The sequence below is a fragment of the Kogia breviceps genome, chromosome 9, assembly GCF_026419965.1.
Source record: "Kogia breviceps isolate mKogBre1 chromosome 9, mKogBre1 haplotype 1, whole genome shotgun sequence".
Taxonomy (NCBI): Eukaryota; Metazoa; Chordata; class Mammalia; order Artiodactyla; family Physeteridae; genus Kogia; species Kogia breviceps.
The window spans coordinates 103,739,785-103,797,884 of record NC_081318.1 but is presented as its reverse complement, the minus strand read 5'-3'; the positions used below and the strand labels follow the sequence as shown (position 1 = coordinate 103,797,884).

General features: G+C 41.8%; 1 protein-coding gene across 1 annotated transcript; it reads right to left on the bottom strand.

The window, feature by feature from the left end:
• Positions 1-8,231: 8,231 nt before the first annotated feature.
• On the bottom strand, positions 8,232-43,707 carry STK17A (serine/threonine kinase 17a). Its single transcript, XM_059074686.2, has 7 exons — positions 43,310-43,707; positions 33,172-33,384; positions 21,689-21,833; positions 11,514-11,640; positions 10,547-10,595; positions 10,280-10,459; positions 8,232-9,833 (listed from the first exon to the last, which is right to left on the bottom strand). Exons 1-7 carry the CDS (start codon positions 43,507-43,509, stop codon positions 9,509-9,511), a joined length of 1,239 nt encoding a protein of 412 aa, XP_058930669.1. The 5' UTR covers positions 43,510-43,707; the 3' UTR covers positions 8,232-9,508.
• Positions 43,708-58,100: the final 14,393 nt, after the last annotated feature.

Below are 58,100 nucleotides of genomic sequence, written 5' to 3'. Positions count from 1 at the left end.
TGGCCGCTGAGCCTGAGCTCCGCAACGGGAGAGGCCACAACAGTGAGGCCCGCATACCACAAAAAAAAAAAAAAAAGATGTCATTTCTCCCTGAGTTAAACTTAATGTGATACCAGGGATTTAAAAGTTAGACAAGCTAATTAATTATAAATTTCTTTGGAAGAAGAAATAAGCAAAGATAGCTAGGAAATCCCTGCAAAGGAAGAGTAAGGAGGGGAGGGGGGGCTAGTTTTACAGACATTAAAACATATTTGTAAATAAGATAATGAAGTGCTGGCACATGAAGAGACAATGCAATGAAAATATAGACATACATATGGAAATCTGGTTACAGTAAAGCAGCATCTAAATCGGGGAGGGAGAGGAAGACATTTGAAAAGTGATGTTGGAACAACCTGGTAGCCATATGCAAAAAGATGAAACTGGATCCACTGCTCACCATACATTCCAATTGGATCAAAAGATCTAAATGTAAAAATGAAACCATCTAAGCACTAGCAGAAAAATATGGGTGGATTCTTTTATAACCCGGAAGTGGAAAAACTCACCTAACCATGATTTGTTATAGAATAAGGAAAATTGACTGTATAAAAACAAATTTCTGCATGTCTAAAAATACCAAAAGCAAAGCAAAAAGCAAATGATAAATGGGAAAATATTTACGGTTTAAATAAAAAAAAGTTAATATCCCTAATTTCTAAAGAGTGCAAGTTGAGAAAACAGTAACCCAGTAGAAAAATGGGCAAAAGATATTATGTATTCACAGAAAAGAAATGCAAGTGATTCAAACACATTTAAAAAAAAAAAATAAAGGGTCAAATCAACCTCACTCTTAAAAAGAACATAAATTCAAACTGCAGGAAGATACCATTTTTCTTCTAGTAAATTGGCAATAATCCCCAAATTTGAGAACCTATTTTCTCGAAAGGCTGTGGGGAAATAATCATTTTTAAATTGCTGGTGTAAAGAAAAAATGAAACAACACCTGTGGAAGGGAATTTGACAATATCTAGAAAAATGTCATGTACACTTACCATTCTATGCAGCAATCCCACATCTAAGATTTTATCCCAAAGTATGCTGGCAAAAAATACAAAATGCCATTTATGTAAGATTATTTAATGTAACACTATTTGTAACAGCAAAAAACTGTAAACAACCCAGATACAACCCAAGTATCCATCGACAGAATGGGTTAAACAAACTTTGACTTCCATACAGTTGAGGAGTCTGTACTTGTGAAAAGGAATTTTATATATGCATGTGTATATGTATGCATATGTTAGCTTCTATTTTCAAAAAGAAACAATGAAGAATAACTAAAACCAATACAAGTAGTTGCCTTTGGGGAAGTAAACAAATGGCCAGGGGATGTAAGTAGGAAACAGGGATGGAAGCTGTACTTTCCTGAATGTATCTTGTTTTACACTTTTGACTTTGAAATCATGCTGTTTTGTTTTTACATAATTTAAAAATAAAATCACAAAGAAAAAAATCTTTAAAATACTTCTTAAAATATTGAAACAAATGAACCATATAGAGAAGAAATATTTCAAGGGACTTTCAAACAGTTCTGACTCAACATCCTTGGTGGGATACATCCTCATGGCAAAAAGGAACCTCAAGAAATTTTAAACTACATTCAGTGGTCTAGTGTTAGTGCCAGCGCGTGCGCACACACACACGCACACACACACACACTCACTGGAGACTTCCTCCTTTCCATACTTGTCACTCCTTCTCCAACAGAGGGAGAAACCTGGCTCTCATAATACGAGGTGTATTTACTAATTTGCTTCAATCGAAAATACACAGAAGGGAGTTTCTCCTACTGTCAACTTTAAAAAGCAAAAACCCCCAGGAGGGACAAGATGGAGTAGACACACGTTTCCCTCTTCTTCCCACTAAGCACAGCTAAAACCCTAGACATTTATCAAATAAACACACTGAAAAATGAAAAGAAGCCAGATTGGCTAAGGACCTTGGGACCCAAGTGATAACAGCAGTGAGTTCCCTGGGCTTTCTTTTGCCTCATACGTCCCAGACTAGGTGCTGGTGAAGCCAGCAGCCTAGAAACACCAATGGCTGCGACAACAAAAGCCAAGAAAAGCCTGCTTTCTCTAGCTAAAGAACTTTCACACAGTAATCGCCCTGTTCTAGCCAGACAGCATGGAAAAAAATATGGCCCCGACCCTACCCTCCTAGCCTGTTAACCAAGGCCAGGTGGAGAGCCGAGACTTGCTCCCCTTACTTAGCTAGAACAAGGCCTTGCCCGCCCGCCCGCCCCTCTGGCCCCCGTCGTCTGCGGGATGTGGTGGTGGAGAAGGCCCAGGGGAGGAGCTACACCCTCCTTTCCTGCCCGCTGATACTCCCACCCGCCGCGGCATCAGTGGAGCCCCTAATTCTTCAGTGGGAAGCCGTAAGGAGGTACCCCTCCCGCCTGCCTGGGTGTCAAAAGAGGCCAAGTGGTGAGCCTGGACCTTCACCCCCAACTGGCAGCAGTGAGGAGGCAGTGTACATACCCCCGCTTCACCCACCGGTATGGCGGTGTCAGAAAAGGCCTGCTTTTAAAACAGAAGATTTAGACAAGATCCAGAGTACCGCCACGTAAAACCAGATGTCCGGTATACAATAGAAAACCATGCTTTTATACCAAGAACCAGGAAAATCTCAACTTGAAAAGAAGGAAAGAATCAGGAACTCGAAGATAAAATAGAAATTACCCAATCTGAGCAGAGAAAACAGACCGACAATATACCTGTGGTTCTATAACAAAAAAAATCTAGCACTCATGTCATTGGAGTCCCAGGAGAAGAGAAAGGTGGGGCTGAAAAAAGCATTTGAAAGAATTAACGTCTGAAAAGTTTCCAAATTTGGCAAAAGACATAAACCTATATATTTAAGAAGCCGAGTGGAACCCAAACAGCGTAAACCTAAAAAAATCTATGATAAGACAAACTTCTGAAAACTAAAGGCAAAGAAATAACCTTGAAAGCAGCAAGACAGAAATACCACCTTACCTATAGGGGAAAGATAATTCAGAAGACAGCTGTCTCCTCATAAACCATGGAGGCCAGAAAAATGGCACACAATTTTTCAAGTTCTAAAAGAACTGTCAACTCTGAAGTCTGCATCTGATAAAATTCTTCTTCAGGAACGAAGGAAAAATAAAGACTTTCCAGATGATGGAAAACAAAAAGAATTTGCTTGAATAGACCTCCCTTGGAAGTTCTTGAAACAGAAAATGTTTAGAAAAAAAAGTCTTGGAACATCAGGAAGGAAGAAAATGGAAAGAGCAGAAACATGGGTAAATACGATAGACTCTCCTTCTCCTCTTGAGTTATCTCAGGAATTGTTTGGTGGTGGACACAAAACGTATAACATTGTCTGATGTACTATTTACCTGAACTGGTAAAATGTTGACATCAACCCATCTTTGTTGCTATGAAATAGTTCTGTATCTAAATTGTGGTTACAGGAAACCACATGTGACGGAATGGCATAGAACTATACACACGCACTGCTTGGATGTCAATCTTCTGGTCTTAGTACTGTACTAGAGCTACATAAGATGTGTCTGTACTACTATCTTTCCAACTCCTTGTAAGTCTAAAAACTTTGTATTTTGAAATAATTGTTAAGGTGTAGGACAAGGACACTGAATATGCTGCTTTGAAAGGGGCAAAGATGAGGTGATAATCCTTCCCTCCTGAATAATCTTCAGCTCTCTGCGGATTAAACATCTCTCTTCCTAAATATCTTTTTTTTTTTCTTCTAGGTACATTTCTCTCACAAGTTATTAGAAAACTGGCCACTTTACAATAATGGAGATAACCAAGAGATACTAATTTTCATGAAAACCGATCACAGTGTATTGAAACTAAGAGAACATTTTTATGTAAAAATGTTGTTATACTATTGCTGATGACATATTTAGTAAAAATAGTTTAGTTTTAGTAGATAAAACTCACTTGTTTTAATAAAAACTGTAAGAATGAATGCAAAGCCCTACGATGATTCTGCCAGTAAAATGAACTGCTCCCCAAAGGACTGTGTCAGTATTGGTTTGAAATAGGAAGTATCTCCTCTTTAAAATATGTTTAGATTACAATAGCCTGGCGTGGGGGTTGGCACACTTATTCTGTAGAGGGCCAGAAAGTAACTATTTTAGGCTGATTAGGCCGTAAGATCTCTGTTGCAACTACTCAACCCTGCAGGTTTTCCCATGAAAGCAGCTGTAGACAAATGTAAATGAACAGGCTGTGTTCCAAGAAAGCTTCATTTACCAGACAGGCCACAAGGGCATAATGTGCTGACCTCTGTACCAGCCTAATCTCAGGTTACTTATCCTCCAGTCATTAGCAACAATTCATCCACAATCCAGCTACACAAGAATAATTTTTAAAAATGACTGTTTATGGACATTAATATGTAGCCAGAGGTAGACTCCACTGAGGTCAAAGCCCTGGAACGCTCAACGATTCTATCCTCTGTCTGGCCGGCAGCTGTTAAGATCCTGGGCAAACCACATATTCCCTCTGAGATTCTATTACCTCCTCTCTGCTTTGAGAGAATTAGAGGAGGGTATTGTTATTCCTTCCCAATTTTGTCACCATGAATTTCAATTCAGCAGACTTACTTCCACTCTTACCAACAGAACTTTAGGCCAAGACTTTAAATGAAGAGTTTCAAAAGAAAAGTACACTCCTTTTTATTTGAATAATTTATAACACAGATCTGATTTAAGCACAATGAGCTAGAACTGACCACTGGAGGATTAGGAGTATGAAAAACCAAAACTGAAAAACAAAGAGTATCCAAAACAATAGCATCAAATAACAAAATACACAGGGGGAAAGTTCGCAAAGGACGTACAAGGACTCGACACTGAAAAATATAACACAATGCTGAGACAAATTAAAAGGAGATAAACGAACGGGAATACACACTATGTTCATAGACTGGAAGAATCGTTTAAAAGTCAAATTGACAGATTCGATGAATCTCAAAATCCCACGAGACTTTTTTTAGGGGGTGATTTTGGTAGAAGTTGACAAACCAACACTAAAATTTCTTCAGAAATGCCAAGGACCTAGAGCAAACAACAATCTCAAAAATGAAGGAATTGGAAGTCCTACTGTACTTGACACCAGGCCTTTAAAAGTCCTAACAAAAAGATAAGCAAATAAATTAATGAAACAGAAGAGTGTGCAGAAGTAGATCCACAGACATATGGTCAGATGATTTTAGACAAGGACAGCAAAACAGTTCAATGGGGAAAGGAAAATCGGTCTGACAAATGGTGCTGGAACAGCTACATATTCATACGGAAAACAAGGACACTTGACCCCTACCTAACACCAAAGGGGACAAAAGTGAAAAGTGGATCCTGGGCCTGAACATAAAAGTTAAAACTATAAAGCTTAAAAAAAATCTTCATGATTTTGGGGTAGGTAAGGACTTCTTAAAGAGGGTACAGAAAGTATTAACCATAAAACAAAAATTGATGAATTGGATTAAATCAAAATTAACAGCTACCTTCTCATCAAAAGACACTGTTGAGAAAACAGACAACCCACAGTCAGAAAAAAATACTTGTAACATGTAAATCCTATAAAGGACCTGTATCCAGAATATATAAAAGATGATCACAACTCACTATCCAATTAATAAAAAGGGAAAAAAGACACAAAAATGGTTCAACAAACACATGAAATGGTGTTTGTTCCTCACTAGTAATCAGGGAACAGCAAATTAAACCACCTTGTGATACCACCACATACCCATGAGAGTGGCTAAAATAAAAAAGATGGCCAACACTAAATGGGAAGCAATGAGGACTCTCATATATCGCTGGCAGGAATGGTAAACGGTACAATCACTTTAGAAACGGTTGGGCATTTTCTTAAAAAGTTACATATCCATCTATCCCGTGGCCTAGAAATTCTACTCCTATTTAATCTAAGAGAAATGAAAACGTGTCCACAAAAAATCCCTGGACAAGAATATCTGAACTTCCCTGGTGGCGCAGTGGTTAAGAATCCACCTGCCAATGCGGGGGACACGGGTTCGAGCCCTGGTCCGGGAAGATCCCACATGCCGTGGAGCAACTAAGCCCGTGCGCCACAACTACTGAGCCTGCGCACAACTACTGAAGCCCGTGTGCTCTGGGGCCCGCGTGCCGCAACTACTGAGCCCGTGCTCCGCAACGAGAGAAGCCACCGCAATGAGAAGGCCTGTGCACCGCAACGAAGAGTAGTCCCCGCTCGCCGCAACTAGAGAAAAGCCCGCACGCAGCAATGAACACCCAATGCAGCCAAAAAAAAAACAAACGAAAAAAGCAAACAAAAACAACAGAAAAAAAGAATATCTATAGCAGCTTTATTCATGAAGAGACAAACCTGCAATAGCCCTGGGGTCCATGAACAGAGATATGATTTTCCATAAACTGGTGTGTTCAAACAGCACCACATGCCAACAACAAGGAACACACTGCTGATACAAGCACCAATGTGTATGAGTGTCCAAATCATGCCGAGCGAACGCCACAGCAGGGTGGACGTGCCGTGTAATTCCCTCTATATGAATACATGCATTTTGTCAAGCTCGAGAGAGGCTGGTACGGATTTAGAGCTGTACATTGCGTTACCTGTAAATTATATCCCCTCTGACAATAAAACAGTAGTTGGCAATTAAGGCTCTTGAGGTTAACGTTTTTAATACAGCTCTTTTAATTCTGTAACAAATGGAAGGTCCTAAGTGCTAAATGGTCTTGAACACTACTATCTTATTTTCAATTGTATCAGCCTAATTCAAATTTCTCCAAGTTATTTAGGATTTGTTTCTGGGTACCTTGAGATGATCCATGTCGGTGTCAGGGAGCGATGTTGCTCAGGCCTCCGTGGACGGAGCCGCACAGCATTCATCTCGTGTCCAGCAGTCTCTAAACGACCTCTTCTCTCCTACACTTTCTTCCAAACGGAGGTCTGTCGGAAAAGTTTAAGATACACCACAATTAGCATCTGACCTGCCTCTGTAACTACGAGAGAAAGCCATATTCCCCTACTTTTCATGTGAAAACAAAATGAAACATTAAAACACAATTTCCCAGTTGACTAAAACCACTTACATTTTGCATATTTCATAAACAACTTCTCATCAAGCTAAAATACTATAATGTTGAATTTTATTATAATTAAAACTGGAGTTCTGAATTGCATGGATATGAAGAGCTTAGTCCATTGTAAACAAGTGAAAAGAAAAATTAACAGAGCTAGTTGGTTAGTAAATTAACAGAAAGATTTGGTCCAATACTGTGAAGACTCTTCATGCTCTATTTATAGGACAGACATCAAAAAATGTCAGTATATCCCTCTACCAGTGCAAGTGCTTCCAAAAAAGCAGTGTACAATTCTAAATTAAAGGCACCAAGAACAGCTAAGGACAGCTGCACACTGCAAATGGCAAAGTGGCCAGCTAAAAGAAAACACGTCTTTTTTTTCTTTTACAAATACAGCAATTATATTAAATGTATTATGAATACAGTATAAAAAATGGCTTGGAAAAAGTCTAACTGTTGTCCACATGATTATGATTTTAAAACTGAATAAATCCATCAAGTATAAAAATGTGTCACTCAAATAGTGGATATTTTTCTCACCTCCCTTCTATTTTTGTCAGAGGTATGTATAAAAATTTGCCTAAAATTGTATTTTACCTCTTTTCAAGACTTACCCGAGGCTTTAGCATTGTGGCCGTGGGTTTTCATTGAAAACCGCCATTGTAGCAGGATTTCCTCTTCCTCTTTATAGAGCTTGTTTAGAAATGCTCGTTTCCAAGAAACTGTATAAATCAATACGCCAGTTTAGTGAGAACACAGTGCAAACCGAGGGTTCGAACTGCCTAATCAATTTCACCTGATGGTGTCGGAACAATACAGGGCCTGCGACACTTGCAGGGCAGAGCTGGGAGCTCGTGCAGACCACGCATGGGGAAGTCCAGCCCAGTACCCTACACAATACACACACTTGAAAACTGATGGTTAGGGGTTCCCGTGGTCCTGAGGCTGACATCTGAGCAGCCAGGCTGGGAAGAAAGCACCACGTGACACCCTAGCAGACTGCGAAGGGATGGGTCCAAGTAGCTCACGGCACAGAGCACACAAGTCACAGGCAAGTTGTATTCACCCGATACAGGCACCTAATACAAGATAAATAAGGACTCTGAGACGGTTCTGTGTAAGAAGAATATTTAGTTGCTTTAAGTTACACGGCATATACGCTTTTACATTTCCACTTTTTTAAATAGGAATTTGTTCACTGGGCCCAGATACAGCTGAAGTGTTCAATCCTAAGTAAATTAAATGCTACTGAGTATATTCTTATAAACCTTACAAGTCTTAGGGTACCTCCCTAATGACAAAGTCTCCAATGTCACATCGTTTATGAACAAAGTAAAGGTTTATAAATATTCTGGCATTTTACCACTTTTCCTAGTATTGCTTGGGGGCTAATATGAAATTCAACAGAAGCAGAGGCTCGATGGCCAGCATGAATGTGCTTTATATGTCTTCCCCGATTCCTGGGGATTTTATCAACAAAAACAACATAATAGCGTCTTCTCACTGACCGAAGCACCGCTGTGTTGATCAGATCACGCTGCCTGTCGCAAGAGACCAAAGAACAAGCGTGTGAGGAGGCGGCAGGGGTGCAGCCTGTGAAAGAGGGTAGACAAGGAAGGTGTGATGAGGGACCGGCGGAGCCGACACTGGTTGAACATTACAGGGTGACTTAACCTTGACCTTGAAAACCGGAACAATTTCAGAGGCGAAAAATCACCACCACTCTTACTAGTGATGTTGAAGAAAAAACAAAATTAGCCAGGGTTTTTCACTGACAGGGTTGCAAAGCATTAGGAAAAAAACAGACAACAGAAGCCAAATCAAGTCAACATAAAGCAGGGAATAAAATATAAAAATAAGACATTATTAAACTAGTGGATGTTATTCTAGGTCTCAAAAATTTGCAAAATACCTATATTTAAATTAAAATCTTAGTCCCCTCAAAAAATCCAAAGTGAAAAAGTATCAATTTTAGTAAAGATATCAACATACATATATGCAGATATAGATTATACATATGAATAATGCAAAACAGATTTAGAAAGATGTTAATTTTGGCACTTTTACTTGGATTTTTAAGGAAAGTGACTGCAGATATCTTTGCATACAAATTCTCATTCTGGAGAAACAGGATGCAGAAATAAAAGGTTCAAGCATCTCCCTTCTTAAAAAGAACTTTGAAAAAGGTAACTTTACCCGTTAAACCTCCTGGTTGGCAACTTTATAAATCTGGTTTGATTTCTCTAACTCCACAAGTTTGACAAAGTTATTTTAGTTTCTACCACTGACACCTGGTCATCCAACTTTCAGCCCATGTACCATTTGGCCAGAAGTCCATAAATAATGTTTCCAATGTAGAAATCTTAAAGTTCTAAAGGGATATACTGCTCAGTAGATAAAATCTCCCGGAATGTCTTGCAGCAAAGGTTCCTCAAATTTAAATCGTTTGGAAATGGCCTTTTGCTCCATTTTCTCTTTTTCAGACTGTCTGCATTGTCCTAAAGTATAGGAAGTAACTACAATCAACTCCTCTGTGATGACGGATTCCTCGGTTTCCGGCTTCTGGGTATCTGAATTACTTTCAGGCACAGAATCGCCTTCCTGGAGGGCCTGTGCCTCTTCTAATGCCCCTTTCACCTTGAGAGAAGGTTCCTGAACACTGCTCTGCATTAGCCATGGATGTTTCAGACATTCCTCAGCAGTGGCGCGATCTCTGGATAAAGATACACATTTTACAATTAGGACGAAGTAGTTTAAAGCCTCAACTGTAACTTAGAGCGTAAGGTATTATATTTTGGGACGGATGAACCACGAAGATCTTATTGTGGTTCCTGAATAAAACAAAGTTTTAGCATTTGCATGCAAATGCCGTTCCCCACAATATAGAAAACTAGTATTTTAAGTTATCTCTGAAAAGCCCCTTTGAAGGACCAAGAACAGATGGCAAATATCTGTTATACTGAGGTGCAGTTCACATCTTCTAAAAAACATTTTCATTTTTGCCACTTTTTCTTTCAACAGATGTAAGAAGCCAAAGGTTTCATCTGGTTTTACGTCTACGCTTTCACGTCTTCATTTTGGGGTTTCAGTTGTTAATCTGCGTTTGTTCAGAGCAGATTGCTCAAAAATTGAGAGAGATCAATATTAACGAATACTTACTCAGGTTTCTTAACTAAAAGTGTCTTGATGAAGTCAACAGCTGACTCAGACACAACATCAAATTCTTCCTCAGAATAACTCAAATTCATCTGTGAGATGTTGAGGAACGTTTCTTGTTTATTATCGCCTAAGAAAGGCGATACTCCCGTCAGCATGACATATGCCAACACTCCAATGCTCCTAAATCAGAATGAAAATGCAAGAAAAATTAGTATCACGTTCATTTCTTGAAACTGATTTGATCAATTCATCATAAATAATTCTCACCACATATCCGTTGCCATGCTGATAGGATCATAACTAAGAATTTCAGGAGCTAGTAACAGAAACAAAAGAAAACATTTAGTTTTGTGGAAAAAAAAAATTGCCAAATTTGCTCTTAGAGAGAAAAATTTAAATATCAAACTAAGACATTGTCAAGGTTTGGGCTAAGATGAAATAAGTTCACGTTATAAGTCAAATTAATATGCATTACTGTAAAGTCTAACTAGATGTTTATAATTAACTTGACCATGACCTCCTGGTCTAAAGAAGCTGACCTTCCAGAGCTACATCCAAGGCCTTGTAATCACAAAGAGCCCTTTCTACTCTGACATTTTGAATGATAAAACTGTAATCCCTGGTCACACCTTTAAATTATTTTACTGCTTTGCTCTTCTACAGAAATCTCTCTTTTTCTTTAACCTCATCCAACCACTAATTCTTTTATGCTCCATTTTCCTTCCAGTCTATCCAAAAAGTCATAGTTTACCACTTTTTCTACCAAACCGAGAAGCCACGGTTCATCACGTCAACTGCTCTCTCCTTTTTCTTTCTGCCAGCTCTCAGCCCTGCACCAACCCAGCAGAATGCCCTCTCTGTTTCCCACATCTACGCAACCACACGGCTTGCGATGACTTTCACAGTGTTTATTCTACCAACTTGGAGTTCTTGAAAGGTCCTTACTTGTTAAATATCCTTCCGCCCTCAGATAACCTGGCATCCTCTCCTATTCCTTTTAGAAGCAATCCCTTCAACTTCTCTTAGCCCTCCAGGAAAGGGACCACCAATTTGGTACCTTACTCTTTAAAGCTTTCCGTTTTTTAACTTAATACAAAGGAAGGGGTCTCTGACGGTAGAATTTCAACACAGTGGACGGCAGGCCCCACCACTCATCACGCCACATGCGAGTTCCCCAGTGAAGGTGATGCCTGACCCCAAACGCAAAACACACGCCACTCTCACGAGTACTTACCCACATATTCAGGAGTGCCCATAATCTCGCGGAGCTCTTCGCTGTTCTTCATTACTCTTGAAAGACCAAAATCAACTATCTTAATGTCACCCAGCGGAGAGTCACTTGTCAGCAGAATATTCTGGGGCTACAAAATGACACCCCCCGAATTAATAAACCGTGCTTGCATATGAAGAGCATAAAGAGCGGGTAGCCCATAACGCATACAAATTTTACCTGTGGAACCGAGAGCGAGAAATTTAACAGTAGACAGCCATTTGTCAGACAGCTGTTTTTACAGCATACTTCCTACCTGTAAGGCAGCAGGCCTCGTACCATCTCTTCCCCAGCACGTAACTAGGCATCTACTCCCATCTTAAAAACCAAACCAAACCACTTAATAAAAAAAATCCTCCCCCCATGACCCCGCATCTCTTTCCAGCCAACACGCTCACTCCCTCAAAGCTCAACTTCTTGAGAGCGAGGTCGCCTCAATCCAGCTGCACCAGGATTTGGGCCCTGTACTTGATCTGCTTGCACTCAGGTCACAATATCTTTAATGATCGAAGGCCCACCAAGCCCAGTGGGGGTCCTGCAGGCACTGACAGCGGGACAATGTGGAACTACTGGTCGCCCTTATATTATTCCCTCTTGGATCTGTCCCTCCCTCTACAGCTCCCTCTCCATTTTCATCAGGGTTGTTTTCTTTGCTCTGCTTTAAATAGTGGTGTTGCCCAAGACCTCTTGCTGGCTGGCCCCCTTCTCCCGACACTCTGCGTTCTGTTTCTCAGCAATTTCATCCACTATCAAAGCTTTAGCCGCCACTTACCTGCTGATCACTTCTACCCTAAGCCCTCTCCGGACTCACAGCGCCAATTAAAATCGGGTCTTTTCGCCCGGCAAGGCCATCAATGCGATACACGCCTCGGGCGCCAAACCCACCGCTCTCTCCTGTATTCCCAGCCTCAAGTGCTCAAGTCAGACCCCGGGGATCATCCGAAAGGTCTCTGTGCCCTGCATTTTCCACCGCTTTCACATCTAGTGAAGTCACCAGTCACGCGAATTCTATTTCCTAGATCTCAATATTCCCACTGCATGAAACCTGGGATTTCATTACCCTCCTGTCTCTAGTTTCCCCCACCTTCAACCCATCCCCCACGTACGACAACCTTCCCATACTGCAAGTCTGATCGTGACACTCTCCCTGCGGTCGTCTGGCTGTTCTTCGCCAAGAGACACACTCCAGGGGGTCGGGGCGGGTTGGACGTACACGGCGGTGGTAAGCGCCACCCAGAGGACCAATGAGCTTCGCACTCCTGGAGTCATTTTTGCTCAGCTGAAAATAACTGGGACATCTTTGCATAAAAAGTCAAGCTGATACATTACGGACTAGAATGTAAAATTCATCCGAATTTCAAAAATAAAATATGAGATTTGAAAGAGGCTTATGCGTGCTTCAGAATGGGTTGGCGCTTACTGTCTTTGGCCGTTAAGAGTACTTCCAAGGGTGAACTGAGGACACTGGCACCAATACAGTGTAAGTGCCTCACTAGAGCATCCAGAATGTTCCATGCTCCGGCCCCTCCCTCCCTTTCTAGATGCACCTGCCCCTCTGGACTCACAGCCTCTCTCTGCCTCAGGTCCCTTCAACCAACTCTTTACCTAACCTCTCCCCCTTGATGTCTCAGAGGCGCCCCCGATTCAGCATGCCCAAGTCAGACTCCTGTTTTCCTCCCAAATCGACTCTCCTCGCGTCCCTGCGCGCATCTCGGTGGCTGCTCCTTGCAGCCAGCAGGACGCAACGCCGAGGAGCATCTCCGTCTCTCCTCTTCCCAGCGCCTTCGCCGTCGAGCTGACGTGTCACCACGTCCTAGTGACGTTAAGTCCTAGATGTAAGCATTTCTAGACTTTGTCTGCCCCCCTCTCCCCACGGAACACTACCTTGAGCTACCACCACCTTCTCCCCCGTTGCAGCAGAACGTTGCCCGAGCCGCAGCCAGCAGCGTCTTTCGTCCTCCGTAATCTGATCGGTGACCGCCCTGCCGAAACCCTTCAGTAGCTTCCCTCTGTCCCCACGATAACCTCCCAGCTGCTCACTGCGGTCCGCAAGCCCCGGGCAGGGCGGGCTCGTGCCCGGCTGTCCAGACTGACTCGTCACACACCCGCTCCCCGGGCTCAGGGAAAGTCCGTCTCCCGCCCGGCCACTCCCACCTGTCATGCTCTGGCTCTCGACAGCATCTCTGTCATCGCACCCCCGCCACCCGGGCCGCTCTTCTCTCTTCTGCTCTGCCTGCCGCCAGCTTGGCGAGAAGACCTAGCGCGGCAGGGAAGCGGCAGGGAAGGGCTGCCCTACGACAGAGGATGCCGAGGTACGGGGGGGCCTCTCTTTGAAACGGGTCTTACTGTCGAGCCAGCCATCCGGCCTACTCTTTTCTATTATGAAGATGCTTGTAGGTTTATCTCAGTCTGGATTCAAAAACAGAGGGGAAGAGGCTACAGCTCCGTGGGAACACGAGCCACGGTGCCGTCACCGGGCTCAGGGCCCAGCACCCGGCAGGCCCGCACTTACTCGCCCAGTAAGTGAAAAGAGGGAAGGTGACTAACTACAAAGAAACCCTTAAAGGGTCTCTATTTTGTGTCAGGACAGGTGGTACCGTAACTATGAGTAATGCCAAGCCCCTGCCGTCCTGCGTTCATACTCAGAACAGAAGACAGATGGGCCTGTCGGGCTCAACTAGCTCAGGTGCTGCACTTGACAAAGCACTCAGGCAAGAGATGAACAAGACGGAATGATTCTGCCTTGGAGGGTTCCAGAGGAGGTAGGGGAGCAGCCCTGATGGGGAAAAAGGATTTCACCACTTATTCCTCAAAGTTTTACTGACTGCCTAGTGAGCTGTGACCTGAGGAAATGGCAGAAAACAAGTCCTCCGTTCCTTTGGAGACTTATATTCCAATAGGGTCAAATAAGTACAAATAAATAATACAACCTCAGGTTGTTTTAAGCTCTACAGAGAACTCAGAGTGGGGGAAGGAGCGAGAGAGAGTGCCCGTCGGGTATGTGTGTGTGCGGATGCTATTTCCAGGGCAGTCAGGGAAGGCTTCCCGGAGGCGGCGTATTTGAGGGCAAACCAATGTTGGGAAGGAGCCAGTCATGGCGGAGCCTCTCGGGGTTGGGGGTGGCAGAGGGAAGAACTGCAAGCTGAAGACGAGCACAGAGGTGAGGGGCAGGTGTGAGGCTGGAAGGAAATGGGGTTGGGGGACAGGACTCGCAGGGCTTTGTGGGCCATTCAGGAGTGCCTGGCAGAAGGCGGAGCAAAGGGAGGGACCGAGGACGTTCCAGGGAAAGACAAGAGCGCAGGCCAAAGTACACAGGGGAGCCAGCGCACAGCACGACATGCGAGGGACTGTCAAATACAACCACGTGCTGGAAACAGCCTTCTGAAAAATGTGCCTTTAGCCTGTTTTTAAAAGTCTCTAGAGGGAGAGAGACAGAGTGAGGAAGATATGATGAAGCGTGGAATGAAAGGAAAGAAATTTTACACGTAACAGAGGCAAAATCCACAGGCCATCGTGACTGATGACGTGTAGGAGCAGGAAGAGGGACATACTGTCACTCGCTGACTGATACACTGGGTCCGCAGAGGGGAGCATCCTTCAGTTTTCTCAGGACCAGCCAGGACAGTTGGAAATTCAGCCTGGAGAGCGAGCGAGGCCGAGGACATGGCTTTGGGGGCCTACGGCACACAGGAAGGACTAAAAGCATGGAACTAAACGAGAGGAAGAGTGTACAGCAAGAAGAGAAGTGGGCCGAGAGGAAGGATGGCTGATAACTACGTTTCGGGGTAAACACCAAGAGTCAGGAGAGAGAGGGAAACACGGGTCTGAGCGCGAGAACCCAGGTGTAACATTAGAGCAGGAAAGTCAGGAGAACAGCGCCATCAGATGGGACAAGGGGAAGAATGAGGACCATGAAAGAACTCAGAGAAAGTCATTTTTAGTAAAATGGAGGGAGAAAAAACTAGCTTACAATAGGCTGAAAAACAAATGGAAAGGCTAGGAGATCTAGTACAGGTTGTTTTGGCTTAAGTGTCTTCTGATACCCTTGAAGCCAGTGCTGTCCTACAGAAAGGTAATTTAAAAGTTCCTAGTAGCCATATTACAAAAAGTAAAATGGAACAGGTGAAATTAAATGTATTTCTTTAACTCAATATATCTAAAAGGTTATACCTTCCACATGTAATTAATAGGGAGAATTACTGAGATAGTTTACTTTTTTTCCATACTAAGTCCTTGAGCTCTGGTGTGGATTTCACACTCTTGAGCACAGCCTCGTTCAGACGAGCCACGTTCCAAGTGCTCTAAAGCACAGTTTTGGCTACAGTAAAAACTTAAAACTGAATGCAAAACCGAAACAACGAATTGCTGTCACTGTAGAAGTTTCCACGGCGGACGTGTGCTAGATGGTTATAAATACCCAAACCACATAAAGCACCCCCCGATCCAAGATTGAGAAGCTCAACTGATCAGTGTTAGAATCACTCTCTCTTCTCAATGACAAAGTAACTATAGAGGTTCTGGTAACATAAACTTGCTTATAAAGCCAACATTCTCTTTTTTACTTAGCTTCTAGCTATTTCTTCAGGAAAAAAAATCCTATGCAACATCACGATTATGAGGCCCCAGACTTCTCAAGGCAATTTTAGTTGTATTACATTAATGATATACAACAGTACAATCAAACATCATTATTCAGGCAAATTAGATGAGAGGAGTCTGGCTCTGAATAGACATTCATCACCGCACATGTTTTGCCTTTCCCAGTACATCAGAAACGCCAAGAGAAATACTGCTAATCACCAGATCTTCTTAAGGTTCATTTGTGATTAACAAGACGTGCTCATTCTGGGAATGTTTTTAAATACCATTTGTTCCTTTAAAATAGATTAAACATCTTTCCCTTACATTTTGTTTACTCTTTACATTCCATGGGAAATGCTTTTTAGTTATTATGCAAAAGCTAGTTGGTTTGGTGGTAATGTAGTAAATTCTATAGTAGTGTGACCAAATTATTAAAATGTTACCTTAGTATTTGAAATCAAGGCTTAGTCACAGCATCCATAATCTGCCAAAGTGAGAGACATTAAACCCTTGAAAGAGAGATTGCTAGAAAAAACACACGTCTCATAAAATCACAGCTTTCTGCAACTTCACAGTTAACGTTTATTCTGTCCTCTCGTCCAACTGTGCCCTGGTTTGACCACAGGTACGTTTTTAAAGTAGACCTTACTCCTCTAAATAAAATAAGACTATAATCTCCATCAGTTTCTGAAAATATGTGCTAAAAACAAAGATAAGTACCTTTCAATTTACAGCTTAGTTAGACCTCCTTTCTATGGAATCCAGTTCGTGACAGAGGCTGCGGCTCACAATACTTAATTCTATTTAAGATGCATGCATCCCAAGTGGTAAGAGAGAAAAAAACAAGGTCCACAGAGAGGTAATGAGAGTGGAATAAACGGGAAACATACAAACTGTTCCCAGATAGACAACTGGGAGTAGAGGAGTGCTCCTAAAATCTTATATCTCAGCTTCTTGGGCGAGTCCTTTTATTTATCTGGGTATCTTCACTTCTGTACATAATCTATTTACCATTTACTGAGCAATCACCATCGGATGAGATCATTGTAGACTTGAGGCTAATCTGCTCAATAAGGCTTAAGGTACCATGGACAGCATTTTAAGGAACATTTTTATCAGCCCACGGAAGTTCAAGTAAATCGACTTTTTATGCACTAAAACCCAGGTCAGAGTATAGAAAGAGGTTAATAATCCTGTCTAAATAAATTTGGGAAACTGTTTAGAAATGTTACGTGTGACCCCTCTTTCAAGGAAAACATTGACGCTTAAACTATCAGTGATCAATTTGATCTCAGATGGGAAAGTTCCAGCTTCTAATTCCTAGTCTGCCCCTCTACTTCCCATTATACATATCACAGGGTGGACGGGTTTAACGACTGAATACCTAGTACAGAACTGTTGGAAGATCTGACCAGTACAAGACCATCTGAACACACACAGCCTTGGATTTTAAGACTGGCCAGCACACCCCCGGCTAGCTCACCACATTACTGAGATGGTTGTGAGACGTGAGCCTGTCCTGACTCTGGCAGAGCTGCTGCTACTGAGACTTGTCAGTCGTGCCATGATTTACGTGCGAAGGAATGGGCTCTCCCGTCATCACACACACTTCAGTGTCTTCAATTTTCGTAGACGCATAAACACCCCAACATCTGCACCTGCTACTCCTCAAAGGACTTCACACGTTCAGGTGGAGATACAGGCCTGCCCCGTTTTGCGGCACTTTGTTTTACTGCATTTCGCAGCTATTTTGTTTTTTTACGGGTTGAAGGTTTGAGGCACCGCTGCGTCGAGCAAGCCTCAGCGCCATTTTTCAAACAGCGTTTGCTCACTTTGTGTCTCTGTGTCACATTTGGGTAATCCTCACGGCATTTCAGACTTTTTCATTATATTTGCTGTGCTGATCTGTGATCAGTGAACTTGGCACTGGGAAAGATCGCGCGACTCGCTTTATTGCAATATTCACTCTACTGTGGTGTCCGGAAGCAGACCTGCCACATCTCCAAGGCCTGCCTGCATCTGGCTGAGAGTCTTCAGCGAATCAGTCTTCTGGCAAACTGACCTTTTGGAGTCTGAGTGGACTGAGTAGTGTATTTCCCGTTCTGTCAATGACCACTTTTCAAAGAGGCAACTATAATAGTTATTCTAACTAACTTCTGTCTCTGGGACGAGAATTGCCCATTTTCCCCATAATGGGGAATAAATGCTCTACTGACTCAAAGTTCCCATATATACTGGGGTTATCACTTTTCACAGAATTAACACGTAAGAAAACACATTTAGCTCTATAGCTTCGTCTTTCAAGCTCTGATAGAGACCAAGGGTCAGCATCATAAACAAATCGTCCCTGGGCAGACGGTTGTTAAAAGATGCAGGACAGTAGACTCTCTTTGTCCAGACTCACGGGGGACGTGGAAGTCAACTTGGAAATGACCTTTTGATAGAAATCATTCCCGTCTGTACTGCTGCCCTTCCAACCCCATCTCCAACCTCTCCCCTCCAGAGTTCACTGAGGAACAAGTCTGACTGCATGTGTGCAGAGTGTGAGGGCAGAAGACAGGCCGAGAACCTTCCAGGCCACCGTGTCCTCTAGCTCTTCTGGGTCTAGGAAACATGGAAAGTCCTGTTTCCAACATCAAAGGCCCATCATCAAAGCCTCTATTAAAGCTGGAAAGAATTCTACACCGAGTGCACTGGGGAGAAAGGATACGATTTATACTGAGTGTACTAGGGGGACAGGGATATAATTTCACTGTGTAAATACACAGTTGAACCTGGTATTCAAGAACTTAATATTCACCCTTGACTGCTTTCAAGTCGTATCAAAGATGCATGACACATGGTGTTGGCAACCTGTCTGACTCGCTACCTGATAAGCTCCTTTTCTGAATAATGTCGTAGGTGGAGCTGTCATAAATTGAAAGCTCATTTCCTATAGCTGCAATATTATTTAAATTGGTGTTCTGTTCCTGGAGGTCGTTTTTACATCATAAAACTAGCAAAACGTCATAGAAATAAATGTATGATTTTACAAAGTTAAGTGTGTAAAACCAAACATGAGAGAAGGCTTAGCACAGACGTTACTTTGGGGACGTTTTCCTCATGGCTGGTACTAACTGAGGCTTCTTAAAGTCTGAGTCCACTGAAGTCTGGACTGCGGAGACCCTCTCTCTTCCTGGCAAGTGTTCCTGAGCGAAGCACGGTGGCGGTGTCCCGCACCCAGGATCTTTGAATTTCTAATACATACGACGCACTAAAGGGAAAAAACAAAGCCCCAGCTCCCTTGTGCACGGCCTGAGGGTTTCACCTAGGTGATCTCTGAGGCCACTGCAGCATCAGCCTCCTGGGACTACTCGTGGGTGCACACACGTCCACACCTGCCTTCAAAAAATGGCACTGTCACTCCCATTCCCTACTGTGCTGTAACCGCCCACTTTAGACACTCTACTAAGAAATCAGTGTCCCGGAGAAAAAACGAACTGTTAACAAAATGAAATATTGGCATCTTTCAGAAAAGAACAAGAAGGTTTCCAAATAATTCCCTTTCCCCTGTATTTTTCTGTAGGAAACTAGCATTTAAAGGAGGACCTATTACCTTTCCACCTAATTTCAAATGGAATTTGATCAAGTTTACTCACGGAGTCACTTCCTGGTTATACACTGCACACTCCTCCTTGAGAGTGTTCCTTCGTGTAACAGAGATTCAACACTGCCGTGTATACGGCACGGTACGTGTACAGCACGGTACGTGTACAGCACAGTACGTGTACAGCACGGTATGTGTACAGCACGGTACGTGTACAGCACAGTACGTGTACAGCACGGTATGTGTACAGCACGGTACGTGCACAGTATGGTGTGTATGAGGTGTCATCGAGTGTGCCACCCAGCAGCAGCTGTCTGAGCAGCACCTGCATCTGCAGGACTGGCATCGCCCGGCCCTGCCCTGAATGTGAAGCTTGCTGGGGCCCAGCAATTTGTTTCAACAAGGCTTTCAGGTGACCCTGACCTGGGTCAAAGCTGGAGAGCCACTGCTGAAAGTGTCTGCTTTCTCCTGGAAGCATACGACAGCAGGGGTCAGGGTGGATGGGCAGGTGAGTGAGACGAGGCTGCAGAAGTTCAGGAGAGGAAAGAGGTTTGGGGCCCGGGGGTTCGGCCCTGTCAGGTTACCCTCCTTCCTCACCCCCTCTCCTCTGGCTGACAAGGCGGATGAGGCGCCCGAGTCCCTGGGGTGTGTTCTGTGCTAGAGGACTGTCTCACTTCCACAAAGCCCCACCTGGACTTGATAGGGAAGCAACCATGGGAAAACCAACAGGGGTCTTAGACGCTTCTCTCCTCAGCTGCCTGAAGGAATATGCTCTGAATACCTGCGGTGGACATTTCCTGTTTGTCCCCTGAGCGCCCGTTCTCTACTCTCTGAGAAACGGAACTGGTCTGAGAACCCATCCCTCCTTCCCCACTCTCAGTCCACATCGAAGCTGGGCTGGGAGCAGGGCTGGACCCCTCTAGGTGGGTGCCTATGACACCAATGGCGCTGGCCTGGCCGTCAAAGCCCTGCACCCTGGACCAGTGCACCAGTTCTTTCTGGGTTGATCTAAGCTGGTTTGAGTGGGTCTCAGGGCTTCTGAACGAGCCAGTGACCTGAGAGCAGCTCTTTCCTGCTGAGTCTCAGGGCAGTTGTGAGGCTAAAGAACAGTTGCATCTAACTCACCACCATTTTATTGCCATTAGGAGGAGGTAGAGCTGAGAACTGAAGAGAAATCAAGTGCTGGCAACATCTGGATGAATGAAGAGTGCTGTAACTGCAGCCAGAATTACCCTGGACTTTTTAGCCAATGAAAGTTCCTCTTTCGATTACCCTGCTTTCAGCTGGCGTCCGCATCACGTGAAAGGAAGGTGACTGATACCACCCTTTGTATTTTCTCTCTTCCTTCCTCCCCTTCCTTCTTTGACGATTTCAAATTAAAAATCTACCTGCCTCTGATTGCTTTCATTCCCTAATTTATTTTATTTATTGCTGCCTGCCTAATTTTCCACAACACTGCTTTTCAAATATTTCTGCTCAAAAATCACCTATCACTCCGTGACATGTGAACTCCGGGAATCTGGCCTTTTCTCAACTTTCGATATCTCCTATGTCATCTTTCAATTACAGAGGAACTTTTCCATTTATTTTTGTCCAAACACATCGCAAGTATTCCTAACTCTTTTGAGTTAACTTTCTCCTATTCTTCTCTACCTACCTAAATCCTAACTTTTTGGAAAGGTCTAGCTTAAGCCCTGTCTCCGCCAGGAAACCTTCACCTACCCCAGCAATACCCTCGAAGCTTCATTTCCGGGGCAACGTATTATTATTTATCTTTCTATGTATGCACATGTGCATTCTCTCCCTGATAAAACTGGCTAGAGGATACAAGTTATGACTCAATTCTTATATCCTTGTTACCTAATAAAACACACAAACCCGACAAATATTGGAGGAAACCACTGTGAGATATCTCGCATCTAAAGTGTCATTCTCCAGCAACCTCAAAACTGTGAAGTAATTCAGCTCTTACCTTCAAATCAAGATGAACTACATCATGAGCGTGTAAAAAGCGAACACCTTCTAAAATCTGCCTCATGAGTCTCTGAACATCTTTTTCCTTAAAGGCTTCTTCTCTGTCTGCAACACACTGGTCAAAGATTTCACCCCCAGCAGCACTAGAGAAGATGAGAAGCACATTTTCAATAGAAAGGAAGAGGACTCATTAAAAATAGCCTTTTTGTTCTTAATATTTAGACACAGTAGGTATCGTTATTTACATAGACTATAATTTGAATGTGTGTAAACTTTCGTCCATCTACTTGCTGAAATCCAATATTTTTTAAGTAAAAATTTAAGCTCAGATTAGCATTTCCAAAGCTAAATAAAAACATCAGCTTCAGAACTTCAAGAACTAAAACCTTAGTAGTAAAATATATTAACACATTTTCAAGTAAAAAAATTCTCAAGGATTTTTAGTTACAGAATACATAGAAACATTGTTTTTGTAAAAAAATGCAAATAATGCAAATAAAGCAAATGCCCTCCATTGAAGACCCTTCCCCCAGTCCAGAGCTACATTTAGAAGCTCTGTTATCACTCAGGTGTACTCCATCCTTCCAGATTTTTAAAATATATTTAAATACATACAAAAATATTAGTTTTCTGGATTTTTAGACACGTAAATGGCAACATTCTAACTGATACTGTTCTATTACTTTAAAAAATTACTTAAACATGCCTTAAGAGTCTTTTCCATGATGGTTTTATATCTATCTCATAATTTTTATCTTTTATTTTTAAAATTTTTTGGCTGACTTGGATCTTCATTGCTGCAGGCAGGCTTTCTCTAGTTGCGGCAAGCGGGGGCTATTCTTTGTCGCGGTGGCTTCTCTTGTCACGGAGCATGGGCTCTAGGCGCATGGGCTTCAGTAGTTGCAGCACGTGGGCTCAGTAGTTGCGGCACGCGGGGCCCTAGAAGGCGCGGGCTTTAGTAGTTGCAGCGCATGGGCTTAGTAGCTGTGGCTTGCGGGCTTAGTTGCTCTGGGGCATGTGGGATCTTCCCAGACCAGGGATCCAACCCATGTCCCCTGCACTGGCAGGTGGATTCTTAACCACTGCGCCACCAGAGAAGTCCTGCCTCAGAATTTTAAATTCCTGCAACCTTGTGAATAGAAAAACCATAGTTTATTTAGCCGTTCCCCTCTGAAGGACATTTAGGTTTTGTTTTTTTTTTTCCTAATTATTCATGATTATAAACAATGTTGTGACGAGCAGGTGTGTGAAGGTTCCTGTCAGCTCCTGTGTCAGTACGTAGTCTTCAATGTAGATACTGGAATGAAACTGCTGGTGTGAAAGGAACGTGCTTTTGAAATTTCAGTAGATATGACCTAGGCTCACCAAAAGAGCAGTACGGACTTAAACTTTCTTCCACCCTCTGGCCAAAGCACCTCAATTTTTTTTTTTTCCTCTGAATAATTTTGCCAATAAAAGAAACAAATCATTTACAATTTTTCTTTCCCTTCAGCAGAAATTCCATATTTTAACAATTTGTTCTTACCATAAACGACAGCTCATGTCCTATCTCAAATTTTCCTTTATGTGTTTAAAAAAAAAAAAAAAAAAGAAAAAGAAAAGACTGGATTGCTTCCATGAAGTTGTTATAAAAATTAATGTGAAATATGCAACTCCAAACAGCCATGCTACTGTCAAACAAAAGCTACTCGTTCGTTTCCTTTTCACAAGATAATTTAGTTCTTTCCTTCCAGCCTTCTTTCCTTCCTTTTTTTTTGTTAGGGCAATCTATTTTCCAAATTCTGTCTATAAAAGGAAACAAAAATTTTCACCAAAGTCAGCTAAGAACCTATTTAAGTTTAGCTGAAAAGCTGTAGGTGGTGAGAGTGAAAGAAACTAACTTGCTGGCTGATTCAGATTTTCATTCGGTTAAACCTATACAACTGACAACTATATTTCATTACAGTATGAGAAAACCATACATGAAAGCATCAAAACAATTTTTATGTAACTGACTGTAAAATGGCCATCACATATTCAGGCAAAGCTAAAGTGATGCATAACTCATAAGAAAGGAAAGTGCGAGCATTTACAACAAAACCAAAGAGCACATTAGTGACAGCCTGGCAGTACCGCACACCGTGAGCGGGCAGTTAGGAAGAAAGAGCTGAGTCCACTCGGTCGCAGCAGCCCAAGATGCACCAGGATGCGACGTGCGGTCCACGGAGTCCCCAAACATAAAGGCTACGCTCAGAACTGCCTATTTTCCTCAGTTGAGACAGACAAATGCATTTTGGGTGCAAAAAGTTCGCCCGTCTCAGTTTACTGTCCTTCTGGGCCTCTCAGCTCAACACTACCACCCATGATAAAATCCAACGGTGGTCAATTTACACAAGTACAAGGATTTCTTCACCTACAATTTAAGAACAACTTATTATTAGTCCTTTCCACTATGATGTTTACCCATTCTCGCTTTAACAAAAGGGTTTTCCTCTCTGTTTTCCCAAGAATTTAAGCAGGTCACATAAGCACAAAATGTGAAGCGCAAAACTAGTTTTCTAAAAATTTTCAAGGATGTACTTCAAATGCAGCCTATTGTAATAAAAAAACTGTAAAAGCCAGCCTTGAGCGATCAGTAAGACTTCACATACCCTCTCCGTACAACGTACGACCATCATGTCATCTCACCCTACTTACATTTAAGCCTGACCCATTTAACTAACTGTCATATTAACTAAGGGAATCAAGTAAAATTTTTACTAAGGAACAACTTGAGATGTTAAAAGCATCTGTCAAGTATGGTAACAGAAAACACGAGAATATTAACAACTACTTCGCACAAAGCACCTTCCTTCACACAGAAGCTTGTGTGTGAAGGAAGGTGCTTCACACCTTTGTGTGTGTGCTCGAGTGGCACGGTTTGCTATGTCTCCCTTTCTCTATGGCAAGACTTCCACAGCTTTATTACAGGACACTTTACTCCAGCAGTGCTTATTTGCCACTTCAAAATTACAAAGAAATGAATTCATTTAACTTTTTACCCAAATATCTTTTACAAAACAATTAACTCAAGGGCTTTACAAAACAATTAACTCAAGGGCTTTTCAAAAAATTTTACACCAAAACGATTTTTACATAAAATATTAAGAACGGTGAATTTCAATTTTCTAGTTAGTGGTGCTCAGAAAGTTGTAAGTATCTCTTTGTGAACATTACTCAGAGCCATAGAAATGATGTTTAGAAGCGAAGTGTAACTTAGCTTCTAAAGCTGGATCACAGCTTCCAACCTTAGGCACCAAACACTCCTTTTTCTACCTAAACCAGCATTTCCATTTCTATCCCATGCAGAGGCCCAGTTTGGATCTCTACTCCCTCACTATTCAAATTCAACACATATCAATCAAATATGTTAGAGGCCCTGTGCTATGTGCTAGGGCAAGAAAGATAAATTATAAGTTTTAGTTGGGAAGAGAAAGACGAAAGATAATTTTAGGAATATGTATGCGTAAATACACATGAGTGTGAAGTTATATATCAAGTGATTTGATAACTTAGCAAATGAGCAATTAATTGGAAGGAAAGAGAAAAATGATTTGAGAAAGATGACACTCATTCTGAGCCTTCAGGAATGAACAGGAATCCACTGGATGGAATGGCAGGAGTGCATCCAGGCACAGTGGACATACGTACAAGGGCCTGTGGGTGTGACAAGTAACTGGTACACTCACAGAAGGATAAGCGGCTGCGACCCCTTTCACCCAAATGGGAAAAGGAGCCAAGTGTATGAACCAACTATTTTCAGACATTAAGAACAACAGGCCGTTAGGACCATTATCCCTGAGGTGGAGGCACAAGCAAGCTGAGCCCTACGCTCTGTCTTTCTACTTGGAGGTAATTCACGGCATGTGGTACAGGGCTGGGGAGGATCCCAAGCAGAACAGCAGCCTGGCTAAATTGAGGAGGTGGGAAGGGAGTTTGACAAGGCTAAGGCAGCTGGGCTTTGTACAGGCAGAGGACCAGGGAGGAGGGTTCTACACAGAGGGAGACCTGCAGACATCTGCTTAGTTGTATCCCAGAGTCTTAGACAAGGTACTTAGACGCACATTCACTGGATAAAACTGTGAGATCAGGCAAAGAACTACCAGGAAATCATAAGCTGCACAAGCCCTAGCATTCACCAAGGACAGAATAAGATATTTGAATTCTACCCAGTTTGAGTAGAAAAACCATGCCAAGCACCTGGGGCATTCAGTAGACCCCCCAGAATGCCATATTTTAGCCTTATAAAAGGCTAAAGTAGCCCTAAACCTGCCCAGTAAGTCTGACCCACAAGTAATTTAACTGCCTGCCAAAACAAACATCACCATTCTTTTAGTGGAAGATCATAAAATCCACCCAGCACTGTGCCATTCTAAATATGTCATCCTTCCAAAAATTACTAGACATCTGAAAATGCCACCACTCACAACTCACAAATAACAGGAAAATAAAAACAGACCAGAGATGATGGAATTGGCAGGTAAGGACTTTAAAACAGGTATTATAAATACACTGAAGGATTTAAAGTAAAATATGAACACAACAAGGAGAGAGATGGAAGGTATGAAAAGAACCACACGGAATTGCTAGAGATGAAAAATATAATATTTATAGTGAAGATTTCACTGGCCAGGCTTTACAGCAGATCAGACACTATAGAAGAAACAGCAAATTTGAAGACGGAAATGGAAGCCATCCATCTAAAGTACGGGGGTGTGGGGCGGAGAATAAATAGGACCCTAGGGACCTGAGCGACAGCATCAACCAGTTTAACACACTGTATTGAGGAAACGAGAGGAGAGAGGTGGGGGCAGAAAAATATCTTTTTAAGTAATTGCCGGAAAATCACCAAATCTGATAAAAACTAGAAGATCCACGTAGCTCAATAAACGCCAAGCAGGATAAACAAAGAAAATCAAGGCACATTATACTCAAGTTGCTGAAAATCAGTGTGAAAGAGAAAAATCTTTAAAAAGGCACACATACAGGGGTATCAAGAATCAACACAGACTTCCTGTCATAAACAAAGCAAGGCAGATGACAATGCAATGATATCTTTAAGTACTGAGAGAGAAAAGAAGTGTGCCTAGAATGCAGGGTGAGGTTGGAGAAGTACTAGCAGGAGATGAGGTAGAATAGAAGTCAGACAGAAAAGCACGGGATGCAGTCCAAACAACCTGAAAAGTCCCAAGTAAGGCAATGATGGCTGGTATATAACGCTAAATATCTCCTTCAGAAGCACTCCCTAGCCTCTCTGGTAGAGTAAAGGTGCACAGTGCATGGCTAAAAGCTTTGGAATCACACACTCCTGGGCTAAATCTTGGCTCTGCTACTTGTGGTGTGATCTTAGGTTGATTATTATTCTGAATTTTTTTTCTCACATATAAAATCTTGTTCTAAAATTTGTAAATAAAACAATTTCAGTTGCAGGATACAAAATCAGTATACCAAAAACAGTGTGTTTCTCCTATACACTAACAATGAACTATCAGAAAGAGAAATTAACAAAACAATCCCATTTTCAATAACATCAAAAAGAACAGAATTCTGAGGAATATTTTTAACCAAGAAATGATATATGTATACATGGAAAACTAAGACACTGGTGAAAAAAACTGGAGAAGACACAAATAAATGGAAAGATATTCTGCTCATGGCCTGGAAGAATTCATATTATTAAATATCCATACTACCCAAAGTGATCTACAGATTCTATGCAAATCCTATCAAAATTCCAATGGCATTTTTCACAGAGAAAGAACAATCCTAAAATTTGTATGGAACCACAAAAGACCCCAAATACCCAAAGCAATCTTGAGGAAGAACAAATCTGGAGGCAGTCTCTTCAATAAATGGTATTTGGAAAACTCGATATTCACATGCAGATGAAGGAAACTGGACCCCTACCTTACACATACACGAAAGTCAACTCAAAATGGATCAAAGACTTGGATGTAAGACCTGAAACCATAAAACTCCTAGAAGAAAACATAGAGGGTAAGTTCCTTGACATCAGTCCTGGCAATGATTTTTTGGATTTGACAACAAAAGCAAAAATAAACAGCTGGGATTACATCAAATTAAAAAGCTTCTGCACAGCTGAGGAAATCATCACAAAATAAAAAGGCAACTATGGAATAGGAGAAAATATTTGCAAATCATATATCTGATAAGGGGTTAGTATCCAAAATATATAAAGAACTCATACAACTGAATAGCAAAAGACCAAATACTCCAATTTAAAAAATGGGCAAAGGAACTACATAGACATATTCACAAAGAAGACATACAAATGGCCAACAGACACATGAAAAGGTCCTCAGCATCACTAATCATTGGGGAAATGCAAATCAAAACCACAATGAGCTATCATCACCTCGCACCCGTTAGGATGGCTATCATCAAAAAGGCAAGAGACAGTAAGTGTTGGCAAGGATGTGGAAGAAAGGGAACCCTTGTGCACTGTTGATGGGAATGGGAATGTAAATTGGTGCAGCCACTCTGGAAAACAGTAGGGAGGTTCCTCAAAAAATTAAAAATAGAACTACCATATGATCCAGCAATTCCACTTCTGGGTATGTATCCAAAAGAAATGAAAGCAGGATCTTGAAGGGATATCTACACTCCCATGTTCACCGCAGGCTTCTTCACAAGAGCTAACGTACGGAAACAATCTGAGTGTCTGTCAAAACATGAATGGGTAGAGAAGATATGGTGTGTGTATGTATAATGGAATACTGTTCAGCCACAAGAAAGAATGACATCCTGCCATTTGCAAAAATGTGGATGGGACTTGAGGGCATCATGCTAAGTGAAATAAGTCACACAGAAAAGGACAAATACTGTATGATACCACTTATAGGTGGAATCTACAAAAGGCAAACTCAAATGGAAATAGAGAGTAGAATGTGGTTACCAGGGACTAGGGGTGGGGAAAAAGGAGCTGTTGGTCAGAGTATAAACTTCTAGTTATAAGGTAAGTTCTGGGGATCTAATGTAACTATGATTATTACAGTTAAAAATACTGTGTTATAGGGCTTCCCTGGTGGCACAGTGGTTGAGAGTCCGCCTGCTGATGCAGGGGACATGGGTTCGTGCCCCGGTCCGGGAAGATCCCACATGCCGCGGAGCGGCTGGGTCCGTGAGCCATGGCCGCTGAGCCTGCACGTCTGGAGCCTGTGCTCTTCAATGGGAGAGGCCACAACAGTGAGAGGCCCGCGTACCGCAAAAAAAAAAAAAAAAAAAATACTGTGTTATATACTTTAAAGTTGCTAAGAGAGTAATCTTAAATGTTCTCACCACAAAAAAGAAATGGTAATTATGTGACGTGATGCAGGTGTTAGCTAATGCCCTGGTGGTAAGCATTTTGCAAGATGTAAGTGTACCAAGACGTCGCAGACCTCAAACTTACAGCATGTTCTCTATCAATCACATCTTGTAAAGCTGGAGAAAATTTAAAACTAAAATTTACAAATAATGTGTATAAAGCATATAAAGGATGTATACAAAGCTGGCAGAGAAGACTTAGCACAGTGCCTGGCACATAGTAAATTCTGAACTACGACTATTAGACCTCATCCATGTTCCCACAGCAACTAAGACTTCTAGTAAAACGCCAAGGTTGTTGCCATCATTTCTATCTCTTTCACTAAACTCTAGCACTTGGAACAGAGGGGTTTTGCTATTTTCACGTTCGTATTACCAGCACCTTAGTATCCAGAGCACATGGCAGGTGGAATGAGTAATACAGTAATCATGAACCTGCCTGTTTCCATAACAACAATCTGTTGACATGGCCGAGGAATTCTGATATCTCAATGTCCAAAGTCTAATTCTAAGACTTCCTCTTCAAACAAAAAGTAGAACACAAAACGTTTTGGCCAAATCATACTGTTTTGTAGTTCTAGAAACATGATCATGGAAGCAACAGAAGCTACCAAAGATTTCTAAGCAAGGGAATAATATTGCCACATCTATGTGTAGGTCACCTATCCAACAGGAGCCTGAGGGATGCCCTAGAATTGAAGCCAGAGTGATCAGCTAAGCAGCTACTGTGAAAGTCCATGCGGGAGAGAGGACCCAACACAGAGGAGAAACAGCAAACACAGTGAAAAAGGGACCAGCAGGGGAGAGGTTCAAGTGCAAGACTTGGTAATTCATGATACACGAGCATTAAATGAGATAGAGCAATCAAGGATAGACCCAGGTTTCTATTTGAGTGATGGAAAAAATAGGGATACCACTGGAAGTGGGGAACAAAGAAACATGGGCATTAGAAGGGCAGCAACGCAGGGGTGAAAACACTGATCGTGCATCAGTCAGGATGCGCAGGGGCTTCAGGGATATGCAGTAGAGCAGCTGGAGCTGAGGGAAAGGTCTGACGCTGGAGATAAAGGTTTGGAAATAACCAGCAATAACCAGCATGTAAGAAATAGCTGAAGCCACAAAAAAGGATGGTTATCATCCAGGTAAACGTGCAGAATATAAAAGCATGACAAGAGTAACACTGATGACCTGTGGAGAGCACCTATATTTATAGAGATGAAGGGGAAAAGGCTCTAAGATTTAAAAAATACAAGAGGGCCATGACAGCCAAGGAAGAACATAATTTCAAGAGAAGAAGGTATAATATCACGTGTTTAAAGAGAGTGAGAAGTAGAAGGAACACTAAAATGAGCAGATGATCTTGGCCAACAGGGCTGACGGCCTCACGACAGTTTTGGGAGAGCAGATGGCATCAGACTGAGAAGTGGCGCGGCACCGGCGCCCGAGCAGACCGGCGCCCGAGCCGATGGCCGCGCCAGCGAGGCCGAACACAACCGCCTGGAAGGCGAGGAAGCTGTGAATTCAGCCGGCTCCTTTAAAGACCACAGCAGTAAAGGAAAGAGCAGGGCAGGACACTAGTTCAGAAAGACTCAAAGCTGAGGACCAGGAATTTTAGGAGAGAAGTGACTGAAATCCTGGAAGATGGAGGGAAAAGAATCCCTAGAGGAGAGGGGCTCTGACAGCGAGCTTAGATAAGTGACTGAAACATAAAACTCAAGTCCTAGAAAAGGAAGAGGGTTAAAGAACATATGCCAGCGTTTCAGCCTTCGAGTTAAGGAGTGGAATCTCTCCCTCGGAGCAGAAGGCAAGCAGGTGAGAGCAGCGAGAGAGGGATGCTGAGGCGTGTGTGTCCGACGGCCTTCATTTCCTCCACGAAGGAAGAGAAGCCTCGGTGTCTAACAGGTGGGAAGTGGGTGACACGGCAAGTGTGGTCAGGGTTTTGATTAGCTCCTGCCCGCCTGCCGGGGATGATAAAAGAAGGGGATGAGAGATTAGGGAAAGGATTACCCAAGTACACCAAGAGCCCAGCTGAGGTTGCAAGTCTCACCCTCGTAATAAGCAGACTGCAGACTACGCAAGTGCTCCCAAGAACGGGCAGGAGGAGGGACACACGGCTTGCGCCCCACGTTTCAAACGGGCAGGAGCTGCAGAGGGAGAGCAACAGAAAGAAGGAAGTAACGTGAGGCGCCCGTGAGGGACGAGTTGCGGCAATGGCCACAGAAGGGAAGGGAATATAAGGGAAGAAAAGGCAGGAGCAGACAGAAGACTGAAGACCTGGGCGGAGGCTGAAGAGCAGGTTTGTGCGGACGGGAGAGGAATGAGGAGATGATGGCTAGAGGGTCTCTTCCGGATCAATTTCCAATCCTAACTCGAGCCTCTCCAGGACAAACCGAAAACCAAAATCCTCTCAACCAACCTTTTTTTTTTTTCTTTTTTACAACTGAAAAACAAACTCCACGGAGATATAATCCACAGCGACTACATTTCTTAAGCATTTGATCATTTGTGGATATTTCTATTATGATTAAAAATACTCAATGGAAAACACTTTCATGCTTTTCACTGTTCACATTTTATTTTCTTCTTTGAAGGGATTCCTACAAGTGAAATTACTGAATTAAAATATATAAACACAACGCTCTTGAATTATATTAGCAAGAGGAACACACTATTTTAGCCGTCCAGACTTCTCCCTCTATAAACTTTTAAATAAAAAGGTAATAACAGACACGTTATTTTGTAACGTTTCTTTTCTTTAACTTAATATTTTAAAACATCTTTCTATGTAGTACATTTTTATCTACCATATCTTTTAAAATGACTGCAGAGCAATCCATCTCCTGACATGATCACTTATTTCACCAACCTCTTACCATTAAAACATTTAGATTACTTCTTTTTTTGTTATGTAGATACTGCTGCACTAAACATTTCTGTAATACATCTTTGCACAATGGCTTGATTATCTCCTTGTGAAAAATTTATGTATGTGAAATTGCTGGGTCAAAGAGTATATATATTTTTAGGGCTTTTGATACATACTCCACACTGTTCTCCGGGAGAGTTACACCAGGTAATACTCCCACCTGTAGTAAAAATGAGATGATCCAAGTCATGAATATCACTTTTCTTCATGATATCCGACGATCTTACATAGAGAGAAATTGGCAACTTATTTTTAAATTTACATTATAAAAACTGTAAAAATCATATTTTTCATATATGTATAGGCCATTTACACAGGTTTCTGTGTGGAATTTCTCTTTATTTTGTTTCTTTGTCCATTTTTTTTTTTTACACTGGGAGGTTCATGTTTCTGTGTATATTGGTAACATCTAGTTATATATTAAAGAAATATTAATCATTTTGGGTGAACAGATAGAACTATTTTTCCCTGAGTCTGTCTTTTCATTGTGTGTTCATATTATGTACTAATAATGCTTTTTAATGTACTCAAATCTATCAATCTTGTCCTTTGGCAGGAGAAGCAGAAAGGAAAACAGGATTTCTTAAGAAGAAAAAACTGTCCTTCATTTTCCAAAGCTGTTTTCTCTGCTGTCCTTATTTACCCAAATTGGAAACATGGTATGAATCAAAACAATCATTTCTGAAAGAAGGATTAATAACTTAGACTATATGAACATATAAGGGATTATAAAATGCTTTTTATTTTAACATTATCTTGGTGCCACTTACCTTCGTAAGAAAGCCTCTAATAAGAACATAAGAGAACTTATTTTCAAAGGAATTTCATTAAAGAGTGAAAATGAAAAACATAACATACATGCATCCTTGCAAATTTGGGATATGTCAAATGAATAAGAAGAACACACAAAAAAGTTCTGGAAAATCTTCAGATTTCTAAAGAACCAGGTCCTGCCACATTATCACAGATGAGTGGCACTGATAAAGGAGTGTGGGCTTCCCTGGTGGCGCAGTGGTTGAGAGTCCGCCTGCCGATGCAGGGGATGCGGGTTCGTGCCCCGGTCCGGGAAGATCCCACGTGCCGCGGAGCGGCTGGGCCCGTGAGCCATGGCCGCTGCGCCTGTGCTCCGCAACGGGAGAGGCCACAACAACAACAACAAAAAAAAGGAGTGTGTACTATGAAACAAACTCAGTAAGGGAGATGATACTTACTATTCCAGAACTAGGATCATTTCCGATGGCGTCTCATAGACTTCGTGTAAATTAATGACCCAAGGATCGTCCTGTGCTAGTTCAAGAACAGCAATTTCATGAATTATTTCTGTCCGACAATCTTGGCCTTTTCTTCTTTTTCTCATGAACTTTGCTGCAAATTCTTTTCCAGAATCTTTCTTTATACATTTCCTCACCACTGCAAATTTCCCCCTAGAATTAAACAAAACACATTTACTGTTCAAGTTGACTTTTCAGAGATGATAAATTTTAATAAAATTTCCCAACAGTCATCAGTGGATATTCAAATGTAGGTCGTGTGCAATTATAAAAGTATCAATATAACTCGGGAAGCACCTCTCTAATCAAATCAAACGTAATGTGTAAACCTGCAAGATTCATTCTTCTAAATACAGAACCAAATATTAAAGCCAATATTTTTTGCAGCGTTATATATAAATATAACTTAATTTTCCACACATTTATACATAAAAATGATTTAAATCTTAAAAAAGCCATTTGACTCTTGAAGAGAAACTGGTTATGAGAATTCCTAAAATAATGAATTTAACTGTCAATAAGTGACTCTAAGAGGACACTATCACCTTCCAAAGTTATAAAAGTTAGGGATCTCATTTATATGACATCATTTCAAGTACTGCATCAGCTGGAAATGTCTAGTTTTCCTGTAAAGACAGATACAACAAACATTACTTTGATACACTCCACTACCATGCTTACACTAATAAACAAGTCACATGGGGGATATGTATAGCATATTAAGGGATAAGGTCTGGAATTAGACAGATGTGGGCCTGAATCCCCAAAACGGCTCTGCCCACTCACTCGATGCGTAACCTTGGGCAATTTATTTAACCTCTTATTTAAGAAAAATCTCATTTTCCTAATCTATAAAAGAGGACACAAACGGATTCTATTTTACAGCGCTGTTGTGAGAATTAAAGAATACTATACATGTTACTTGCCGCACAGTAAGTACTCAAAAAAATATTAGTAATCAAACAAATCATTAAGTTGTAATAATCATAACCCATAAATATCCAATACTCAAGTTGGAAGGCAACTTTGAAATCATATAGTTTTTTTTTTTTTTTTTTTAAACCTAATGCCAAATGCCAAAGCCATGTCTTCTTTCAAACTGTGAGGTAGTCTTTTCCACTCTTGGGTGCATACTACTTTTAACAAGGCTTTCACTACAAGCCTAAACCTGGCTTCAAGTGAAGGGCTGTAGTCCTGGTCTTTTGCTGAGCAGTATAGAAGACCCCCTATGACAGTCTATCAGGTACTGGACACAGCTAATCATTCCTCATCCCCTTAGGGTTCTGGGATCGCCTCACTGTCATGACTCATAGAACTGCTGGAAAAATGTGCCAACTGAATCTGAAGCAACTGTGCCATGTATAATCTCATCAAAGTGTTACATGATTATTATTTTGCTGATGTTGGCACAATACAACTTAATATGCTTAAACAAAAACTTGACAGGTTTTCCATTTTTCATAAATAAAATAAACGATCTAGATCTTTTTCCTCTTGTATTTTTTCAAGCCAGTGTCCTCATACTATGGTTTAAAAATATATTTTAAAAATGTCAATGCAAGGCTTTAATTTGCTCTGTTAAATTCTACTTTCTAGGTTTGGGCCCGGCATTCTAGACTACTGATGTAATTTTGAGGACTAATTCTTCCTTCTTAGCTACTGTTAACCATGATTTTCATGCCCTCTGTATTTGTTATACCATCAGCAATAAAAATGTTACATGAAAAAATCCTTAGGCACAGCCCTACAGATGTTCAATTAGGTGGCAATCTACCTAATAGCACCCTAATTCAGAACAAAGTTCTCTGTGTTCAACAGAAATGTGAAACTTTTCCAGATTACTAGAGAGATTAAACAATAAACTATGCATCACCTCTTTTTATTTTATGCCACAAAGTCATTAGGCTAGTAACATCTCCACTGAGTTTTAAAAGGTTCCTAATGATCTTTGGATTCCTTTACAGAAGAGAAAAAAAATCATCAATAGTTTGATTTTTTTATACCTATATTTCTGAAGTTTCAAAAGAAGAGAAAAAAGAGAAAGCCTATCTTGTAAAAAACCGACCAACATAATTGACAACAAGCGTCTTGCTATTAAATTAGAAATGGCTGGGTTGAACTACCCTCAAAGCACTCCCACGTGAAACACACAGGTATCTATTGCTACCATACCTAACATTCAAGGCAACAGTACTGTGTAGTAGTAAAATACTACTTCTTATCTATCTGGCCTGAATGTATATTTCCAAAGACCAGACACTCAACAGAGAAATGGATCCCACACATCACTAACCTGTAAACTCTGGGAACCCTTGCTACAGAAGAACCATTGCTTAATTCAGGGGCCAGAGGCAAACACAGGGGAGAGACCTAAACTTATCTGATGCCTGTGGCCAGGTACCCATTTCTTTGGGTCACCACAGTAGGTCCCACGGCTCTCCTCCCACTCCAATCACTACTCTTGACACCACCTTTGTTTTCGAGGAAGCATTCCTCATGGCTGTAGGTCTACCCTTTTCTTTCCCCCACATCATACACTATACTGGCAGTGGGCAGACTTTTCTGTAAAGGGCCAGATAGCAAATATTTTTGGTTTTGCTGGCCAGACGGTCTGATCACTACTGTTCAAGTCTGCTGTTGTAGAGTGAAAGCAGCTGGAGACAACAGGTAAATGAATGGGGGTGGCTGGGTTTAAAAAAAAAAAAACACTTTACCAACACAAAATGTGAATTTCACATAGTTTCCATGTCATTAAATATGACTTTTCTTTTGACTTTTCTCAATCATTTAAAAATGTAAAAATCATTCTATACAGCTGGCGAGCTTTACAAAAAGAGGCAGCCAACAGTAGGCTGCCAACCCGTGCACTATTCCACGCTGAAGAAAACTCTTCTACCATTCTGATACTGCACACCACTGAAACTGACAGCAAGGCAGCAGGTCACAAGGGTTTGAGGAAACGCGCACTGCCTTCATCTCTGAATGACTGGGAGGGGAACCCTTAAAACTACTCAGAGAGTCAGAAGATGAAATGAGCTTTCCGGGAACTGTTCTTTCCGTAGAGCCAGGCAGTACACAGAACTGTGAGACTCAGCCTTCAAGGTGCGGGGTCCTGGTGAACACACTAAGAATTAACACTGCCACAGTGTCCCTAGATTCCACACCCACAGGGGCTCTAGTATGCATGCTTTACCACAACTTCATGGTAAAAACTGTGATTGTACCTCAACTCTAAGTTACTGAGGGCTCTCCAAAGCATGAAATAATGTTTCTCTGACACTAGGGGTCACAGTTACATGCAGAGACTCGAGACTGATGAAGTTCAAAGGGCACAAGATGTCTGTTGCACATCTACTTTCTTTGTTGACTCACCCGAAATTCTTCCTGGAGTACATCGTTGTTACAGATTTCGGATCTCTTCACTCATTTCACGAACATCCATAGTTCACTATTATACACTAAACTGAGAACTCAGATTTTCATTACTCATTTTTTTTTTGGGGGGGGGGAAATATCAGAAATGAATACATTTCAGAACTCAGTGATAACCCATTCCAGGGTGGTGAGAAAGGAAGGATAAACAATGATAACAACAGGAAGTGACATTTTGAGTCAGACCCACCAGTCTGAGCTTCCTCAGAACAGGGACTAGGCTTTACCAGTGCCCAACTGGTAGAGCTCGGGAAGGCACACTGAGGCTCTGTAGGTAGGCACGACACGCTAAGGAGTTTTTTTTTTTTTTTTTGTCTTTATTTCTCAGGGTAAAAATGGGCACTTATGAGAATTTTTTAAGTAAGGTCAATGTTTTAAAAGGTAGGTCTGAGAGTGTACTGTTAAATGTTAACTAGAAACTAGGGAAGCCAAGAAAATAATTCAAGGTAAGGGGTCTGAACGAAAGTACCAGCAGTGGAGGCTGGGAAGAGAGAATGCATTTCCAAGACATTCAAGGTCAAGATCCGTCAGCACTTCCTGACATGCTGAGCTGCAGGCAGAGATGAGGACAGAAGGGAAAGGTGGGAGTGGAAGATGACTTGGAGATTTTTAACCTGGGTACTGGGTGATGTGGTACCATCCACTGAGAGAAAGATTAGAAGAATGCTAACGGATTTGCGGGGGGCAGAGGGCGGGGGTGTGTGTTAGGTTTGGGATGGGAGAAGTTTGAGGTGCTTTTCTCTGTAAAGAGAACTTTATTTGCTAGATGGATTCCAAATATAAGTTCCAGTGTTGGGCTGCCACACAAAGGTGAACAGATAATATTATAAGGTTCAGGCAAAGATAAAAAACTGTAGATGCTAATTTGAGTGGTATATAGAAGAAGCAAAATAAAAGTGAGCTCCGAGGTTCCAGGTTTGATTCCATAATAGATTACAGTAAAGTGCTTTGTTTCTCCCTGTATTCTATTAAAGTTGGTCTGACATATTAGAATTTGTTGCCCTAAGACTGTCTCCTTGGCTGGAGGATGAGTTCCGGGAACCTGGCCTCTTATCCATCTTTGCATCTCCATGTGTAGAGCCCCGCACATGGCAGGTGCTCAAATATGACATCAAATAACGCCCTGAGTACATACACTGTTCATGCTATTTTGTTAAAGAAAAGTTCTATGGCAACCTCATAAGGTTTAATATTTTAGCCACATGGACTACTTGCCTTTCTCTTTTTCATTGAATTTTTTTCTGCACTGTGCTTATTTGTTTTCTTGCCAACGGCTGAAGTATCTTTCATCACTAGTAGTAGTAAAATTCTACCCGTTCTTTCAGGCCCAGCTCAAATGTTATTTTCCCCATAAGATTTTCCCATGTGGCATGTCAGCTTGCCTATAAAGGGAGTAGTGACTGATTTGTTAGACTTGGGAATAATTTCCAGAGCCTACCAAAGAGGCTTATGTGCTCAACATGCAGGTACAGTATTTGCTTAATAGCACTGGGGTAATGCCTTAAGTGCAAAGAAGTTCCATTCAAGAAGGACCTAGAAAAGATCTGTCTTCCTTACCTCTGAAAGGAAAACAACAAAAAACAAACTATCTGCTGACCCTAAGTGTAAAAATCAGTGAGTCCATCATATCAGACATCAACATAAGCGACAAGAATAGGTAAGGCTTTAAAAGCCAGACTCAGTTTTCAATTCTGGCTGCTAACTGTCACCTTGGGCACTTTGCTCAAGCGTTCTGGGTCTGAGATTGCTCACCTGTGAAACGAGGTTCATGGCACTCACCGTGCAGCCTAGTGAACACTAAACAAAACGACATCTCCAAAGAGTGCAGCATCCAGCAAATGATCAGTAATTAGTACACAGCAGCTATTTTTATTGATTGGGGCATTAATTCCAGATCTATGATAATTTTTTTTTTTTAAAAATATAACCATACAGAAGAGAGGAGTTCTGGGGGTGGTCTAATTTGAACTCTCTACTTGATGCATAAATTCCCTCTGTAAGTCGGGTCCCTTCTTCCCTTCCTGAACAGGTGACTCAATGACTGTAGCTACTTAACTTTCTAATGCTCTTGGTTCAATAATCAGATTTTATAAAATTTTGTTATTGTAGTTTTGTAAAGAGGCTGAAATTCATTAATCCTTGTTTATGTACTTTCTAAATTTAATTTTTATTAAAATTTTTATTAATTTTTATATTGGACTACAGTTGAAGGTTTATGCATTTTAAATTAAGATTTTACTTTTAACACTGTAAGCCCCAACGTTTCAAAATTAAAACAGTTGACTTAATGAAGCATCTGCCTTAGAGCAGGAGCCATATTTCCTAAGTGATGTCGGGTGCTGAATCACAAACATAGCCAACTGTTTTTACCCATCCAAAAATACTGGATTATCCAAAACTGGAAATATTTTTCAAACTAATTTTAAACTGCCAAGAAATCTTAAATAGCAGTTTTCCTAAAACAAGGTGCAATTTCTACATGGATAGTATTAGTTAACAAGGGGCTTTATTTCTAAAGAAATTACAGCTTACAATTTATGACATATGCTTAAGTAGCTGTAAGGTACTAAACCTGAAGCCGTCACCTACAGACAGGAATCTAGGTAAAGGACACCCACCTCCTGAAACACATCTACCTGCGCACCCCCTTCAGCTCGAACATCCTCTAATTCTCTGATAAAAATCCTTCCTTGTTCCTGTTACTCCCAACCACTCTAAGGATAGTACGTCCCTGCCTATCATAAGGCCCGGCTGAGACAGGCTGGGACCCTTCACCTGAGCGCTTGCACCTGGACAAACATCTCGAGCAACAGAACACAAAGAAACTCTAAGGGACTAAGAACAACTGCACGCATGCGCAAGTGCGGTCCATTATGAACAATAAGATACAAAAAGGCCACAGACCAACCGCCACTTCTGAGAAGCTGAGAGCAAAAGCGGGGGGCTGCACGGGATCCCTGCACACAGCACCAACAAGGGGGTGCGCAGATCACCGAAGCCTCCCCTCCAGCCCGACCCAGCCATCGGCCCCCACCCTCACCCCACGGAAGGGACCAGCTCCCCCCTCCCCCCCACCTTGGGGAGCGAGCAAGCGCACCTGCGTCTCGTTTTCGTTCCCTCGCGCTGCAGCACGGAGTCCCAGTGAAGCCTTGCCTGGAATGCTCCTCTGGCCTCTTATCCATTGCTATTGATTAAAGAGCCCAAGGACCCAGGTGGGTGACACAACCGGTGTGGGAAGCATATGACACCGAAGCTGGACAGGGTTTGTTCCAATTGGGAACTCATGAGCCTGTCCTCTCATAAAAACGATGGGAAATTGCTTTAGGCACAAGATGGACTACGGATTGTTCTTTGAGAAACATCTGTGGTATAATGGAAGTGATTTCAGAGTCCCAGCTCAGGTGATTCTCACAAGACTCAATCTATCTGTGTCTTGATTTTCTCATCCGAAAAACGGGACTTGCCAAACCTGCTTGTGATGAGAAGTAAATGAGATCATGCAAGTGAAAGCACCTGTAAAACTGTATAGCCCCTATACATTTATGAAGGACCCGTTCCAGCACAGAACTCATATTTATACCTTCTTTCCCCCCACAGGAAACATCAACTATGAGTATGTAATAATATAAAAAACAAAAGATGTTCTTTTGGCTTTAAAGATCTCTTTTTTCTTAAGATAAAATGTATGAGTATGTCAAAAAATGTTCAAGTTGAGGGCTAGGCAAATCATTTGATGTGGAATTAGTATAATTTAAAATTCCTAGAAACATTTTTCTGTTCCTACACTATTGGTTAGAACTCGAGAAGTCAACACTTTGAAAAAAAATTCTCAGAACTCAAGGTCATGGCTCCTGCGCCTCGCTTCGTTACTGTGGTTTCCACTGGCACCTGTCCTGCCTCGAATAAAGGTTAAGAAGCCTCAGGAATAAGTCAAGCTTCCAGCAATAAAAGCAAATTTTACATCATATATTTACCCACATTTAGGTTGCCATGGACTCTGCTAGAGATATGAAAGAAATGTGACATTTGTTAAAATAATCAATATTACATACTTAATTACTATGGAATCAATATCGACCATTTAAAATGTGTTCTCCAACCATTTCACTGAAAGCTTTATATTTCTGTAAGATAAAATAATGGGAACTCCCAAAAGAACTCAGTTTCTGTGTTTGAACAGTTAGCTCTTCACACCTCTTCAACATTTTCAACTAAATGAAAGGCTATAGAATAAAATGTATAGATCTTTGTTTTTCATACCACATCGTTAAAATACAACATGAGTAATTTTTAAGTTCTGTATCAGCATGAGATCGATTCGTTGTATCAGGATTGCAACCAGAGTTAACAGTTGGAAAAAGATGCAACTTTTTTCTATCTTACTACAGAAAGGAATAGACATAAACACACTTCATTATGTCAAAACTACAACACACAGGCAAAACTTATAAACCTTGAAGAGAGCTTCTAACACAAAACAGAGCTTTTACTTCCTGAGACTTCTCAACAGTTCCTTTTGTCTTTTGGAATAAGGTTTTATTACTTTTGCAACAAACAAGAAGTATTTTGAGGTTGTGCACGTTTTCCTGTTTTTGCCTTTCGGTTACATGTAAAATACCATTCACTGAGCTACACAATGAATTGCATTTTTTGAGTGCACCCGGGAAGCTAAGTACAGCCTTTACGCTACAGATGTTTTTAATTTATTTAGTTCTCTCAACAACTCTATGAGGCTATCAATGGTTAGGTAACTTACTCAAGTACACGTAACTAGTAAGTAAAGAGCTAAGACTCAACTGTCTGACTCCAAGTCCATGTTCTTGACCACTGCATTACACTTCTCCGTGATGAAAAGAGAACCAAATACATTGGTTTTCTTTCAGTTTTAGGCTCTTATATCAAGTATCTATCTAACTGCATTGTTCTGCTGCTTCAGGAATTATTACTTATGTAAAGAAATTTATATAAGAAAAGATATGTAGAGGACGTCATAACCTTCAAACAAACACACTTTATAGGCGAGCTAGTTTTATAATAGAGTAAAATGAAAGTTGAAACATTCCCGGAGGAATTGTCACACAGCTGGTAGGGTGCAAATCAATTGTTTACCAGATTAAGTCATTTATTGCAAAGTCTACCAGACAGTGCTTGCCACCTGAAGACATTTCAGTTTTGTAATAAGTTCTCGTTTTGTGGAATGAAGCCGGACAACCGAACAACGGAGAGTCCTAGTTTTCCTTCTTCAAGAAATCAGGGTTACTTCAGAATGTCTGGAATTTTGACCAGTTAGAATACCTACACGAGTCAGTCGCTGTCCACCTCTTCCTTTGTCATAAAGTGTGCATAGATCCAGTTAATTAGTGCCTAGCACAATGAAGTAAATCTTGTCCCAGAAAGATGTTTCTCCTTGTAACATTTGGAATAAATAAGACACTTTTAAGGTAGGTTTCCTTGCCAAAAAGAACTATTTCTAAAAGTTACCTTAGTATTTGTAAGGCAGCTTGTTTTTAACATCGTAATCCCTGTTACAAGGACTTGTTTTTTTCAAGACCCCCAGCTGAAGGCTGTTACAACTGTCAGGCCCTTTCCCCATTACAACATGGTGCGGTTTTGCAACCATGTGCTATGTGCCAGGCCCAGTGGCTTGTGCTTTACAGTCACCGCATCTCCACGACACCCCTGACCGAGACACTGTCACTATGCTGATTTTATGGGTGGGAAACGAGAGGCTGGGGAGTCTAAGTCACCGTCCAAAGGCACGCAGAGCAAGCAGAGTGGAGGTCTGACCCCAAAGCCTGTGCTTTTGACAAGTTCTCCAAACTATTCTCAAGGAAAAAGGGAGTCGGTCCCCAAACTCCTATCACCCTCTTGGACCCCTCTTCAACGTACAAGATGTAAAGGATCCAAACAGCCTTCACCTTGTGCAATTTTAAAAAAGAGACCGAGTTCTAAGCCCTCCCGACCCCTACAAAGCAAGAGTGGGGAGGGGAAGAGAAGGCAAGGGCCGGTTTTCAGCAGAGAAAGTCAGACGAGGGCCCGGAGCCTACACGTGAAACCGATATGAACTTAAAAGGCGCAGGGGCCTCAACATTTCAGAACGAAAGCAGCACAAACCCAAGAAACCGCAACTGAAGTCAGCAGGAGGCGGCTGACAGAAGTTCGCCCAGCGCTGGTGCAAAGGAAGCTGTCACGCTCGGCGTTCTGCTCTCTGCTCTGTCACAGCCGCAGAGGGAGAAGCAGGAACCCACAAGTTCCAGGGGGGCAAAACCTGAGCTGCCTTCACACCTCTGCTCGGGCTTCAGACTCGCCGCCGCGGGTAAAGGTTCGCAGCGTGGTTCCCACGCCGTCTCGTTAAGTTAACGAGCCAAGGACCACAGAGGCCGAAAGGCCCGGAGCAGAGGAAGGGGGTCAAGGTTCTCGGGGACACGCGCGGGAGACTTTCTCACGGCCGCTACCCAGGGTACAGCACACGCCGGCGCAGCGCGCTGGCTCCGGGGACGCGGCGCGCGCAAGGGTGGCCGGGGGGCCCTGCCGCCCTAATCGCCGCCCGCACCCAGGTCTGTGCCCGGTTCCGGCGCGCTATCTGCCCCCGCCGGCCTCCCGCACTTATCTTGCTCCCCGCCCGCCCGGCCCTCGCTCGCCTCACCTGCCCAGCTCCCGGCCCGGGCTCAGGCTGTAGGCGTCCTGGAAGGGCTCGGTGCACACGGCGCTGCGGATCTCCGTCAGCAGCCCGCGGGGCGGGGGCGGCAGCCGGCGCGGTGTGCTCAGACCCCGGCCGACGCGACCCGAGCCGGGGACGGCGGCCGGGGAAGAACCGCCGCTGCCCGGCCTCTCCAGAGGAATCATGGCGCTCGGGCGCTCTTTCGTTCCGGCCGCCCGACTCGCTCAGAGCTGCCAGCGGGTCACAGCCCCGCCTCCAACTGCCTCGAGAACGTCAGAGGAGACCAACCGCTCTCCCCCGCGCCGCGAACAGAGTGCCGCCAGTTGCCTGCCGGTCGCCCGCCTCCCAGCCGTCCGGTCACGCCCCGCGCTCGGCCCCGCCCCGCCCCGCCCCTCCCCCTCGGCCCCCGCTGAGCTTCCGCTGGGCCGGAGCGCCGCTTGCCTCACGCGCGCCCTCTGCAGCCGAGGGGGAGAAGGTGCAGCCTGGCGGGCGGCCTCGGGTTGGGCCCGGGCAGTCTGCAGGCGACCAACAGCACCACCCTTCTGGCTGGAGGACGCGCTGCGTCAGCCAGTTATGCACCTGCTGAGCATCTGAGAGTTGCAAACCTGAGCCCTCCGTTAATGAAAGGCTTAGGAGCTGCCAGCCAGAGCTTCACGATCCCTTCCCTTGGGCAGGTCAGGAGGGGTGATGAGACTCAGATCAGGGCTACTGTACAGCACGCGGAAGCTGCCCGGGACAGCTGGTTCCTTCCCACATTGAGAGGAGAACGTGGAGGCAAGAGGTGGATAAATATTGTTAAGCTCTCACACCAGCCCTATGAAACAGGCACTATTATACTGTCTGCAGTCTTCTCTGTATTTAACTTTCAAGGTGCTCTCATCCGGTCTTGTGGCTTTAATTATCCGTATGCTCATGACTACAAAATTTTTATCTCCAGCTTCCAACCATTCTCTGAACTTCGGACTCATATATTCAAGTATACACTTGGCATCACCAGTTAGATCCCAAATTAGCATCTCAAACGTAACGAGCAAAAGTCAGGTCCTGATCATCCTTCACAAATGCACTCCTGCCCAGTTTCCCCACCTCGGTAAATGTAGCTCCATCCTTCTGGTGGTTCGGGGCAAAAACCTTGGCGTCAGCACTGACTCCTCTCTTTCTCTCATACCCCTCATCCAATTTATAAGTAAATCCTCTTGGCTTTACCTTCAAAATATATCCAGAATCTGATCACGTCTCTTCATTTCCACATTACCACAATTAGCATGATCTCTTCTCTGGATTATTGTGTTAGCTCGCTAACTAGATTACCTGCTTCCATCCTTCTTCCTCACCAATTCCACACAGTTTCTTTTCAAGGCAGCCAGAGTGATCTTTTTAAAATCTAAATCAGATCCTATCACTGCTCTGCTTAGAGTTTTGCGTTGATGAGCTAGTCTACTTGTGATCAATACTCTCACTGAGAAATATTAGAAAAAAATTTAAAACAGTCCTCTACTTGAAACATCAGAGAGTTTCAAAAGCAGCAAGAACTTGGATGACTAAGATCTTGGAAAGAATGGCAGCCCAGAATGGCACCACTTTCCCATGAGGCATTTGATAATTCCAAAGCAATGACTGAAAGGGTGAGAAAATAAGTAGGGCTTTAGGCATCGCACCAGGCTGGGGAGATGAAAAATTGGAGTTTAGGATCTACTAAGGAGAAAGAGCTGGTAAACACACTAGACTTGCAGTTGGCACCCCAGAGTGCTACATCCTAGGAGCATGGGTAAAAAGGAAATAGACCAGCCCTCCCAAGGACTGAAGAACAGCTTCAAAACTCGATAGTAAATCCCCCTCTGGAGAAAAACACAATCATCCAGAGCCACACGTTATCTGTACAGTATTTCATACACAATGTCTGGCACATTTAAAAATTTTAAAAGGGGCACACAAAAAGAATTATCTTAAAAACTAAGAGGAAAAGACAGAAAACAGAAATAAGCAAGCAGGAGATCCAGATACTGAATCTTAAAGACAGCTTTTTGAATAATTCTGTTTAATATCTTCAAGAAATTAAATGACAAGATAGAGAATTTCAGCATAGAACTGAGAACTCCAAAGAAGAATAAAATGGACTTTGTAGAATTGGGGGGGAAACTCCACAAACGAAAACTATGACTGAATAGGGATGGGTTTAATAACAGATTTGATACAACTTAAGAAAAAATTAGTGAACCTGATTCGTGAACTTAATAGGTCAAAAATTATGCAAAATGAAACACGAGATAAGAGGACATGATGTTCAGAAAAGAGAATATAGTAAGTCTCCTACATATGAACGAATTCAGTTCCGCGAGCGGGTTCGTAAGTCCAATTTGTTCCTAAGTCCAACAAAGTTAGCCTAGGTACCCAACTAACACAATCGGCTATATAGTAGTATACTGTAATAGGTTTATAATGCTTTTCACACAAATAATAAAAAACAAAACATAAAGAAAACATTTTAATCTTACAGTGCAGTACCTTGACTGGAGGAGGGGGAGGAGGTGGGAGAAGGTAGAGCTGAAGGATCGTCAGCAACAGGAGACGGAGGTCAAGCTGCAGTTTCACTCATGCCTGATGTTCGATGGCACGGGTTCAGGTTCCTTGCTGGATTCAGTTGTATCTATCCTCTTGAAAAAACAATCCAGTGATGTCTGGGTAGTAGCTCTTTTTTTCTCATCACAGATGACATGGTAGCACTGGATTGCATTCTGAATGGCTGCTGCAACCTTCGCGTACCGTTCTACGTTTGGGTCCTGTGCCTCAAAAACTAACAGTGCCTCCTCAGATAAAGAAAATCCCCTTGCTATTTCCTGAGTCGTGAATCTCAGCAGTACCAGCTACAGCACTGTTGCTTTTACACTTGCTCCTGGACATCCTGGGCTTGAAATAAAGATACTGTACTACTGTACTCTATACAGTACTGTACAGTAAAGTAAACAAAAGCACAACTGCCGCCAGCCGCGGCGGGTCCTCAAAGTGCAGCAACAATCGACGAGAGGGGGTAGGGAACTGAACGCACCAAGGTATGGGATCAGAAGGGCACAAGCAACTGATGGTTGCAAGGCACGTTTAATAACAAAGCGTAGCCATATATATACCCCTTAAAGCAGGGAATTTGCTTAGTCACGCCTTATCGGCATCAGCTGGTTGATTGGCTTCTCGGCTTAGTCACGCCTTATCGGCATCAGCTGGTTGATTGGCTTCTCGGCTTAGTCACGCCTTATTGGCATCAGCTGGTTGATTGGCTTCTCGGCTTCTCCCTCAAAGGCACCAATTTCCCCTCCAGGGTTGCTTTTCCTAGCTTTAGGGAACAACCAGGGACTCCCAGTAACTGAGCAGGTCCCTGGAGCGATTTGGCCAAAGGCCATCTCCTTTTTTACATTCATACCATAAAGTCCAGGATGCATACCAAGGAGAGTACAATCGGGCCCTGAGGCTTATGAGGGTCTTAATGGCGCCTTCCTCAGAGGGCAATGCTCGCCACACACAACCACTTGTAGAGGATGCACGCACATGACAACGTACATCAGACACGGGAAATAACTTACGTGATTGGACGTGCGAACGCACGTTTGCATCTTTGAAAGTGCGCAACTTGAAGGTTCGTGTGTAGGGGGCTTACTGTAAAGCACGTAAGGTATGTGTTAAAATGTTCTAACACACATGTAATTGAAGCATCAGAAGGAGAGGGGAGAGAAAAAAAAGAAGCAATAGTTTAAAGGGTAGTGGCCAGGAAAATTTCAAAACTAATGAAAGACAACAACTCACAGAATCAAGAAACATTGTGAATATCAGCAGGATTTCAAGCAAAGAAAACCATACCTAGGCAGATCACGGTAGACTACTGAGAATTAAAGACAAAGAGAAAAATCTTGAAAAAAAATAGGCACAGGAAGCAGATATATTACCCGCAATAGAGCAACAGGAAGATCAAGAGCTTATTCTCAAAGACAAATTGGAACCCTAAAGATCTTCAGATTGCTTCAAAATACTAAAAGAAATTAGCTGCCGATCTAGATTATATACTACCCAGTAAAAAATATTCTTCAAAATTGAAAGTATAATACAGGCATTTTTATGACAAACATTAAGATCATCAGCTGACCTACATTAAAAGGAAATTATAAAAGGAGATTTTTAGGTAGATAGAAAATAATCCCAGATAAAATTGTGGAGATGTCTGTAGGAATGCAGAAGAACGAAGGGATTAAGCCGTGGCTAGATATAAATAAAATAGGAACTGTATAGAACAATAAAAATAATGTCTTGGGCTTCCCTGGTGGCCCAGTGGTTGAGGATCCGTCTGCTAATGCAGGGGACACAGGTTCGAGCCCTGGTCCAGGAAGATCCCACATGCCGTGGAGCAACTAAGCCCACGCGCCACAACTACTGAGCCTGCACTCTGGAGCCCACCAGCTGCAACTGCTGAGCCCACGCGCTACAACTACTAAAGCCTGTGTGCCTAGAGCCTGTGCTCCGCAACAAAAGAGGCCACTGCAATGAGAAGCCCCCGCACTGCAACGAGGAGTAGCCCCCACTCGCCGCAACTAGAGAAAGCCCATGCACAGCAACAAAGACCCAACGCAGCCAAAAAAAAAAAAAAGGGAGTTTAAATATATAGAGAATTAAAATATACACAATAATAGCACAAAAGGAGAGAGGGAGTAAATGGAATTAAAGTGTGCTAAAGTCCCAGCATTGAGTGGGAATTGATAAAAGTACCAGGCTTTAATAAATCAAGAATGAATATTATAATCTTTAGAGTAACAACTAAAATAATGGAAAAAGAATGAATAACAAGTTAATGGGGGGGATGGGATGATAAAAATATTTAATCCAAAAGAAGTAAGAAAGGAAAGCAAAAGGATCATAAAGAATAGACAAATAGGGCTTCCCTGGTGGCACAGTGGTTGAGAGTCCGCCTGCCAATGCAGGGGACACGGGTTCGTGCCCCGGTCCAGGAAGATCCCACATGCCGCGGAGCGGCTGGGCCCGTGAGCCGTGGCCGCTGAGCCTGCGCGTCCGGAGCCTGTGCTCCGCAACGGGAGAGGCCACAACAGTGAGAGGCCCGCGTACCGCAAAAAAAAAAAAAAAAAAAAAAAAAAAGAATAGACAAATAGAAAACAAATAGTAAGATGATATGTTTAAGCAAACTGAAGTTTCTTTTTTAAACAGCAGTTACTTTAAATTTAAATGGAATTTGATATACCCCCAATTAAAATACAAAGGTTCTAGACAGGATTAAAAAATAATAGCTGTGTGTGCTTCAATAAGACACCTTAAATAGAAAGTTACAGAAAGGTTGAAATAAAAAGGATAGAAAGACTTATGCCATGTAAATAGTACCTAATAGAAAATTGGTGCAGTTATACAAATACCAGACGAAGCAGATTTTTAAGGCAAGAAGCATTATTAGAGGTAAAGAGGAACATTTCTTAATGATAAAAGGATCAATCTGTCAGTAAGTTATAAAAATTCTAAATTTGCAGAGCCTTAAAAATATAGCATTGAAATATACAAAGCAAAATGACAGAACTAAAAGGAGAAATAGATCCACAGTTGTAACCAGGGATTTTTAACACACTCCTCTATGTAACTGATAGAACAAGTGTACAAAAGAAAAAAAAAGGAAACGTTTTTAGCAGTTTTGAACAACACAATGAACAAGCTTGAGGTAACTGATGTAAATACAACACTGCAGAATACACATCTTTTTGGTGCAAAGAGAACATTTATTGATCATGTACTGGATCGTAAAGCACATTTCAACAATTTTGAAGGACTGAAGTTCTAGAGAGTACTATGTTCTGTGATCATAGTGGAGTTAAGCAAGAAACCAAATGTTACCCATCAGTTTGATACATAACTACAACCGAAATCTCTATAAAATCACAAATGCTTGGAAATTAATCAATTCATCTCATTTATGGTGATAGAAATCAGAGAGGGGTTGATTTTAGGGTGGAGGAGATTGACTGAAAAGGAGCAAAAGGGGACTCTCTGGGGTGATGAAATACGCTATTTTTGCAGGACTACGGCTTACATAGATATATGCATTTTCAGAGCTGATTGTAATCAGTGAATTTAAATTACACCTCAATTTTTTAAAACTTCTGTTTTATAGAAAATTTCAAACCAACGGAAAAATGTGGGCCCAGAAATACTAAACAAAATTAATTAATCAAGCAATGGACTCAAAGATACATCATGACAGAGTAGATTTTATCCCAGGAATGTTCAGGATGTTTCACTACATGTTCAGATTAGTGGAGAAAAGGAATTCTATCAACTTAATAAATACTGGGAAAAACATTTTATAATATTCAATACCCATTCATGATTAATTTTTAAAAATTTAGCAACCTCAGATAAAAAGGAATATACTAAACTTAATAAGACATATCCCTCAAAACTTGCAGGAGCATTATCATCGAAGTTAGGGCATAACAATGACACCTACTCTCACAACCCCTACCCAGTGTTGCAGGAGAACCTGAGTGGTTCATGTTGGAAAGGAAGAGTTAAAATGGTCAGGAAGGAAAAGACAACATTATTAAATGTAGACACTTTGAGTACATTTCTACATTACCCCAAAGAATCGACTGAAAAATATTAAAATTAAAAATTAGACAAAGGTGATTAAATATAATGAAAATAGATACCAGCTTTCCTACATAGAAACAATACAAGGAATGAAAGATAATGGGGAAATTATTCTATTTGCAATAGAAGGAAAAATAAAGCCTGCAGAAACAACCCTCACAAAAAATGCACAAAGCCTACATTTTACTTTATAACTATATAGAATGTAATTATTCTAGGAGACATAAAAGAAGACAAATAGAGATACATAGCATGTTCTTTGATGAAGAGATTAGATTCTGTAATTCTTTGTAAATCGATCAATATATTTAACAAAATTCTAATAAACCCCAAAATGATTTCTTTTGGAATTTATTAAAATTATCCCAAAGTTTATCAGGAAGGATGTTCAAATGTGAGTAGCTAGGAAAATTTTGGTAAAAAAAGTTGGTAAGGAGAGAATTGTCCTAATAGACACTAAAATTTATTATGAAACAAGACAGCTCGGGCTTCCCTGGTGGTGCAGTGGTTGAGAATCCGCCTGCCGATGCAGGGAACACGGGTTCGTGCCCCGGTCCGGGAAGATCCCACATGCCGCGGAGCGGCTGGGCCTGTGAGCCATGGCCGCTGAGCCTGCGCGTTCGGAGCCTGTGCTCCGCAATGGGAGAGGCCACAACAGTGAGAGGCCCGCGTACCGCAAAAAAAAAAAGAAGACAGCTCAACATAATAGAATGCATAGTTTTGAAATAGAGTTATTATGTGTATGAAACTAAAATAGGCCCCAAATCTTCTAACTCATTAATTAAATTAAATGTAAAATAAATCAATTAAATATAAAAAGACTAAAATCTGGAAATAAATAGTATATGACAATTAGCTGATTTCTAAAGGAGAAATAATTTCTAAACTATTGACTACCTAAAAATTCAAAATTCTTATATATATTTAAAAAGTTATATACAAAATAAAAAGGCAGACAAACTGGGAAAACATTTGTAAAAAGCATTATTAACAAAAATTATACCCTAAATATATAAAGAACATATAAACCAATAAGCAGTATGGCAACACTATATTAGAAAGAGGACAAAGAAAATAAAAAGTAATTTTTAAAGGGACAAATATAATAAACTCATATCAAATGTTTAAATTTGCTAGAAGTCAAAGAAATTATAAATTAACCAATGGGGCCATAAAAAGAAATGAAGTTGAACTATTTGTAGTGAGGTGGATGGACCTAGAGTCTGTCATACAGAGTGAAGTAAGTCAGAAAGTCAAAAACAAATACCGTATGCTAACACATATATATGGAATCTAAAAAAAAAAAAAAAGTTTCTGATGAACCTAGGGGCAGGACAGAAATAAGGACACAGCTGTAGAGAATGGACTTAAGGGCACTGGGAGGGGGAAGGGTAAGCTGGGACAAAGTGAGAGAGTGGCATGGACTTATATATACTACCGAATGTAAAATAGACAGCTAGTGGGAAGCAGCTGCATAACACAGGGAGATCAGCTCGGTGCTTTGTGACCACCTAGAGGGGTGGGATAGGGATGGTGGGAGGGAGACTCAAGAGAGAGGGGATATGGGGATGTATGTATACATATAGCTGATTCACTTTGTTATACAGCAGAAACTAACACACCATTGTAAAGCAATTATACTCCAATAAAGATGTTAAAAAAATTTAAAAAAATTAACCAATGGGGTTCCATTTTTGCGAGTAAAATTAGCAAAACATTTTAAGGTAATTCAATGCCCATCACTAGTGATAATGGATGGAAAGACAAGAAGAATAAAAACATAAGTGCTTTTTATTTCCTTCTTTTGTTCTAATCTGTGTTTTTCTGCACTTTTCCAAGAACTCAGATATCACTTTCTATAGGGTATCTAACCTCATTCTACCAGAGTAAGAGTCTGGCCTCCCTGCTTCCATATCAACCTGAACTTATCTTTAGCAAACTGCATTCTAAGTGTATAATTCTCTATTTTCCTAGTTAGAGAGAACAGAGACCATTTATTTCTGTATCTCAGCGTATATAAGTGAAACTCCATAAAAACTGATGAATAAATGTGGTGGAATTGAATATGCAACACTCTAAATGTCTCTCTGTAGGAAATAATTAAATGAATTATGATATATTTACTTGATAGGTCATTATGCAATACTTGCACAGAGATTAATCACACTGCCCTATACTTGTTTTGCAATGATAGCTATAAAAAGAGAAGGATTCGAAATTGTGTCTATTGTATAGTATATTTTTAAAGTGTGTTGAAAGGAGGTGACATGGCATTAGCACTCTAACAGTGATTCTTTTTGAGGTATGTGACTATTGTTGAGTAATTTTCTTTTATATTTGTATTTCCAAATGTCTTTAGATGATTATATATTACTTCTATAACTAAACTAAGTGAAAAAAAATTTCAAGATTTGTTTTTAAAGTAAACATTCCATAGTCCGGCCATCCAGGCATGGACTACGGTTATTATTATTATTTTTAACGTCTTTGTTGGAGTATAATTGCTTTACATTGTTGTGTTAGTCAGTGCTGTATAACAAAATGAATCAGCTATAAGTATACACATACCCCCATATCCCCTCCCTCTTGCGTCTCCCTCCCACCCTCCCTATCCCACCCCCCTGTGCTATGCGGCTGCTTCCCACTAGCTACCTATTTTACACTTGGTAGTGTTTATATGTCAACGCCACCCTTTTAAACACAACTCACACCTACCCAGCTGCTCCTATCTTTCCATCTACTGATGGGGGGATTAAATCACATTCTCTTTCTCCTACTTCAAATTGAAGCTTGTTGTATGTCCAAACTTCGTTTATGTTTTAAATACCAGAGCACTGTCTGGGAAATTATGTGTAAGTTACAGATCTAAGCTCTTTGAGGATGAATATGTGTTTGAGATCAGCATTTCAGATAAACAACATAATTTCCTTTGACTTCTGCTGTTAAAGAAGATCGATTTGTACTTCTCATTCAGGTGCCAAAATTAGCATTTAGGTCAAACGTAAGACTGGACTCTAACCTTTCAATGACCATTTTTTCAGAATTTAGCTTAGGAAGGAGCAACTCACTAGGGTCATCTCTTCTCTCTTTTCCTTTGCCATTTAGCCTTTCTAAATAAGGTTGACATGTGAGAGAATGACAATTGTTCTACCAGAGTTATAAAAGATGACTTTGGGGAGGAGATTTATTGTGAAACTAAATACAAATTTACACACGTTTGAGGGTTCAGATTTGAAAGCACATGGATCTGAGAGAACATAAGTGAAGCAGCTACAGCATGTCATTCAACAGCTGTTCGGTGAATGTTGTGGCATCTAATGAAATGAACAGCTAACACACTTTGAAATATTGATAAATGGGCACCTCAATTCCCAGGTTAAAACTTTCTATATGACTTCTGAGGTGTTTATCGATTAAGAAAACTTAATATCTTAATAAATGTAGACGAGCTAATGAAAAGCATAACAAATATTTTCATGAATTGAATGAAATTCTCTGCAATTCTGTGTTTTACAGCGCAAACTCTAAAAGGAGCATGTCAGCTCAAGAGAGAAAATGTGGATCCACTTCAGATTGGTTGAAAATGTAATATAATTGGTATTTCATCTACTGGAATGTGTGGAGTTTTGAATTATTATTATGAGAAATACATAACAGATTGATGGAAATCTTTGAGCAAGAGGCAACAGCATCCTCAAAAGAGCCTACACATCTAAGGAAGCATCAGCAGCACAGGAGCCTAGAATCCCATCTCCTAACTTCTCATTTAAACACTCATGAAGAAGATGCCTGGAGGAAATAACCACATGAGCTCTAGAAAATAAAAGGGGGAAAAAACCAATCTTATAGTGGACTCTAGGTTTAGTTTCTATGATTTACAGTTCTGAGGTCTGAAGATACAGAGTAGAAAACAAGATTAATGTGTGCTCACAAAATCATTTCTGATGATCTCCTCTTGGGAAATGAGAGTAAAGGTCAGCCTTTTATATACTGCAAAGACTCTGGAAACACAGAAGTAATTATTTTGTACTGGACTGGCCTGACATAGGAATGCTTTAATTCCTAAATTCTGTTTCCTATGCAAGATAAGGTGGTTCAGCCAGAAATAACATTTATTCATTCCTTAATGTACTCTAGGCACTGTTTTTAAAAATTTACCTGTACTTTCTTGAGGCCTCAAAATAACACCACCTTGATCTGTAGATTAAACACAATCCCAATTGAAATCCCAATGAAGTATTTTGTGGATGCTGACAAACTGATTCTAAAGTTCATACGGAGATGCAAAAGACTCAGAATAGCTAACGCAATATTGAAGGAAAAGAACCAAGTCAGAGGACTGACACTACCCAACTTCAAGACAAACTATAAAGCTATAGCAATCAAGACAGTGTGGTATTGGTGACATTAGCAATATGGTGGAGTGCGAGTTTCCCCGCCCACATTTCCTGGGATCCAGGAAGGAGGTTGTGAAACCTCAGTGGAGCCCAGGACTGAGGAGGGCCACTTTGAGAAGACAGGCTCGTGCACCACTGGCAGGCCTGCTGACCATGGTCCCAGCTGTGGAACAGAAGCAGCCCTGTTCCTCTGTGGACTTGACTTTAACCTTCACTTATCTGTCCTTCAATGCTTGTTCTTTCTTTATACAGTTCTGAGTTCCTGACCTATATTATTTTCCTTTTCTCTAAAGCCTTTCTTTTAACATTTCGTTCAAGACAATCTACTGGCAACCAATTCCCTCAGTTTTTGTTTGTCTGAGAATTTTTTTTCCTCCTTCACTTAAAAAAAATATTTATTCTATTTACTTATTTTTGGCTGTGTTGGGTCTTCGCTGCTGTGCGCAGGCTTTCTCTAGTTGTGGCGAGCGGGGGCTACTCTTCGTTGCAGCGCATGGCCTTCTCATTGCGGTGGCTTCTCTTGTTGCGGAGCATGGACTCTAGGGTGCACAGGCTTCAGTAGTTGCAGCATGTGGGCTCAGTAGTTGTGGCTCGCAGACTCTAGAACACAGGCTCAGTAGTTGTGGCACATGAGCTTAGTTGCTCCACGGCATGTGGGATCTTCCCAGACCGGGGCTTGAACCCATGTGCCCTGCATTGGCAGGAGGATTCTTAACCACTGTGTCACCAGGGAAGCCCTTCTCCCTCACTTTGGAAGGATGATTTGCAGGGTACAGAATTCTAGGTTGGTGGATTTTTTTCTGTCACCACTTCAAACATTTCACTCTACTCTTAATTTTTGAGGAGAAATTAGATGTAATTCTTATCATTGTTCCTCTCTAGTTAAGGTGCTTTTTTCCTTCTGGCTACTTCCAGGATCTTTTATGTTTGATTTTCTGTAACTTCAAAATGATATAACTAAGTGTAATTTATTTATTTATTTATTTATTTATTTGCATTTATCCTGCTTTGGTTCTCTGAACTTCTTGGATCTGTGGTTTGGTCTGATATGAAATTGGGGGAAACTTTTTTTTTTTTTTTTTGCAGTACGCAGGCCTCTCACTGTTGTGGCCTCTCCTGTTGTGGAGCACAGGCTCAGCGGCCATGGCTCATGGGCCCAGCGCTCCGCGGCACGTGGGATCTTCCTGGACTGGGGCATGAACCCATGTCCCCTGCATCGGCAGGTGGACTCTCAACCACTGCGCCAACAGGGAAGCCTTGGGGGAAACTTTATAGTCATCACTGTTTCAAATATGTCTTCTATTCCTTTTTCCCTTCTCCTTCTGGTGTTGCCATTACAAACATGACATCTTTTTTAGTTGTCCCACAGACCTTGGGTATTGTTTAGCTGTTTTTGGTCTTTGTTCTCTTTGCTTTTCAGTTTTGGAGGTTACTATTGAGATAGCCTCAATTTCAGAGATTCTTTCCTCAGCACGTCTAGTCTATTAATCAACCCATAAAAGGCATCCTTCATTTCTGTTACATTGTGTTTGATCTCTAGCATTTCTTTTTCGTTCTGTCTTAGGATTTTCATCTCTCTGCTTACATTGCCCATCTGTTCTTGTATGTTGTCTACTTTATCCATTAGACCCTTAGCACAGTAATCATAGTTGTTTTAACTTCCCAGTCTGGTAATTCCAATGCCCTTGCCATGTCTGTTTCTAATGCTCATTTTGTTTCTTCAAATAGTGTTTTTTTTTCTTCTAGTATGTCTAGTAATTTTTTTCCTGATAACCAGACATGAGGTGGTATAAAAGGAAGTGCTGTAAATGGGCCGTTAGTCACGTGGTGGTGAGGTGTGGGGCAAGGGGAAACATTCTACAGTCCCATGATCAGGTCTCAGTCTTTGAGTGAGCCTGTGCCTCTGGCCTGTGAACTTCACAAGTGCTGCTCAGTGTTTTTCTCCCTCCTTAGGTGGGAGAGTATTACTAGAGTAAGCTGGAGTTTGGTATTTCCCTTTTCTGAAGTCAGTTAGGCTCTGGAAAGACCCCAGCGGGTTAGGGTCTGTTTAACTAGTTTCCCCTGTAGGCTGGCCTTGTTAAGAAGAACAAAGTGCTCTGGCATGTTTCGGAATGGTTCCTTTTCCCCTCTCCCTGCCAGAAGTTTGAGGGTATTTTTCTCTGATATTTGCTGTGGGAAGCTGGTTGAACTGGAAGTAAGTCTCACAAGATTGTGGAGACCTCCGTATGACTGTGGGGTCCTCCTGGAGTTTTTAACCCTCAGATTTGTTCACATTGAGTTTCCAGCAATTGCTCAATTACAGTTCAGCGTTTCCTCCTCCAGCACTGGCTCCTGTGGCAATTTCTGAGAGTCTCTGCTCAGATAAGCCAAGACTTCCTGTATTTGTCCGTCTGTCTCGCCGATCTTGCCGGCCCCGCTTTGCCCTGTGTCTTCCCCTCTCTTATGGAGCCAAGAAGAGTTGAGCTTTCAGTCTGTTTCCGCTTTTTATGAGTTGTTAGGACGAAGTGACGACTTACAAGCTCCTTACATGAGGAACCAGAAACTGAAAGTCTTATTAATTTTGTATACTCTGTATGAAATTCATTCCTTTAATCAAGAAATATCCAGTGATTAATTAATTAAATTTGATTAATTAAGTAAATTAATTCATTACATTGCTATTTAGCCAGAACTGTTTTAGGCCTTGGTGTTATAAGGGTAAACAAAACAACATCCCTGCTTCTCTGGAATTTACATTCTTATGGAGGAGGCGCAATAAACAAATAGAGATATAAGTCAGGTAGAGATAAGTAGTATAAAAAAACATGAAACAAGAAAATGAGATTGGGAGGGTCTGGAGACTGTACTTCAGATTTGTTGAACAGAAAAAGGCTCTCTGGGAAGGTGAAAGATGGAGAGTGACCTAAATGGAGAGAGGGAGAGAACCTTGCATACATACTGGGGAAGAGAATTCCAAGCAGAGCAAATCATGACTGCAAAGGCTCTAGGGTGTTAGGGTGTGTGGCTGGGAGAGAGAGGTAAGAGATAAGCCAGATAAGTAGCCAGAGGCATGTCACGTAGAGATTTATACACTGATGGGAAACCATTGGAGGGCTTGATCTGGGGAGTGATGTGATTTAACATGTTTTATACGGATTATTCTCACTCCAGTGTGGAGGATAGACTGTAGGGTGGTGAACTGGATCCAGGAAGGCCAGCTAGGAGACTGTGACAATAATACAGATGAGAAATCACTGTGGGTTGGACTAAGGGAGGTGGCAATGGAATTGGTGAAAAGCAATGGAAATTCTTTCCAGGTAGGTCCAGCAAGAATTGCTGGTGGATTAGATGAAGAGCTTGAGAGAAGGATCTCTTTTTGCAGTTTCTCTGAATCCTGGGTCAGGTATGTGTGTAGCTCCATCATGAAAGGAGCCATCACTTTCAACAGGTCACCAAAATTCTTGAGGCAGCTTCCAGTTTGTTCTCATGGGTTTCAGTTCATCCTTGTGAGCTTCCTTTGTCCTGGTTCTCCCCTGCTACAGATCTGGCTTCTCTTCCTAATTCAGACCAACCATTGTCTGCAAAAGCTTCCATAGATTTGTTCACCAGCCCCACAGCTGTGTAAGGTCCAGCCCTATAATAAAGTCCTTATTCTGTATCATTCAGAGTGACTCTACTTCCCTGATCAAAACCTTAACTGATACAAGTTTGATCTGTTTTTCAGCCCAGTGAATAGAGATGTTCATGGGCCAGTTGGATATAAAGTCTAA

Coding starts and splice junctions, on each gene's coding strand:
- STK17A (XM_059074686.2), bottom strand. CDS start 43,509: ATGATTCCTCTGGAGAGGCCGGGCAGCGGCGGTTCTTCCCCGGCCGCC. Junction 10,596..11,513: donor GGGCACTCCTGAATATGTGG/GTAAGTACTCGT, acceptor TTCTGTTACTAG/CTCCTGAAATTCTTAGTTAT. Junction 10,460..10,546: donor AGCATGGCAACGGATATGTG/GTGAGAATTATT, acceptor ATTCTGATTTAG/GAGCATTGGAGTGTTGGCAT.